Source organism: Mus caroli, unplaced genomic scaffold (genome assembly GCF_978045245.1).
Source record: "Mus caroli unplaced genomic scaffold, Mus_caroli_1 scaffold_13, whole genome shotgun sequence".
NCBI classification, from domain to species: domain Eukaryota; kingdom Metazoa; phylum Chordata; class Mammalia; order Rodentia; family Muridae; genus Mus; species Mus caroli.
Window position 1 is genome coordinate 67,279,550 of NW_028227268.1, and position 72,089 is coordinate 67,351,638.

The following is a 72,089-nucleotide window of genomic DNA, read 5'->3' on the forward strand; positions in this document are numbered from 1 at the left end:
TTGGAAAAAGTTCTAACAAGTGTACCACAAACTCAGGGCATGTCAATTGTGTGATCCAGAGGCTAACATCAAATACTGTGATCTTGGTGATGGTTCTGGGCCTGAGGAGTTAAGCATTCAAAATAATACAGTACACATGAACATATTTAACAGTGGGTAACAGGGACAATGGTAGAAATGAGAAAGTTATCATAGAAGATTCTTTGGTAAATGTACAGGTAATGTTAAAGATAACCAACACTGAGGCACACGGAGATTAGGAGTAGAGAAACCTCTGCCATTCCAGAGCCAACCAGGCAGCCATTATAGTACAAGGATGATCAGAGTCCAAGGAGAGCCTCCTTCGTATTCACTGAGCAGCCTATCAGGAACCACATAGATAGACGATGTAGCCATACAGTGTCATCTGGGCTTCCCATCAGGAACCAAGCAGAAAAACAGTGTGGTCATATACTGCCATCTGAGAGAAGGAAAAGAAAGCCCCCACATCTGTTTCTTTCCTTACCTCCTAGGCACCTTCCTGTCCTGTATTAACTTAGCTCCATGTGGTACCAACCTGCAAAAGCATCCTGGAGGGTCAATCTCCTAAACTAGGGATGAGAACAAAGAAATGGAGAAATAGATGTGGAGGGGAGAAGGAAACAGAAAAATCAGCACAGATGGCTAGGAACCTGCAAAGTTTTTTATGTAGGGCAGTTAATCAAGTGTGGATATTTATGGCCAAGGAGTGACAACCTGGTGTGAAGACATTAACCACAATGCAACTTGAAGGGTTGACATCTGCAGAAGCTGGGAGACAGTCCACATGGTCTAAGAAGCAGCACAATGAAAAGGAGATTAAATATGTAAGTTTGACTCTGATCCAAAGAAATTTCTTTAAGAATGGAAAAGAGGGAATAAAAATGACGGCTCAGTTAGTAGAGTGCCTGCTTTGTAAACATAAAGATATGATTTTGATCCCCAGAACCTATATACTAAAGAAATCAAACACAGAGTTATAATTCCTGTACTGGGAAAGCAGTGACAGTTGGATCACTGAGGCTCCCTAGCCAGCCAGCCTCACTTACTTGGAGGATTCTTGACAAATGAGAGACCCTATCTCCCAAAACAAAGTGAGTGATACTTGAGAATCAACAGTCAAGGTTGACCTATGACCTCAACATACATATGCACACACATGTATACATGTGCACACACATGCACACATGTACACTGACATACACACACATACCTGCAAACATACACTAAAGCATACCTACATACATACACATAGAAAAACATGGAGAGGTTTGTTTCCTGGAGCACTGAGTTGGCCTCTCTAGGCATCTAAACATAGGGTAGAAACTGTCTGTTGGGATCTTTAGAGGAAAGATTTCTCCTGTAACAAAGGGTCCAAGTGATCTCTGTGGTGTCTGTCAACCTGAAATAATACAAGCATGCCATGTTTCAGCTAGGCAGATCTCACTGAATCAAACTACACCAAGAGGAACAGTCGTGGGACTCAGCAGGGGGCACAGGCCAGCTACATCCTCACTTCTCCTTGACATTGGGAACCATATCACTTCCTCACCACATCAATCCTGACAGCTGGAGCTTCCTGTCTCATAACAATGCTGCCCCCTGACCTCTCCAGAGGGCTGGCACTCCTCCTCAGTGGGGGCATTGCTTGGAGCATCCCAATTAATAATGTGTTTGTTCACTAGGATCTCCTGCCTACAGCATGTGAAATGAGCATCCATTGCAGATGAAAGGTTCATCTTTTCACATCTACACATCAATGTTACTTAGTAAGACAAGTGGCTGACTCCAATGGTTCTGAACTGGGGATTTGGTGGGCAGGTAGATCTGAGTTCAGATCTTGACCTCGATACATAATGAATCTGTAGCCACAAACCATTATCTTCCTCTTCTAAAGAAATATCACAGTGCTAATATATAGAATTCAGAATAATTAAATAACAGTGGGTACCTAAGACGTAAATACTCAATAAATGGTAGCTGGTGTTTATGTCATCTAAAGAGGGACACGATTGCCATAGGTCTGGGGGAAGGGTAGCATACAAGACAGAGAGGAAAATGATGAGCAAAGAATCAAGACCCATTTCCTATGTCCCCACTGCTGCTCACCTATGTGTGTGCCAAATGCCAATCTGTCTATTTCCTCTCTGGCTGAAAAGATGTAGTAAGCCTCAGAGGAATCAGTGTCCTCATGAGGAACAAGCTTATGCTACACAGGCCTGTGCTCCAGGATTTGGAAAATCACATATCCATGTGATCTAGGCAGCTGATGGCAATGAGTTAAATGGGAAGGTGGAACATCCAAGGTGAGGACCCCCCAAAATATGCACATAACATAGGTATAACTACCATGCCATACCCATTACATGTGGGAGCTATGATTCCCACAAACAATAAATGGTATCTAGAGATCCCTGAGTCCTTCCAAGCTTTAAATGATGATGACTAAGTTGAATGTTTAATACTCTTAGAGCCAAGCAAATTAATTTGTGGGTAGCAACTAGAGATTTTGAGCATAATGTAATATTCTCTCCTTTCAAAATTAAAATAAGTCTGGGAGTTTAGAGCAGCTGTTAGAGCACTTGCCCACTCTACATAAACCTTGAGTTTGATCCTCAGCACCACATAAAACTAGACATGGTGGTGTAACCCAGTACTGGGGAGGTAAGAGGATCAGAAGTTCAAGGTCAGCTTTAGCTATGCAGAGATTTCAAGGCCCACCTAATGACAGGAGACTGGTTTCTAAAGGCAAGAGAATGAGAGTAAATCTTTTTCTCTCACCTTGCACAAAAACTTCAACTCCAAATGGATCAACAATTTCAGTGTTAAACCTGCAACCCTGAAACTGCTGGAACAAAGGGTCGAGAACAGCCTCCAGGGACAGCAAAAGATCCAGACAGAACTCTGGTCACTCTAAATGAGGCTAACAATCAACAAATGCAACTTCATGAAACGAAAACACTTTTGTATAGCAAAAGAAGTTGTCCATCAAGTGAAGAAGCAGCCTACAGAAGAGAACAAAAGTCTTTGCCAGCTATTCATCCAACAGAAATTAATATCAAGGATACACAAAGGACTCAAATAACAATACATCAATAAAGCTAACAATGCAGTCCAAAAATCCATTATAGATTTGAACAGAAAATTCCCCAAAGAAAAAACATAAATGACTAAGAAGTGTTTTTTTAAAGAGTGTTCAACATCATTATGTACAAGTGAAATGTAAACTAAAACTACTTCGAGATTCATTCACAATCCAGTTGGGATGAATAACATCAAGAAATCAAATGGCAACAAAGAAAATGCTAGCGAGGATGTGGGGGAAGAAGAAGCCTCACTTGCTGCAGTCGGGAGTGTATATGGGTGCAAACACTATGGAAAAAGGAGTGGAGGTTCCTTAGAAATCTGCCATGTGATTCAGCCATACCACTCCTGGGTATATTCCCAAAGGTCTCCATGTCTAACAGAGACACCTGATGATCCATATTCACTGCTGCTCTACTCACAATATTTAAAAACACAAACAACTTGTATGTCTATCCACATGCAAATGGATAGAGGAAATGTGGGACTTATACATGATGGAATTTTATTCAACTGTAATATAAAATTAAATTATGGACGTTACAGGTAAATGGATGAAACTGCAAGAAAAAAAATATACTGAGGGAAGTAACCCAGACCCCAAAACAACAAATGACATACAGGGCCTTGTTATTCATCTTGGTTGCCCACCAGAACTAGGTAAGACTCTGTTGGTAAAGATACCACATAACTTGGATGCAAACTAAGGAGAAATAAAATGCCACTAAGCTGGAAACTTCCTCCCTGTGGGTAGCTTTCATAATGCCATGCAGTGCTATGCAGGCTGCTAGGGGAGAAAGAGCATCAGTAGTATTCACAACCCAGTTGTGAAACCTACAGACTGTACTACCAGCATGCCAGACAGGCCACTGATGCAATAGTGGCACAGCTCTTATGAAGGCAACCAACTACTCTCTCATTAGATTGGAAGCCCGCTTTGCAGAAGGAATTTCATGCCTAGTATTCTATGTCTAGTCAAGAAGCCCATGGCTGGAGATGTCATAGGACCTTGTGGGATGGAGCTTACTATATTGTTTCACTAAATTGACACAGCATCAAACAGCATCTATGTTTATACCCATATCTATGTTTATACACATAGATAAATGGTACTCTAAGCATTAGTCAGAAAAGGCCCTTTTGCAATGAATAGCAATAAATCCAGAAACTTTTGACTGGTCAAAGTGCTGTGAATAAGTGCTGGTTGAATGTTCATCCCTAATCAAGACATTCATACTACCTTCTCCAATACCCAAGGACTATCCAAGAAGAAACTATGTAAAAGCCAGAAGGCAAGGAGAAAGACCACAAAATGACATCTTCTGGACATGACATAGCCATTAAAATCATGGATTCACAGCAGTTCTACACTGGACCTGTAGAAGACCAGACCTACCAACTATCAGTCATGGAATGAAAATTGTGGGGTGCCACCCTTTTCTGGTGAACTATTCGCTGTTGAGAGAGTCTAGGGGAGAGGTAATAATTAAATTTATGCAGTTGCTACATATATTTATGTAAGTAGCAGCTTCTGAGCCTACCTGGCTCTACTGGACATTTCCATACCCATAGTCACAGAGATGGCCCTATATAAACTCAAGGGATGACAAAACAAAACCTGGGGACACAAGGAAGAGACCTGTGGGGAGGCAGCAAAGCCTAGACACTACACACCCCACTAGGAAAAGGAGCTTACCCCAAGTAGGAGCAAGAGCAGCAGAAGAAATGAGACCAAGGCAGCCCTGAGGTTGCTGGGGTCTGGGCCCTGCCCTCTGCCTCCTCAGAGTCTGGAAGAACTTGAGTTGTTTCAATGCTGCATCTTCAAACAAGCTCCATCTAAGCCTCTGGGGGCAAGATCTTCAGAAAAGAGCAACAGAGATTTGCTGGCATTGGACTGCCTAGCATTGTTTCTCCCAGAGACAGCCAGGGCTTTCTAAACCACTCTCTATAGACTTCTTTGTTGTATGCCTGCATGCTTATGTTTTGTTTGATTGTTTCTGGTTTGGCTGGTTGGAGAATTTGTGGTGATTTTGTTGTTGTTGTTGTTGTTGTTAATTTGCTTTGCTTTGTTTTTTTTTAAGGCTGGCCTCAAGGTTATTATATAGTTAAAGATGGCCTTCTGATTCTCCTGGCTCTATCTTCCAAGTTCTGAGATAAGAGGTGTCTAACCCCACACCCAAGGACCTGTGTATACTAAACAAGTACCCTATCTACTGAACTACAGCCCCACTCCTCCCACAGATTTCTCATCCCACCCACAGATGAGGAAGTTGAGGTGCTACTAGTACAGAAGGTAAAAGGGGTCTCAGTGATTCCACCCCTCTGTGTCTATCCTGCAGAGAGACTCCAATTAACACAAAAAGTGCCCAATGGAGCTCTATTTTAACCCACCTTCCCCATGGGTTAAAATAATCTCCAGGTTTTCCTTTGCAGGGAAGACCTGGCTAGTAATACCTGAGGCAAAATGAGCTGCAGTCATAAACTACATATGGCCCACTGCCTGATTTTATGAAGCTTGTAATCTACCGGTGGTCCTTACATTTGTAAAACAATGTTTGAGAGAGAAGAAAGATGCATATAGAGGTCCCGTGACTCACAAAATTTAAAGCACCTGTCACATGGTCTTCATGAAAAACATGTTTGCTGAGCCCGGAGCAGCAAGATCAAGTTGCAAAGCAAGTTCCAGTGTTCAGTGAAACCACAGCAACCAGCACAGGTAGTCTGATAACATCTGGGTCATAATACAGGATGCAAGTTCTCCAGAGAACAAATAAAGTGTTGGAAAGAACACACAAGAACCTTCATATCCATAAACTCTGCAGATGTGAGACCCAACAGATGTGTTGATACAGAGGAAGCCACTTACATTGGATCAACCTGTCAGTGTGTCTGTGAGGGATTGTCTTAAGTAAGTCAATCAATGTGGGAAGATTCTGTCCACTGTGGGCAGCACCATTCCCTAGGCAGGGATGTTAGACTGTATGGGAGTAGGAAAATTGAGCTAAGCACAAGAAATCAAGCAAAGAAGAAAACATGCATTCCATTCATTCATGTTTCTCTGTTATTGACTGAGGAGACTCAGGCCCAGCACCCTTTAGGGCACAGGAATTAGGGGCTCCAATTCCTCTCCTAGTGATGACCACCCACCCACCCATCCCTAAAGCCAGAACTAGTATTGGATCAGAGGGAGGCTTAACTTCAAGAATGAGTAGAAGGGGTGAAGAATAAAAGAAGCTGGTAATAGAGCACAGTCAGACTTTTCTCCTTGGGCCCCAGAAGGCCACTAGTGAACAGAGAGTATAAGGGGGCTGGAACATAAAATTTTTACTAGAAAGTTGAAACAGTGTGTAAGTGTTATCTATAACCCTTTCAGATAACATTATATAAACAGAGACTACAAATCTCCCAGGAAAGCTGTGTGACCTTGGTAAACCATATGCTCTCTCTGAACCTCAATGCTCCAACTTCCAGAACCTGGATCAAGAGTCACCAACTATTAATTCACCAAGTGTCACAGGGTCTGGCCTTGTCAGAGGGTCAAGATGGAGGCTGTGTGGAATGAGAAGATTCTTGACCTATTTAAAGCACAGAGCCCTCTGTGACCCACAGACGGCTGCCAAGAGTGAAGGCAGATCAGTGCCACGTAGGAGAAGGCAGGAATTCACATTTGAAACTGATGGCAGACAACACACTGGGTGACAAAACAATTCCATCCATGAGAGGCATGCAAACCCATTGGCCACCTCTAGCCAAAACTATCAAGAGACATTTGAGGGCAAATTCAGAAACCCTCCTATGGCCCTATTCCACAGAGCTTCCATTTATGTCAACTAACAGAACTCTCCCATCACTTCTCCCAGCCATGTCTCCTTCTCTTTGCAACAACAGGCAACTGGTAAAATACAAAAAAATGATATTGCCAGGCAAGGAAGAAGGCTATCTGCAGCCATCAGTGGGAGGAGTGTTGTGCGGGGAAGCTGGTACCCTCTTCATGGGACTGACTGCCTTTTCCTGCGGACCATTCCAAAGGCACCTGGAGGGATTCATCTCTTTCCCTGACTCTGTCTTCCCCTCACCAGCATTCTCTGCTTCTTTTCACGCACACTAAGCAGTTTCCATGCAAGGGTACAGGCATTCAATCTAGACGCGACAGCTGCCCCACCCCCACCGCCACCAGCAGCCAACCATGACAGCCAGGCTCATTCTTCATCCTGATGTGGCTGCAAGCAACACCAGGCTCCCTGGTGACGATCTCCTAGTGACTGGAATACCAAAAGCCCTCAGACGGCTGTGCGAGTGTAAACACATGCATGTGCACGTGTGGTGAAGACAATCCGAGGACTCATCTGAATCCTCAAGACCCTTTTGCATGCCCAGAGCAGAGAAGAAAAAAGCCTTGCATTGGAAGTGACAGAAACTCACTCCCATCTTACCCAGCCATAATACCCCACTGTACACTGAGAAGAGCCAAATCCTGCATCCAAGGTGCCTTCTGGGCAGAAACAACTGCTTCCCCATCTTCCTTCCAGCTGTTCTGTTTCCTAAAGTGTACACATAGGTCATACAAATATTACGCCCCCAGAGCTGGGGGGACACATATTCAAACTGAACACAAAATAGTTCGGGCAATCCTATAGTCCTATTAGTGTAGACTTATTGAAGAACCATGGGTAACACCTTTCAACTAATAAGGAGTTGTGAATAGGACCAAGCATCCACTCTGTCCCAGCCACCAGAAAATACTACTGTGCAGTCCTGAAAGGAACAACAAATAGCACTGGAAACCACTGCCAAACCCTGCACTCAGTGTTCTGTGTCTGTGTGCAGATACATGTCCAGGTGTGTGTGCACGTGTATGAGGGTGTGCATGCACAAAGTTGACATTGGGTGTCTTCTCAACTGTTCTCCATCTTACTTTTTAAGATTCATTGTTAGGTATTCTATTTACGTGTGTGTGTGTGTGTGTGAGAGAGAGAGAGAGAGAGAGAGAGAGAGAGAGAGAGAGAGAGAGAGAGAGAGAGAGAGAGAGTACTTATAGAAGCCACAAGAGGGCATCAGATAATCTGAAGCTGAAGTTGTCAGTGTTTGTGGGTACTGAGAACTGAACTCAGGATCCCCTGAGAAAGCAGCCAGTGCTCTTATCAGCAGAACCATCTTTCCAGACCCTCTCTGTCTTACTTTTTTGAGACAGGGTCCCTCACTGAACCTGGAATTCACCAATTTGGTTAGGCTGGCTAGCCAGCAAGCTCCAGAGATTTTTCTCTAGCTCCACATTGCTGGGATTACAGGCACATACTACCACAACTGACTCTTCATATTAGTACTCGGTCTCAAGACTCGGGTCCTCACGAGTGTGCCCCAACCACTACCTACTGAGCCATCTCACCAGCGCTATTCTGAATGCTTCCCTCTCAAGTTAGTGAACCCCTGTAGACCCCATATAAGCTCAGGACACTGACCACAAAAGTGGTTCTGGGCACTGTCCCCAGAGCTTGCACCTTTGTCATGATGAAAGGCAATCCACCATGGGGCAATAGATTAAAAAAAAAAAAAAAAAAAAAAGCAGAGGAAGGCAGATGAAAGTGAAGTCCTACAATCTGGGGCGCTGTCCCTTCTAAGTTCATCACTCCCCATGAATTATTTCACCTCCTCAAGCCTCTATTTATCTCTTCTCTAAAATCTAAATCATAGAACTCATGGCATGCAGCATGTGAAGCCAAAGACAAGCCAATGCATCCAGCTTGCCCTCAGAGAAGCTAAGCGAAGCTAAGAAAATGCATCTGAGCTGAGAGAGTGGATGTCTGAGTCTTTGAGACCACCTTCAAGGGTCCCAAAGTTCTGCTATGAGTCGGTGAAGTCTTATTACCTGATACTTTTCCTTCTAATTAACGATCCATTAATATTTATCCCAATAACCCAGGGAACTCCACTGGGAAGCTTCATCTCTGGCCTCAAGGCCTGGAAACCCTTGGGTGAGGGTCCCAAGAGTATCACTGTGGATTCTCTAGTGTCCACAAGAGGGCAGCCACTTCCACTCCTCTACTGTTTAAAGAGCCTGTGATTCTGGCAAGCTGGCGTCAGACAGCCTCCCACCTCTATTGTGCTTGTGTGGTTTCTCAGCAGACCTGGAAAGAACCAAGATATTGGAATAGCGATGGAGAAAATAGTCACATTTGTTTACCCCTGTAGATATCCAACCATGCTTGAAAGGTGCATTCTGGGGTGAGAAGGTGGCTTGGGCAGTAAAGTATTTGTTGTGCAAGCATTAAGACCTGGGTTCAAATGCCCACCACTCACATAAAAAGCTGAGCCTGGTGGAACACATCTGTAATCCCAGAAGTGGAAAATGGATCGCTATAACTTATTGCCTAGAAGATTCAGCACCAGACTTTGTCTCAAAACAAACAAGGTGTAGTAGAAAAAGATACCCAGTGTCAGCCTCTACACACACACACACACACACACACACACACACACACACACACACACTCGTCCCTCCAACTGGATCTTCTGATATTCTTGATCTTCCCACTCAAAGTCTGGAAGAAAAGAGCATGCTTCCTGGTGGCTATGAGGCTGTGCCTCCCCTGACCACTTCCCTAAGGATCTCTGATGCTCTTGAGAAAGGTTCTTTCCTCTTTATCAAATCACCGGCCTCCTTGGAGAGATGGCCCCAGAGACCATCGCTTCCCCTCTGGGTGCTGAAATGTGTTATCATTAAGCTCAACATGTTATTTAGTTAATTAAATGCCATGCTTTTGATGGCATTAATTAGATCCACTGCTGACTCCTCAGAAAACAAAAACAAAACAAAATGAAAACATCACCCCAGACCGGGGAGATGCAAGGGAGCCAAAGCAAGACCCTGCTGACTCCCCCTCTCCTCCAGGACAGAATTAGCCCCAATGAGTCCCGAAACAAACACATCTGCGAGCTTTGTGAGGTCCCTTTCCTTTGCAGGATGATGTTGCTAACGTCCCTGGTGTTTCACAATATTCCATGTTTCTATAAATAAAGGCACAATTGCCTCTTACATGAGTGGATTTGGTGTAATAGTTTAGAGCTTGCTGCACACTCAACTGTGTTTCCTCCTTTCCAAGAAGCTGGACATGCAGAGCTGCAGAATCTCGGCAATGACCAAGGATGGAGGTGAACAACTGATCAGAGGGTCACTGCCAGGCACTGCCAAGAGCAAACCTGACCATGAGACTGCTCGGCACTGAAGGAAAGACACCATCCAGGTTCAGATGGCAGTCACTGCAGCTCAGTTATTTCTTGTCAACTGGAACTCTTCCTCTAGGGGGGAAGAGAGATGTTCATAAGATTCAGGGAGTCTCTGTATCTCCTCCCATGGGTGGGGAATCTATCCCATATACAGTTACCAAACCCAGACACTATTGTGGATGCCAACAAGTGCTTGCTGACAAGAGCCTGATATAGCTGTCTCCTGAGAGGCTCTGCCAGTGCCTGACAAATACAGAGGTGAATGCTCTCAGCCAACCATTGGAATAAGCACAAGGTCCCCAATGGAGGAGCTAGAGAAAGGATCGAGGAAGCTGAAGGGGTTTGCAGCCCCAAAGGAGGAACAACAATATGAACTAACCAGTACCCCCAGAGCTCCCAGGGACTAAACCACCAACCAAAGAGTACACATGAAGGGACCCATGGCTCCAACTGCATATGTAGCAGAGGATGACGGCCTTGTTGGACATCAATGAGAGGAGAGGCACTTTGTCCTGTGAAGGCTTGATGCCCCAGTGTAAGGGAATGCCAGGACAGGGAAGCAGGAGTGGGTGGGTTGGTGAGCAAGGAAAGGGGGTATGGGATAGAGGGTTTTTGGAGGGGAAACCAGGAAAGGGGATAACATTTGAAATGTAAATAAAGAAAATATCTAATTTTTAAAAAGATTCAGGGAGTCACTGAATACTGCAAGGCTCAGAGGACTCTTGAAACTTACAAGACTCACAGGCTCCAAGATCATAAAACCAATAATAGTCATGAGCAGAAAATACTGTTCAGCTGAGCTGTCTAGGGTCAAGCTCAGAGATCCAGGGATCCAGCTTTCCTGAGTTATTACCCATGCTGGGGATGAGATTGGGGGTGATGCAGATATTATACTCTATAACTGTCTGGCTTATCAAGCTGTACCTGAGTGGGATACTTGCTTAGGCCTGTCATCAGTGTCCCGTCTGAGGCAAACATATGTTTGTGCCTCCGTAGGAAACCATATAACAGAAGCAGGATTCAGTAGATAGAAGCTAAGTGTGCTAATGCATCCCTTAATACCAACATTCAGTACTTTGAGGAGGGAGAACTGTGAATTCAAGGCTGGACCTGTCTGAGACATAGTGAGTTTAATGCTGACCTGAGCTACATTAGACCTTCCTAAAAACTCAAAACCAGAAAATAATAACACAATAACATACATACATACATACATACATACATACACACACACCAGCAAACACCATTTGAGTTAAAAATGTGCTCAGTAGTAGAGTGGTTGCTTGCTGTTGCTGTGATGAACACCATGACCCAAAGCAACTTAAGGAATTGCTGGGCTAAGATACTACAACCAAGGACACTTATAGAAGAAATGGTTTATTGAGAAATTTCAGCTCAGAGGGGTAGAGTTCATGATGATCATGGCAGGGAACACTGCAGCAGGGGGAGAGAGAGAGACAGAGAGACAGAGAGAGAGAGAGAGAGAGAGAACTAAGTGGGAATGATAAGGACTTTAAAAACTGCAAAGTTCCTCTCCTGGTGGCACATCTCCTCCCAACAAGGCCACACATCCTTTTATTTTTTTTTCAATTTTTTTGTCTTTTTTTTTCAATTTTTTATTAGATATTTTCCTCATTTACATTTCAAATGCTATCCCGAAAGTCCCCTATATCCTCCCCCTGGCCTGCTCCCCTACCCACCCACTCCCACTTCTTGGCCCTGGCATTCCCCTGTACTGGGGAGTATAACGTTTGCAAGACCAAGGGGCCTCTCTTCCCAATGATGGCCAAGTAGGCCATCTTCTCCTATATATGCAGCTAGAGATACAAGCTCTGGGGGTAGTGGTTAGTTCATAATGTTGTTCCACCTATAGGGTTGCAGACCCTTCAGCTCCTTGGGTAGTTTCTCTGGCTCCTCCATTGGGGGCCCTGCCATCGACTGTGAGCATCCACTTCTGTATTTGCCAGGCACTGGCATAGCCTCACAAGAGACAGCTATATCAGAGTCCTTTCAGCAAAATCTTGCTGGCATATGCAATAATGTCTGCATTTGGTGGCTGATTATGGGATGGATCCCAGGGTGGGGCAGTCTCTGCATGGAAGGCTACGCATCCTAATCCTTCCCAAACAGTTTCACCAACTGGAGATCAAGTTCCTAAATTTATGAGCCTATGGACACCATTCTCGTTTCAAACCACCACAAGAAGAAAGGAAGAATTTGCTTCAGCTTATAGGTCCACCAATCAAGGGAAAGCAAAGCAGAAAACCAAGGCAGGAACCTAGAAACAAAAACTGAAGCAGTAGCCAAGGAGGAATGCTGCTTCCTGGCTTTCTCTTCCTGTCTTGCTCACTGTAGTGTCTATTCCTGGTTGTCAACTTGACTATATTTGGAATGAACTACATTCCAGAATTGGAAGGCTCACCAGTGACCCTTATCTGGAGGCTTGGAGATCCTTATCTGGATCTTGGTATGGAGATCTTGAGCCATAGTGGCTATGGATTCCAGAAGATTAAATCTCCGAGTTTAAGGAACACACGTTTAATCTGGGCTACACCTTTCATCTGGGATTAAAGGTGTGGTGGAACACACCTTTAATCTGGGCTACACCTTCTGCTGGAGACAATATAAGGACATTGGAAGAAGGGAGTCTAGCTCTTGCTCCTTCGCCTGCTTGCTGTGTGAGACTGAGTAACTGCTAGATCCTTGGACTTCCATTCACAGCTGCGACTAAACCATTGCTGGGAATTGGGCTGCCGACTGTAAGTCATCAATAAATTCTTTTACTATATAGAGACTATCCATAAGTTCTGTGACTCTAGAGAACCCTGACTAATACACTCACCCTTTTTCTTATGCAACCCATGACCACAGGAGATGTATGTAGGCTATATTCAGCAACCAGAGGCTAAGCCACAAAGTTGCATCAAAGTATGGAAGAAAAAAAAGCACATTCAGGAGGTTGGGGATGTGACTCAGTAGCAGAATGTTTGTTTAGCATGTAAAAAGTCCCAGCTTGTACTGGCTAGTTTTGTGTCAACTTGACACAGCTGGAGTTATCACAGAGAAAGGAGCTTCAGTTGAGGAAATGCCTCCATGAGATCCAGCTGCAAGGTTTTCTCAATTAGTGATCAAGGGGGAAAGGCCCCTGTGGGTGGGACCATCTCTGGGCTGGTAGTCTTGGGTTCTATAAGAGAACAGGCTGAGCAAGCCAGGGGAGGCAAGCCAGTAAAGAACATCCCTCCATGGCCTCTGCATCAGCTCCTGCTTTCTGACCTGCTTGAGTTCCAGTCCTGCCTGACTTCCTTGGTGATGAAAAGCAGTATGGAATTGTAAGCCCAATAAACCCTTTCCTCCCCAACTTGTTTCTTGGTCATGATGTTTGTGCAGGAATAGAAATCCTGACTAAGACACAGCTCAAGCCCAGTAAATCTATTTTGAGAAAGAAAGGGTGGGGGAGCAGATTCCATCAGGATTCAGGGTCTAGGATTAACACTACGATATAGCCATGAGCCTCAATGTAAGCACCTATAATATCAAGGGGTCTGTTGCTTTAACTCCTAGTATATAGTTTTCTATGGTTCTGACAGACTGAACACTTTTTCTTGAGGCTCTAAGGCTTCTGAGAGGTTCTGGATTTTCAATTTATCCTCAAAGTATGAGCCTTTTAAAAACTCTGGCTATATCCATTGTACTAGATCTAGACATGGTGAGTAACCTGACAGTGCTATGCATTGCTTATGACAATAGCACACAGTAGGTCATCACAGAAGATGGCCTGTCTTAGAGTTTTATTGCTGTGAAGAAACATTAGGACCACATCAACTCTTATAAAGGAAAACATTTAGTTGGGTCTGTCTTTTAGTTCAGAGGTTTAGTCCCTTATCATCATGGTGGGAAGCATGTTGGCATGCAGTCAGACAGAGTGATGGAGAGGAGGCTGGGACTTCTACATCTGGATTCACAGGCAACAAGAAGAGACTAGGCTAAGGTATGAGCTCAGAGCACACACACACACACACACCCCCAACATACACACAGTGATACACTTTCTCCAACAAGGCCACACCTACTCCAACAAGGCATACCTCCTAATAGCACCATTCCCTTTGGACTTATGGGGGCCATTTTTATTCAAACCACCACCACACTATCTTAATATCTCATGTGCTGACTGCAATAATTTTGATTTTTATCTTAGATAAAAGAGGTTTGATGATTTGCATTGCTCACCAGGTCTGAAAATATTATTAAGTACCCAGATCCAGCCATGCCCTTGAAAGCTAAGGTGCTATGGATTCCCCAGTTGTGTGACTCAGTTGCTCCCTGCTTTAAACTTCCACAGACTTTAAAGTTTCTAGTTTTGACTAATCCTATAGTAATGCATGTCTGTTATTTGTAACTGAAAGTGTCCTGAGATGATGCAGTCTGTGTGGAGTATATAAGACTGACGTGCACAGTGTTTCACAGAAGTAGATTGAGATTTCTCTACAGGATTTCTTTTCCATAGGTCAAGAAGGAGAAATTGTGAAGCCAAGATGATGCTGATGTCAAGAGCTGCCAGCCTGAGCTGCAGAGCTATGCCGAGATGCCCTTTGGCCAGGCATGCTGAGCATTCTAACCAGGATATATTTTGCTTCTTGGAAACTGAGCAGCCCAAACAGAAGTCTCTGCTTCCTATGGTACAGTGAAAAGCAGGCAGCAGGCTCTGGACAGTACTTAAGCAATGTGAAAGGACGGTGTCCTAGTTAGGGTTTCTAGTGCTTTGAAGAGACACCATGGCCATGACCATGGAAACTCTTATGAAGGATAACGTTTAATTGGGGCTGGCTTATAGTTTCAGAGGTTTAGTCCATTATCATCATGGAAGGAGACATGGTGGCATGCAGGCAGACATGGTGCTAGAGAAAGAGTTGAAAGTTCTGTACCTAGAGCCACAAGCAGCAAGAAAAGACAGATCAACTAGGCCTAACTTGAGCTTCTGAGACCTCAAGCCCACCTCCAGTGACACATTTTCTCAAACAAAGCCACACATCCTCCAACAAGGCCACACCATGGAATAGTGCCATTCCCTATGCACCTATGGGGGCCATTTTTTAATTCAAACTACCACAAATAGGAATTTGCTGAAGTCTCACTCTCTGCCACAAATGTTCCAGTATCCATTCTCATAATCACCTTATACACACACACACACACACACACATTCATGTTCAAGGTCAGAGAGGTTAAGTATGCATTGTTCCTTTGGTCCCAGTTGGTCACTGAGATCCAACAAGATGGTCTAATCTATAAAATATTTGCTTTGCAAGCACTGAAGACCTGAGTTTGGAGTCTGAGAAACCAATTCAAAAGCAGGACATAGCAGCACATGCCTGTGATCCCAGAGATGGTGAGATGGGGGTGGAGGTGGGTGGCTCGATGGAAACCCCTGGGCCAGCCAGCCTAGCCTACATGGTAATATTCCAGACCAGTGGTAAGACTCTGTCTCAAGCAAAAACATGAAAGGCACCAGAAGAATGGCACACCAAGTTGTTTTCTAACTTCTGTATAGTCAGTGTGCATGTGTGCAATCCCACCTGCATAGGCACAAGCACATACAAGCTAGAAAGATAGATAGATAGATAGATAGATAGATAGATAGATAGATAGATAGATAGATAGGGTCTTCTGGGCTCAAATACGTTCCTTCCACCATTCACTCCACCAGTCTCTCCATAGAGTATATATAAAAAAAAATGTTCTACAACAAGCTATACCCTCAGCCTGCAGGGGTCTCATTAAGGTATTAGTGGCAGGAAAAGAGCTTTGAGTAAAATTATTCCAGACCTGATGGTGGATAGATAGATACCTTATGACCTGTTTGTGGAAAGCCAGGCTTCAGAGGAGAGGCAGAAGCCACCTTTCCCTGCACAAGAGTACCCAGGCTCCTCTCTGGGAGCCTTCATTTCCTCTTCCAGTCTTTCTTTGTGAAATCTTACAAATAAGTATTGGAATCCTAAAACCACTAAACCACAATGGCAGGAACCCCACTCACTCACTCCTGTTTAGCTCCAGAGCCCAGACTTTTGAGAAGACCCTGGGGCTTTCCCCTCCTGTTCTCCACGTTTCTGGACATTTTTATGCCCCACTAAACCATTTCTTTAGTGCATTAATTTTAAGTTACTAAAGTTACAAATCTCCACTGTAAACTATTAACAAAGGAAACTTTGTATCACTACAGAGAGAGTGAGAGTGAGAGAGAGAGAGAGAGAGAGAGAGAGAGAGAGAGAGAGGATCACTTACCATGTTGAGATAGGAAACTCCAAAATAAACATAAGGCCATCAAGTAGAAGTCATTAGATTTAAGAGACCTTGTTCTGGTGTTTCTGACACTAGGATTTGTTCTCCTTTAAAAGAAAAAGAAATGAAAACGGAGAGAAATAATAATGCGGCTTTAAAAAGTATGTGAGCAAGGCTGGTGAGGTAGCTTAGCTGGTTAAGTGCTTATTTTGAAAGTGTGGAGATCTGAGTTCGATCTCCAAAACCCATGTTAAAAAGCTTGACTTGGCAGCTCATGCCAGCACTGGGGAGACAGAAACAGGTGCCCCCTAGGGTTCACTAGCCACCCAGTCTAACCTACTTTGTAAACTGCTAGTCAGTGAGAGAGCCTGCCTCAAAACACAGGTTGATGGCACCTGAGGAGAAACAACCAAGGTTAACTTCAGAACAGCACCCCCCCCACACACACACACACCACACTACAATAAACACCCATATAATGTGTTAATAAATGTTCTTTTCTGACACGTTCAGGTAGATTGAAAGAGACTTGAAAATAAAGTGGATCCCTCAAAGTATAGTCCTACATTATTCAATCCCTTGTCGGAGTCACCCAGAATCCCATTTTTCTACTTCCGTGTCTGAGGATGTCGCCCAGTCCCATGCTCCTTACTTCCTTGAATGTCAAGCTGGACACTCAAAACAAGCAGAGACTGTCTTCATCTATCAGCTCCCCAGGCTACAAGGTAAACTGGGAGATATCTACTTGGACAGCAGATCCAAGTGCCTTACATTAGAAGATACCCCTGAGCATTCGATCATCCCTTGTCCTGTGGAATGCTATGGCTTTACAGGGATCCATTCAAGGTTGAATCTCCAAAAGATGAAAGTGGATCAGGCCCTAGAGGTGAGCAGGCAGCTTTCATTTTTTCTGTATTTTTTTCTCTGAGATAAGGTTGTGAGCACAGAACAAAACCCAAAATTGAAATCTTCAATAGATTCAGGAGATGCTTCAGTGGATAAAATGTTTACCATGCTAGCATGAGGGTATAAGCTTGAATCCCCAGCACTCATGTGAGAAGCTGGGTCTGCAATCCCAGCCCTGAGAGCCAGAGACAGGAGGATCCTGGAGTCTCACTGGCTAGAAAGCTAGATTCAGTGTACTCCAGGCTCAATGAGAGACCTTGTCTCAAAAAATAAGGTGGTAAGCAATTGAAGAAAGAAGACATGTAACATTATTCTATTAATTCTACATATGTATGCTGATGCATGAACACACACACACACAGGAGAAGGAAAATACATACTTGAGCAACAAATGGCTATGCACCTTGTGCAGCTGCTGAGAAATCCCGCTGGAGATAGAACCTTCTAGAAAACTAGTTCCTGGAAAGATACTTCGCTGACCAATGGATTCTCATCCAGGGTTAGTTGCATCCGACTCTGCAAACAAGAAGGGATGGGGAAGAAGGGGCAGAGCTCAGGGCTGGGGAGGAGCTGCTCTGCCAGTGGCAACACAACCCGAATATTAAGCAACTCCTTGGGGAAGGTTGCTGTTTTGTTCAACTGGTATTATTAAACCTCTCAAATACAGCCATTGGGAGAGCGCCTGCCAGACTGTGCCCTCCTCTGCAGCTCAGATAAGCTGTAGATAAACACCCCTGGCTCCGTGGCACTGACCCAGCAAAGCCCAAACTTCGCAGTCTTTGAGCTCTGCTCAGCACTAAGTAATTATCCTTGGACATATTTACTGTTTATCTACCTTCGAATTTTAATGACAAAGGCAGCACTGTACCCATTGGGATTCAAAGCACGGGTGCGTCTGCGCCCTATTAAACTTGCTGCTGCACAGAGCAACACTTACATTTTGTAAGCTCTCTTCTCACCCACTTCTAGCTTTTTCTGTGAAGGTTACAAAGCACTTCTTAACTGATAAACGTTCAGCCCTCCATGGTTAGAGGTTCTATGAATTCTCTTTGTTCCCCTGTCTCTGTTCCTCTGAGAGAACCATCCACATCTCTTAGAAAGGGGAAGGGGAATGAGGGCCTGCTCCCCTGGGCTTCCTGTGGCTTTCTGTAGCACTCTCCACCCATGACTGCCTAGGTCAACATGTCCTTTACTCTCCAAGATCACCTTCGACTGTAAAGAGTGGGATGGGGAATGAAAGGGGATGAGAGTCAAGAGACCTCTCGGGGCCTCAGTTTCCCAATCAGTAGAGGGCATGGATTGGGTTACAGACGTCCAAGGTCCTCATAACTCTACAGCTTATGGATGTTACCCACAGAGATCCCAATGAATTGCTCCCAGAGAGGCTGATGGTCAAGAACCTTCCACCTGGGAGACCTACCTCTTCATCCCTCTATCTTCTCCAATGGGAAGGACTGACCACAAGCCAGGCAGTCTCCATCTCCCAGGGACATGTGGCTTGAGGGCTAAAGAGACTCTCCCATGCCCATACCCTCATAGAAAGGGAGAGTGGGAGACCCCTCTTTGCTCCGCTCCAAAGCAGCCAGAAAATCCATAGATTTATCACAGGCTGCATTTATCTGCGCCTGGTCTTCACTAGGAGAAAGCTTGGCTTTCCCCCAAAGGCTGGCTACCAGCCATAGGTGGACTGCAGGGGCCCTGGAAAGGCGCTGATCTCCTGCACATCTCCATACCCAATGTCACACAACTGATAAGTCAGTTTACAGCTCAGAATAATAATGAGCAAGTTCACTGACAGCCTGGTAGTTTTATTTATGAAGCAAAAATGTTTGATTAACTTTTAGTCCCCAGTCTTTGTAACCAACATGATCTCTCTGGAATAAAGTCACCAACTTCTAAAAGTAATACAAAGCTAGAACACAATAGTGTCATGGGGCATTGTTTGGGGCAAGGTGAAAAGGGAGAACATGGCTTAAGGAAGTTAGTAATTAAGTGACAGATGCAAGGTGACAGAAGAAAATGACTAAGCCTAATGATGGACACTTATAATCCCTGTACTTGAGAGTTGAGGCAAGAGGACCACTGGGAGTTCAAGGCCAGCCCAGGCTACATGGAGCATTCTGATAAGACAGGGCTATATAGTGAGACCTTGCCTCAAATTTTTCATCAAACTGGGAGTAAAACATTGGTTCAGTAGTTAGGAACACCTATGCTAGGCAATTCACAATCATCTGTAACTCCAGCTCCAGAGAATCTGATACCTTCTGGCTTCTGAGCACATCTGAATTCACGTGCACATAGACAAATGTACATATAAATGAGGCTCAGGGAACATCTCAGAAGACGATGGGGTAGAAAGATTTTAAGTACTAGAGGACCAGAAAATCTGCTGTGAGATTGAGTCTCCTATAAATTACAGAGACTCTTTACCCATGATGCCTCAATATATGGCTGGCTAAACAAGACTTGAACAAGTACACCAGTAGACCTGCTAACATATAAGGGGAATCTCATAGGGCCCCACCACTAAGGAAAGAACTAAGGCAACTAAGGGATGCTGAGAGAGGGAGAAATAATCTTCCTCTGTGATGGACCTCTAACGGGTTATCTAAAACCAAGTGATCAGCCCTGACATCATATACATACAAGTCACACTAAACAGAGTGAACAAGCTGTGAGTTGTGTGTTGTGTAGTGTGTGTGTGTGTGTGTGTGTGTATGTGTTGTGTGTAAAACAATAACAACAGAAGAAGGAAGCTTAACTTCTTTGCGTGAATAAAGAAGTAGAGGTCTTGGAGTTGAGAGGGAGGTGAGGGATGGAGGAAGAAGCAGAAGAAGGAAAAGTATGGAGTAGAAATGATGTAAATACAAGGCTCATATATAAAATTCTCAAATAATCATAATGAAATAAATGTGTGTATATGTGTGAGAGATATATAGATGATAGACCAACAGACAGACTATCTTAAGCCAAATAGAAGGCTATGAATGACACCTGAGGTTGTCATCACTTCCCTATGTGGAGTATGGAACACACATAAATGCACACACACACACACAGGCCAGAGAGAGAGAGAGAGAGAGAGAGAGAGAGAGAGAGAGAGAGAGAGAGAGAGAGAGAGAATTTTTTAAAGCTGGGAACTGGATATCCATTAAGTCCTGACTGTAGACAGCATGTATTTCATCTCACGTTTATAATACATTCTGGTACTAGGGATCCATTAAGTCGCCGGGAGTGGGGGAATGGCGTGATCAAGGCTGTGCTTTGGGGAAGGGAATCTGGCAACTGCACAGAATTGTGAGCAGAGGCTGGAGGCAAGGACGCAGGCAGGAGGCTACCTTATTGCCTCTCCCAGGGTGCCCTAACAAGCCACTGATTTAAGGCTGTGTGATCTCCCTGCAGTTGGGAGCAAAGAAAGGCTCTAGGTGCAAGAACATTTCAAACTTTTCTTTCCCAGGACCAAATAGATTAAAAGTCAATGTCAACAACTAGAAATGGTCTAAGATACTTACAGCCAACCATTGGACTGAGGTCAGGGACCTCTATGGAAGACTTAGGGGAAAGACTGAAGGATCTGAAGAGGATTTCAACCCCATAGGAAGAACAACAGTATCAACTAACCCGGACCCAGCAGAGCTCCCAAGAGGCTAATTCACTATCCAGAGCATATATGGGCTGGTCCATGGCTCCCCTGCTACATATATAGCAGAGGACTGCATTGTCTGGCCTCAGTGGGAAAGGATGTGCTTAATCCTATAGAAATGTGATGCCCCAGAAAAGGGGGATGCTAGTGGGGTGAGGTAGGAGTGGGTAGGTGGGGGGAGTACTCTCTCAGAAACGAAGAGAAATGGAGATGAAGTGAAGAACTCGTGGAGGGGGGACCAGGAAGGGAGGGACAACATTTGGAATGCAAATAAATAAATTTGAAATTTTATGATTTTAGAAAAAGAATTCCTCTTCTCTTGCTCTTGTTCTCGTCCTCTCTTCCTCCTCTGTCCCTTCTATCTCCATCCTTCTCCCCCTGCCTCTATCTCTACATGCTCATGGCTGGCCTCTACTTCTCTCTCTCTCTCTCTATCTCTCTCTCTCTCTCTCTCTCTCTCTCTCTCTCTCTCTCTCTCTCTCTCTCTCTCTCTTTCTCTATGGGATTTGCTTTTTAGTTATTTTACAGGGGTTCACAATTAAGACACTGCTTTGAATGTTGGCTGTGAAGACCTAGGAAACTCAAAGCTACAATCATTTTGAACTATGGTGCAAATCAGCTATCAGGCAGAGACACAGCAAATGGGAGGTGTGGATGAAAGTGATACCTATGGGCACTGAGGGGACATGGACTTGCGATGGTCAAACTTCAGCATCAACTTGACTGGGTTTGAATCACATAAAAGACACATCTCTGGGTATATCCCTAAAAGAATGTCCAGAGGTGTTTAATTGAGAAAGGAAGAGCCACTCTCCCATGGGCTGAGGTCCCAGGCTGAATTAAAACAAGAAATCAAGCTGAGTATCAGCTTTCCTCTCAGCTTCCTGACTCTAGATACTAAGTGACCAGCTGCCTCCTGACCTGCCACCACAGCTATCCCATGCCTTATTTGCCATGACAGACTATACCCTGAGAGTATGAGCTGAACGCAAACCTTCCTTCCCTGAGTTACTTTTATCAGATATTTTGACACAGCAGTGAGAAAAGAAACTAATGCAATAGTCCAAGATGAAGCTGCCATGTCTTTTGCTCAAGAGATGAGCACGTGTGAGTATAAGAACACATGAGAATTGTTCCGACAGTCTTCCTGGATGGATATGAATGCTTCCTGTTCTCCTCAAGACTGAACAGTGTCCATCCGATAATATCCAGTGCAGCAGGCTTCAGCAAGTCACATAAGTGTCAAGTAGAAAAAAAGGGGGTGGGCTTTTTTTCCTCCTTTGATTGTGAACCACCAAAAAAGCAAGCAGTGAGAAGCATGGTCTGGTCTATGACATCACCAGTGTGGGGGAGCAGAAATGTGTCCACCTTCTGTGAGCATTTCTTCTGTTAATGAAGATTAAACTTGGGTTTACAAGTTACCAATCCCAGGGAACAGTTTGGAAAGACGGCCCTCCTGCTTCGTGTGTCAGGCCTGTTGCTGTGTGCATATTTTTATCCTCCCATAAGACTCAAGTGCTGGAGAAGATGTTTTTTCATGGCTGTGTAAACACTGTTTCTGCTCCCCAAGATGACAGAGAAGGAAGGAGGGGACTCTGAATGGCTCAGCATTTCCATTTACTGAGCACATTTACCTGAGGAAGCCAATTAATGTTCTACCTGGGACATCTTCATTTCTTCCCCATGATGCCCTGAGAGGCAAAGCAGATGCTAGCAAAGTCACCCCAGTGTCCTACAGTGAAGGTTATGAAGCTGAGTGTCAGTTCAAATGGGAAGGCTGCAAAGAGACACTAGCAAACTTTGATGACTACCTAACCTCTAACTCCCTAATAAGGAGGCTTCCAGCAATCAGGAGCTCCTGAGAACATATTTTCCATTACTCCCATCTTGTTCAAGCCTTAAGGTCCCACTCACTTTATCTTACTGAACTCACTGCCTCAACATCCTCAGAAGGATGGACCTGACCCACTGTTGAAATTCTACAATAGTGCTGATGCCCTGTGTAGCCTCCCCAGCCTCCCTGCAATCATAGCACTTAAGAGATCGAGCATATATTAGCTACTTTTCTCATTGTTGTGACAAAATATTGGATGAAAGCTACTTAAGAAAGTTTACTTAGGTCTGTGGTTTGAGAGGACCCATCATGATGGAGAAGGCCCAGAAGCCTCGGGGAGCAGATCACACATCATCCACAATCAAGAAGCAAAGAGAGATGTGTGATGGGGTTTAGCTTGTTTTCTCTAATTGTATTTACTCTGAAAGCCCAGACCATGGAACGGTACAAATAATAATCAGGACAGGACTTTTTCCCTCTGTTAAACCTTTCTAGAAATACCCTCATAGATACACCCAAATCTGTGCCTCACTGATGCCCTGATATCTAGTGTCATAGTTAGGGTTTTCATTGCTATGAAAAGACACCATGACCAAGGCAACTCATATAAACCTTTAATTGGGACAGGCTTACACTTGCAGAGGTTTCAGTCCATTATCATCATGGCAGGAAGCACGGCAATGTGTAGGCAGACATGATGCTAGAGAAGAAGCTGAGAGTTCTACATCTTGATCTTAACACAACCAGGAGAGACTGTCTTCTGAGAAGCTAGGAGGAGGATCTCAAAGCCCACCCCTACAGTGACACATTTCCTCCAACAAGGCCACACCTACTCCAACAAGGGTACACCTACTAATAGTGCCACTCCCAGGCCAAACATATTCAAACCACCACGCTTGGTACTTCTTAATTCAATGAAATGAGAAATTTGAACCAATCATCACAGTCTGTATGTGGAAAGAAACAAGTGCAATGTGCAGTAGATTGTGATCATGATTCCATGAATGGAGTCCATACTTGACGGAGAAGAATCTCATCCAGATATGAAAGCAATGAAGGATGAGCAATGATTGGAGGGGAGGCCAGACAGCAGGGAGGCATAGAAAATGGTCGAAAAGTCTGAAGACTTTGAAGACATGGGTGACTAGAGTTCAATGATAGAGCACCCTGATGACCAAATAAAGAGCCAAACAGCCAGGCTTCATGGTGTCACAGATTTTTGGGCTGGCCTTGGCTTCATAGTATTCCCTAGGTTGTATCAAAGACACACAAACAAACAAGATCTCAAACTGTAATGGAAGCACAGTTTAACATCTGGGTGGAGACAGGTACAGGCAGATATGAAATTGAACCATTCTGTGGCTCCTAGAGTTGAGGGAGGGGGGGTGGTACACTTTGAAATAAGGAGATCCTTGGATAGCTTCCATCACACTGGAGTGTAAGGATTAGGGGTATGAATTAAATTGAAAATATGAAGTGAGATGATGAGATATTGAGGAAGTGAAAAGTAAGGAGATTGTGGTTAATTTATATTCAGAATAAAACATGACAGAAAAGAATCTTAAGTGACACCTATAACTGGCTTGGGCATCTGCATAAAGGATGAGACCACTTCGGACAGGAGGCAGATGATGGTTGTTATCACAGAGCTCTTGCTTGAGGAATGAATGGAGGCCGTCTAGGGAAATGTCTGGAGGGCCAAGTTCAAGACTATGTCCCCGCTCAGCCCAGAGGTTTCACTTAGTGTGTGTTCTCAGAATTGCCAGATTGTCATAGGCCAAAAGAGTCACCCTCTGATAACACTTAGGGTTGCAAGAATAAATGAATCAGAATCCAGGCACATTGGTGCACGCCTGCAATCTCTGCATCCAGCAGACTGAGTTCATAGTCTCACACAACCTGCACGAAGAAACCTTATTATTTTTCTTTTTATTTATATGTATATGTGTGTGAATTTTTACATCTGTGTAGTACCCAAAGAGGCCAGAAGAATGCATCAGATCCCGCCTGAGGTGGGGCTATAGGCAGCTGTGAGCTATCTGACATTGGTGCTGGGAACTGAAGTCAAGTCCTCAGCAAGAGCAGTAACTACTCTTAACTGCTGGCCTATCTCTCTATGCCTGCTTTATTTACAGTTTTTAACACCCTAGAATTATATGGAAATGGTAAAATTAAAGAACTAGATATTCCCACTAATCCAGTACTACAGCAAGGGTGGTCTGTCCTGTTTCTTGCTCAATTGCTGGCTCTCTATAACTTCCTGCATTTGGTTTTTCCTTCAATATATACTACTTCTCCATGCCAGGTACTCTCAGAAGCAAGGCTCACACGGTGTGTGTTCACTGTCTGCTACCAATCTGCAATGGGAGGAATCCTCTCTCTGTTCTCCATTTAGCATCCCACCCTCCCATGCTGGACCCCAGAGGAGTAAGGATGTGGTTCAGAATACAGGGTGCACACCCCTGTGTCCCTAGCAAATTCTCCATCACAGTTTTCCAAGTTTTCACTCTTTCTCTCTTCACTTAACCTTTGGGTATCAGGAGTTCTGCATCACTGTCTCACCTCCTAGACTAGAAGATCAAACACACAAAAACCATCATTGCCAATCACACAAGCTATCAGAGGCAAAGCTATACGTGTCTCACTACATCAGCAACAGAAGAATCTGTGACTAGCAGAAATGGGAACCAACGCTCTGCCGTGGCCCTGGTTTCTGGTAGGACATGCTAGGGTTGTGATGCCTAAGAGCTCCCTCTGTTGGAGGACTTGGGGGAAATTTTAAAACCTAGCAGGAAGTTGGCACACCTATGGGTACTGGACAAAATGGAGTACCAAGGTCCCCTAACCTTCATCCACAAGGCACAGGTTTTGAGTGTCACAGGGCTTCTAGAAGGAGAAATGGCAGCTGCCAGGCAATAGCTGACCAGATCTATTTGCTTGAATATATGGGGCTCTCCCTGGAGCCCTGGCCTTCCCAGGAGCTGAAGACACTGAGTTAGCAGATACAGATAACAGGCACTGGGATGAGGGTGTCCACCAAGCGCTCCCCTACTCTGAGCCCTCTCAAGGCCAATGTCAAGAGAATTGCAGAATGTTGATAAACACACAGGGATCTCCTCGGATGATGTTTTCATGGCTTGAATGGACACAACTCAAGAAGAGCAGGAGATCCCGACAAAGTCAAGTGGCAGAGGATGCAGGAGGAGGGTGGCAATTCTCTTCTCCCTCAGCTCTGGATGCAGGGAAGGACTGCGATTACCATCTAGCACACCCTGTCCTCCTGTCCTTAGGAGGACACCATGAGGCCACTCAGTGTACTCTGGCAGTGTCCTTGCTAGGGAAGTTTACTGAGCCCCATGATTGCAGATGCAGACCATATAAATGTGGCCCGAGTACCTGAGCATCAGATATAACTGTCACTTCTATTTTCAACCCTTTTAAGAGGAAGAGGGTGGGGACCACAAGGCAGGAAGAGCTGCATTCAGCCTTCTCCGTGCTCCATCAGAGCTGAACCTTAGTCCTCTGTGTGGGCATCCTCGGGGCCAAGGGGAGGTGACCCTCACAATTACACATGTGTAAGTAAGTGTGTGGTGGGTATGGGTTGATTTGGGTCCTCTGGAGCTTCTTTATGATTATTTTCTGGATATTTCCGATAGACCAGGAAGGAAGAGACACGCTCTGCAGAGAAAACGCCTAGAATGCAGGTAATAAAAAGGCTGGCGATGATGCTTCCCACAAAACAGCCACCAGCAAGCCTCAGCGCCACAGCCATAAAACACCCACGCCTGCCATAACCCGAATCCAGCTCGGCACGACTCTCCCGCCCCGCGCCTCCCAACCTAGCTCTGCACCACCCTGCAGCAGAGTGCGTCACAGGCACCCCTGGAGACAGAGTGACCCAACCACCCAAAACTCTGAAGGTGGGTGCCACATGCTGAGATAGGACTGGAGGAGGGGGTGGTGTGAAACTACAATGATCTGTCACCTTTATGTGTTTCCCAGACAACAGCATGGAGACAGACAAGGATAATGGAATTCCCTACCATCCATCTCCCAGGGCGGCAGAGTCTCTCTCTCGCTGCCGGGGCCTCCTCTTTGCTCGCCTTCTCTCAGCAGAGTCTCTGCATTCAGATGATCCAGCCGCCCCTTCCTCAGTCAGCCACAGCAGCCTAGAAGCATGCAAAATTGCTTAACTCCTGTAATAGGTGGGGCTGAGCTGGGGCATCACCTGCGTTGCCTTGTTCAGTCCTTCCCCGCAGACTGAGGACGGCCCTGCTATTAACAAGACACCTGCTTTGCCAGGCAGAAAACTAAGGCCTGGGTGTCACAACTAGATTCACAAGACTGTCATCCAAACATGTAGTCAGTGTCCACCACCAGTGCTTTTAGGCACTCCAGCCAAGTTTTATATTCTAATGAGGCCATGAATCTTATAGCAAAGGTCCAGCTATAAGCTTTTCTTTTTAAAAAGACATTGTATTGACTATTGGGGAATTTCATACTTGCACACAATGTATTTAAGCATACCCCTTCCCCCATTCCTCCCCCAACTCATCCCAGATCCACCTCCCACCTTCCCATCTTCTCCCAAGCTTGTTAGTTTTCACATTTTATTTTACTCAAGTGAATATTTTCCATGAATGTATGTCTGTACACCACATATATGCATTGCCTGCAGAGGCAAGAAGAAGACATCAGTTTCTCTGGATATAAAGTAATAGACAGTTGTGAGCTGTCATGTGGGTTCTGGGAACCAAACCTGCGTCCGCTAGAAGAGCGGCTGGTGCTCTTAACATTTGGGCTATCTCTACTAACACACACACACACACACACACACACACACACACACACACACACACGTTTCTTTTTATAATCTACCAAATCCAGTTTGTGCCACCCACATACTCAAGGGTGAGAGGCTGTCTTAGTCAGTGTTCTATTGAAGAGATGCCATGACCAGGGCAACTCTTACAAAAGAAAGCATTCAATTGGGAGCATGGGTACAGTTTCATAGGCTTAGCATGGTGGAGAGCATGGTAGCATATAGGCAGGCACAGTCCTGGAACAGTAACTGAGAGCTACAACCTGATCTTGAAAGAAGTAGGCTGGCATGGACTTTTGAAATCTCAAAGCCCATTACCGCCCCCCCACCCCCCACCCCCCACCCCCCTACCCCCGCTGCCCCAGTGACACTCCCTCCAACAAGGCCAGACCTCCAAATCCTTCTCAAATAATGACTCCCTGATGACCAAGCATTCAAATATCTGAGGCTATAGGGGTCATTTTAATTCAAACCACCATAGAGGCCATCCACAGGAGTGTGGTCAACCTATTGGGCACCAAACTCCTAAAGAAAGCTGATTCTCCCTTCCCAAGAAGACAGGGATTGGGGGTCTTGTGAGGGCCCCACACCTCTTACTCTATATTGGAATGCTAACTGGCTTGATCCTGTGCAAACCATGTAAAAGCAGCCAAGGTTGCTCTGAGCTCATGAGTGCAGTGACCCATCATGTCCAAAGACACTGATTCATTCCTCTCTGGTTCTCTGGATATTACAATCATTCCACCTTTCTTTCTCAACGGTCCCTAAGCCTTGGGGGACAGAGTATGTGACTTAGATTGTCCATTTGTCATGAACACCTCACAGATACTCATTCTCATGAGCTTTTGTGCTAACCATCATCCACTGCACAAAGAAACTTCTCTGGTAGGTTTTAGGAACTTCAAAGCAAGTAAAAATTTAAATATGCTCAAGGATATATTGCCCCAAAAGGCTTGCTCAGCACTCAAATAGCCTGCTTCAATGACCACAGCCCCTGGATTTTTCATTCCTTTTTATAAACCAATCCTATGATGGTCATTGGATGAGATGCAATTTCTCGCATGCAAACACTTTTGTCTCTTTGCTGAGAGCCTGAAGAATTGCACGGACCACTTGACACTTGGTTTGTATTTCCTCTCATGCTATCCTCAATTTGGCCCTGTGATGGGGAGAGAAGGGTGATTGGATTAATCTTGCAAATATGAACAAGGGGGCTCATCAGGATAAAGCCTGGCCAGGAAGGAACCCAGGTTTTGACAATTCTTTCTTGGCACTCTTCTGCACATATCCAGATTACATCCGAAGGAGCTTGACTAAGAATGAAGAGACTTCCCACAAACCAATCACTGCAAAGCAACCAAGCATGCTCCCCTTGGCAACAGCTAATGAAATCTTTTCTTCTCCTGCCTAAGCCCCACTTGGCCAATCAGACACCAGCATGAAGTAGTGGTGCAAGGATGTGTGCCTCAGTCTGTACCCAAGAGAAAGGAGGCAAGGCTGCATGTCTCTCTACCAGAAAGCCATTATGTGATAACCTCTAAGGGAAGGAAAAACCACAACACCTCCATTATAAAGGAGATGTGAACAGCTGCCTCACCTTTCAGTGACGCTCCCCACTGGGAGCAGAGACAGCAAAGAGGAGACTGGGGGAGAGAAGCTGAAGGAGACAGCAGACAGATGCTCCAAGACAGGGTGTCTAGATGTCAGCCACAAGCTGTGAGTTTCCCTATGACTTCCGTGTGCCTACATGACAATATACTAATGTCTTGCTCAATATCAAGGCTCTCCATGCATCCCCAGCTGAATCTTCCAGCTTATCTTGTTTGCAGTGGTGAAAGGGTGCGTGAATATAGTGTATGCACGTGTGCGCGTGCACACACACACACACACACTCACACACAGGCATGCACATATGTAAAGGTCCAAAGTTGACATTGACTATCTTCCTCTAGTGTACTGTACTTAATTTGCTGAGTCAAATCTTATGCTGAAACAAATCAGAACTGACTGATTAGACTAGTCTAGCTGGCCAGCCTGCCAGATCTGCTGCCTCCTGTGCACTGGTATTACATGTGGCTGTCATGTCTGCTCAGCTTTCATGTGGGCTCTGGGGATCTGAACTCTGGCCTTCACATTTATGCAATAAACCATTTCCCCAATTTTTATTCCAGTTTTCTTTGCCATGCTTCTGGTGTGTTCTCTAGACTCTGGCCTCCAACAGACACTTCTTCCCTGCATGTATGCTAAGGCAAGAGCATGCACAGCCAGACACATAAAGGCCCACAGAGCAGAGCAATGGGGTGAGTGAAGTCAGGGAGGTGGAAGGAAAATATCATGCCAGGCTTATTTCTAAGGTAACAGACTGCTTATGAAATAGCCTGACCATCAGAAGCAGAAAAAATGGTTTTGCTGCTAGAGGCCACAGCATGTCACTGGGGTCAAAGGGTCGCCTACCAGAGGCCAAGTTAAAACCTTCATTCTGATTTCTGCCCACACAACCTTGTTCTCCCTCCTTGAGGTACTGTTTCCCCATGTCCACTGTCCAAAGCACACCAGAAACCTACCCATCTCTAACCTGAGAAAGCAATACAGTGCAAGAAAAATAATCTAGAGTGATAGGGTTTTTTTTTTAAATGGTGTGGTGTAAAACTTAAAAAACCCAGGTCTGGTGAACACATGGTGCTAATGGTGTCTGTCACATGAACATGATGTAAAGATGAATGGTCTCTACCACGCTGAGTGAAGGTAGGCAGGCTGCAGGGGACAACGTGGAAGGGCAGCAGGCTCCACTCCATCACTGACAAGCTGAGTGACTCTGAGCTCATTGCTCTGAGTCTTGTTTTCTTCCTCTGATCTGGGAAGATGGCTATGCCTGTAACATGGTTGTCATACAATCAAGGGGATCTAAATGCTATTCTCAGCACACATGCACATACATGTACACATACATGCAATACATAAACACATACACCATAGACACACACACACACACTTAAAATATATAATGAGAAATCATAATGTCTCTCTGCCCACCTCCAGTGTTGTAAGAGTCAAGTTCATGATTCAAAATACAAGAATGAGCTTTTGAAACTCTGGGGAAGTGCACACTTCTCCTCGGGGTACAAAACTATTACTGATGAAATATTTTGTGGTTATTAAAAGAATTTCAATCAGAAAAAAAAACTACTCATTCCAGTATAAATAAAAATGGATTTTAAAATTGCATGTCTACCATCCATTTCTAGGACTTAGAGAAATAAACAAACACACAAAGAAAGGAATGTTTGCCTATTTGACCAAGAATTTCTACTGGTAAGAAATTACCCTGAGGGAAAAGCTTATACATGTTTTCATTACTTAGCTACAATAATGCTTCTTCTAATATTTTTCATAAAAGGCAAAAAATAAATAAAAACAAACCTGAAAACACCTTAGACTCCACCTAGGGAGACTTACTTCAGTATGCCACAGTCTCTCCCAAAGCTAAACACCATGAAAACATTACAAAGTCTAAAATCATATTGTGTGTGATAAAAATATTTTTTAGATGTGTTTTGAAATAAAGAAAAACGGTGTTATAAAATAGTGCAATCTAGTGTGCATAATCCTGTGCATATAAATTGCACAGAAAAAAATATTTTTAATAAATGCAGCTCAATGGTTAGTAGCTAGCTCCCTAGAAAGATCATAGAGGGGTTTGATTTTGTTTCATTTGCTTACTGGTGTTTTTAATATTTTCTAAAGAGATTATGTTATTTTTTGCAACATGAAGGAAGTACCCAATGAGGTAACTACATTGTATTCAAAATAATAACAGTTGGAGACTGGAGAGCGGTGTGATGGTTAAGAGCACTGGATGCTCTTGCCGAGAGTGTGAGTTCACTTCTCAGCACCCATGTATATCGTACAGCTACCTGCGAGCCCAGATCTAAGCAATCCAACCTCTTTATCTGGTCTCTATGAACACATGCACACTCATGCCACCCATAAATGCACACATGCACAGACAAATACACATAAAATATTTTTTAAAAAAAATAAAACCAGGAGTTGGGGAGATGACTCTGCAGTTATGAATGCTTATTGTTCTTGCAAAGCATGTGGATTCAGTTCAGTTCCCAGCACCCACTTGGCAGCTCAAAACCACCTGTAACTTCAGTCCCCAAGGATTTGACTCCCTGTACTGGCCTCTGTGACCGCCTGTACTCATGTGATACATTTAAACTCAGACATATACACATATAGTAAAGAAATTAATCTGGGGACTGGAGAGATGGCTTAGTGGTTAAGAACCCTTGCTGCTCTACCAGAAGATCTGGGTTTGATTTCTGGAACCTACATTTAGTTCCTACCATGGTGGGTGTCTCAGAACTGCCTCTAATTCCAGCTCCCGGAGATCCAGTGCACTCTTTGACTAAATGGAACTTCATCATACACTTCAAATTTTACCCCAGAAATAATCACTTATTTTATATCCCACACATGTAGACTTAACTAAAACAACACATAGCTGGGGATATAAGTCCTTTGATAGAGTACTTGCCTAGTGTGCAGAGAGTACCACAGAGAACTTGAGTGGTGTGCATACCTCTAATCCCAGCACACTGGAGGTAGAAGCAGAAGAATCAAGAAGTTGAAGGTCATCCTTTTGTATGTAGTGAGCTCAAGGCTAGATTGGTTTACATGAGACCCTCCCTGACTTGAATTGGCAGAGTTCAGTTTCACACCCATTCTCATAAGATACTGAGGCAGGGTAGTAGTCCTCCCAGCTCCCAGTTAATGAGAAAGCTCATCTCAAACTTCCCTTTATCACCTGTCTTAGTTAGGGTCTAATTGCTGTGATCAGACACCATGACCAAGGCAACTCTAAAAAAGAACATCTAATTGGGACCAACTTACAGATTCAGAGCTCCAGTCCATTATCAACAAGGCAGGAGCATAGCAGTATCCAGACAGGGATGAGGGAGGAGCCAACAGTTCCACATCTCATCTCAAAGGCAAACAGGAGAAGACTGACTTCCAGGCAGCTAGGACAGGGGTCTTAAAGCCCATGGCCTTAGTGGCACACTTTCTTCAAAAAAATCATACTTACTCCAACAAGGCCATACCTCCTAATAGTGCCACTCCTGGGGCCAAGCATATTCAAAACACCACACCACCCTACATTAACTCTTCCAGCTGAGAACAACATTTGGCCACAGTTCTCACTGGAAGACAAACCATCAGTTATCACTCCTGGTAAGAAAGGAAGCTTTGGCTCCAGTAGGATGGACCATAGTCACAAATCTGTATGGAAGTTGTGTCCCCAAGGTCACTGCTGTCCTTCTCTCAGAACAGCCTTTCTGTTACCATCTCAGCTGACACCCTCAGCCTGTTCTCCACATCTAGTGAGACACTGGGCTCTCTCTTTTCCAATTAAGACCCTTCTAGAATCCTCTGCACACTAAATAAAGGCATCTAAGATAGTTCCCACACAATCATCTTCTAGCCCTACCCCTCTGTGCACTCTGTCTTTACCCCTGTCTCTCTTGCTCTGTGTCTCTGTATCTCTCTGCTTCTTTCTATGTCTCTCTGCCTCACTGTCTCTCTCTGTCTGTCTCTGTATGTCTGTCTGTCTTTCTCTCTCAACACACACATACACACACACACACACAGAGAGAGAGAGAGAGAGAGAGAGAGAGAGAGAGAGCCCGCTTCTGCAGAAGCCACACTGTCTTCTTTGTGTCTCTCAAATCAGATGTCTCTTCTATTTCAATCCTTCTGAGCCTCTCCTTACCCTGACCAAACCCAAATTTCACTGCAGAGGCAAGTCTCCATATAAATGTTTTTACATCTCACACCCCCTCCCCACATTACAGTCTATCCAAGGTCCCTGCATTAGTCTCTCCGACATCTGTCTCTCCCTCCACGGTTTAACCAGTCTGTAGTTACTCCCTGTGTCTCCAGCATGTCTCTTCCAGATTCCAAGTAAGTGTTCTCTGCTCCAGCAACATTTATCTGCTGAATTAAAGGCTAGACTATTGGTGGGATAATTGAGTTACCAAAACACATAGGTGAGAACATGCTGAAGCAGGGAAATGGAGTAGACAAGCAGACTTGTCTTGGGGTCAAAAGGTGGTGCTGGCAACTACAGTGTCTTGGCTCAAGAACTGAAAACAGTAACAGGAGTGAGAGATGAGCCTACAGAGTTCTGGGAGGCCCTATCAGGAAAGCTGGGAGGGTGTCGTGACATAGCCCTTTGGTTGGACTCTGTGTGCTGGGAGGGGAATGTGTACACACTCTGCTAGCAAAGCCAAACCCTTCCACCTGCTTCTGGCACAGTCTCAGCCAGGTTGGCATCTATACTTCTGGATACAGAGCACTGGCAGGCAGTCCCTCAGATATTCCCTTAGGCCTGACATGCCACACCGAACTGTCCACACCGGGCCATCAAGGCCAAGATACACCCCTCTGAAATCTGTCATACCAGGAATCTGTCATACCCTGAAGTGGGACACATAACACAGCATCTCCTTGTTCCTGATGTCAGTATTCTCAAAAACAACACCATCTACATATGGCACATGGAGCCTAGGATGCTAGAATCTAGCCAAAGACTTCCAGTCCTATCACTCCAGGACAGGGAGACCATGAGGGACAGAGCCTGCCTTGCTCCTTGATACTGAAAAAGGAGATAAAGGAAACGCCTCCCTCAACTCCCCAAAACTGTCCAATCAGTGGGGAGACCTCCATTACTTTTCAGATGAACTTCAGGGCCAAGAATTTGATACCATTTAACCAGCAGGACCTGAGCCTGGACACAGACTAAAAGCAGAAAGACTTCCATTCAGGATCTCAACATGGTCACATCATAGGGACCCTATCTCTGCCATGGCTTCCATAGAGTCTCCTATACCCAGGAAGAGTGACTTGCATCAACCAATAGAGACATTCTGGAAGCAGCTGACCATAAGTCAAACCAAAAGAAGGAGAAGGCCAAGGAGCACCAGGAAAAATGGAGGAGGTCATGTTTGAGAGTCACTCAGGACCAGGAGCCTCAGAAGTAGACATGCTGGCTGAGAGGCACTGCTAGTCTTCACAGCACCATCTTCCACAGAGCAGATGTGTTAGGGAGCAATTTCAGAATGTTGTAGGCTGGCGGATATTTATCCTGGTTTCATTCTGTTATACTGATAAAACATTCAGACCAAAAGCAACTCAGGGCAGGGAAAGGATTTATCTGGCTTATTGTGGCAATGCCACACCAAAGGTGAAAGATAATCATTACCCATGTTTACCCAAGACTGGGTATGATGTACTCAGAAGAGCTCCAGTCTCTCCTGTTCTAATCTAAGAGTCTATTCTAAAAAGCCTACATGAACAAAGGCCATCCTCTTTATATAGTGAACAGCATGGCAAAACACGGGAACAGGGAGTGAGAAACTTTTTTCTCGGATATTTACAGTAGTCTCATAAGGGAGAAGATTGGTTTTTCTGGCCCTACTGACTCAGAACAGCATACAAACCCACAAACATATTATTTCTCTATCCCCACACTCCTTTCAACAGCTGGCTGCTTCCAGTGCATGGTCTTAGGTCACACATACCTACATTGCTCTGAGTCAAGACCATGAATGGGTCACAAAGGAAAAATAAGAAACATGTGATTTCAAAATGTAGTGAGATTGGTTACAGTGTTTCTCTAAAAATCCAGATGCTTCTGAACAGGAGGAATATACAGGATGAAAGCAGAATTAGAACATAGATATAATGGCCTCAAGGCACATTAACTTGGTTATAGGTTGATATGTAAAGAGAAACTATAAATAACATTTCTAGGAAAAAAAATCATTCTATGGCTTATACCTCCAGGTCAAAACTCATCATTGAGGGAGGATGGATCAAGAACTCAGGAAGGAACTAGAACTAGAAACCATGGAGGGATGCTGTTGGCTCACTCACACTCACTCATCTGGATTTCTTTCTCCAGAACCACCTGACTAGGGAATGGTGGCACCCACAGTGGGATGGGCACTTCTACATCAATTAAAAGTCAAGACACTCCCCCACAGACATGAGCATGGGCCAATTTGGTCTGTATAATCCCTCGAGTGAAATTCCCTTCTGATGTGATTCTAGGTTCTGTCAAGTTGACAGTTAAAGCTATGACCTTCTGGTGTCTATGCAAAGTAATTAACATCTACAGACATACTAGTGAACTCTGAAGTGAGACAATGCCCCCTACCTTGTGCAAGCAGCTAGTTCCACCCCCACGTGATCTATTAGAGTCCATGGCTAATCACACTTTCTGAGTCTTCTGTGAAATGGTTATGATCTCAAATGCTAAATGAATTAAATAAAAATACTTAATGCATTCATTTTGTATGAGAATCATTAATCTTTTATCATCAATTATCTTTTTAACAGAAGCCTATATTGGGAGGCGGGTGGTGTCTAAGTGTGAAGATTAACCTCTGCTGCTTCAATACTGCAAATAAGGCATTACTCCTGTGAATGTTTTATCATACCTGCCTTTTGCATGGCTAGAGAGGGTGCCCAGGATCTCTCACATAGTAGGTAAGAATTCTTTCAACTGAGTATCATCCCCAGCCCTCAAATGCCATTTGTCATTATGCCTCATTTAGTACTTAGTTACATACAGCTAAAATCAAGTACAACTTCCATAAAAATCTTTTGCAAAAACAATATTTTTAGAGCCAATGAGATGTTTCAGTGGGTAAAGATGCTTGCTGTGAAGCCTGATGATCTGAGTCTGGATTATGTGGACCTACATGGTAGACGATGAGATCTGACTCCTGGAAATTGTCCTCTGATCTTCACATGTATGCATTTGCACTGCTGCATGAACACACACACATACACACACACACACACGATGTTAAAAAACAAATTTAAGTCAAACAATGAACAGAGATAGGAGTCCATATATATATAAAACTACAACTATCTTCCTAGGGAACTGGGGAAGCTGAAGCAAGAGTATAAGGACAAAGCTAGCACTTGCTACAGAGTATCATCCTGCTTTAAACACAAAATATCAACAAGATGAATAAGAGATAGCTGCACCTCCCACCATACATAGTACCTTCATGTTTTAACATTCCATCTTTGAAGGCAGGGTGATGTTGGCTTGGTTATTTTTGTCCTGATCCTTCATTGGAAGTCCAGAATCCATCTCCAGGAAGCATTCTGCAGCAAACCCTTCTCTGGGTGCCAGCAGCAGCTTTTTAATTAATACTGCATGGAAGATGTGGTCCAGGATCAGCTACCTGGAGATGCAAGCTCAATTCCAACATCTCTTTCTGAGCCCACTATGCCTAGTTTGCAATAACTGCCCCTAAAGACAGGATTAATTAAAGAAAATGAATTTGACTTTCTCTACATGTCTTTTGCTGTTCAAGGGAAGACATTGCTTAGAACTCCCAAAGATACAGGCTCCAGCAAGCTTTCTGCCCTCAAGAAAGGCTGGAGCATGATGCAGACTTCAGGTCTTTTCTTGGAGGTAAAATATGCGCAAGGGACTTAAGAAATATCACTGGGAGTCACTTTAGTATATGATCATGAGGGATTGCTTAGAGAAATGGCAATGTCTTTGTATAATCAAGCACTCTGCAAAGATTAAAACCCAGGAGCTGGGGCCTGGAATGCAGCTCAGTGGCACAGTGCTTGCTTAACAAGCACAATGCTCTGGGTTCAATTTATGCTTCACAAAACAGAACATTGAGGCACTGGTAACATATTTCAGTTGGTAGAGTGCTTGCCTAGTTATGCAAAGCCTTGGATTGATCCCTCGCAGCACAGACATCAGATGTGATGGCTTACTCAACACTCAGGTGGAAGAGGCAAGAGAATCAGAAATTTGAGGTCATCCTTGGCTACATTGTGATTTTGAGGCCAGCTAGAGACTTTTTCTCAAAACAAACAAATAATGATCCAAGTTAGGCATAGTGGTACATGCCTTTAGTCACAACAGTCAGAAGGCTCAGGCAGGAGGGTGGTAGATTTGAATATATCTTGGGTGATATATATAGCCCCTACTTTTAAATAAAGAGAAAAATGGGAAAATAAAAGCAATTGACTGGAAGAATTTGAATGACTTATAGAAGTATTGATGGTCCTGAAATAAGAAGGAATAAAGAAACGCAGCACATATTCTACCACATAGACAAGATCTACACTGAGTACAAAACAAAGACAAAAACAAAAAAAGAATAGAGAGACAGGAAGAAAGTCAAACAAGTGAAAATTGGCACCTTCATTATACCACCCAAACCTCATGTGCTGCGCAAAGCTGATTCCCTGAATTACAAGGTATGGGAGCTGGAGAGATGGTTCAGAAGTTAAGAGCACTCAGTGCTCTTTCAGAGGCCCTGGGTTTGATTCCTAGCACCCACATCATGGCCCCATAACCATCTATTTGTTCCAGGGGATCTGGCACCACCTTCTAGCTGCAGCAGGCACGTGGTATATCTACATATATGCAGGCAAACACTCATGCACATAAAATAAAGATAAATACACTTCTTTAAAAGTACAAGGTGTGGGAGCTTTCAGGAAATAACTACATCAGAGCTTTTGTGTATCTGATTCATGTCCATGTGTGGAAGTATGTGAGTGCATGAAACCCATGTGCATGTTAAGAGGACAGAAGAGGATATTGGATGTCTTGAGCTATCAATCTCATTGTCACGAAGCTGGCGCTAGTCTGGAAGTCAGCCTGCCCGGGCAACCCTCCTGTCTCCCATTCCCCACAGTGTTGAAGTTATAGGTCCAACTTTTTACATGGGTTGTAGGAATTTAAACTCTGGCCCTCCTGCTTACACAGCCAGCGCCCATTCACCAAGCCAAAGCTTACAGATTCAGCCTACTCATAGATATCTAGAAGACTGGTAACAACCTACTCACTGAAATCTCATGCAACAGTGTAGCAGGAAGAGAAACTCAAGGAGATAGCAATATGTGGAAGAAAGTTCAACATCCTAAAAGAGAACAAAAGTCACACCCTGCTCCACTCTTCACTTCCTGGGAACTCCAGTGAGCAGTAAACCAGCAGCTAGCACAGTCTGAGCCTATATATGAATGTAGATCAAGTAACACAAAGTGCTTCGTCTACAATTGCTCTTCTCATAATCTCAGCACCTGGAATGGGGAGGTGCTGGTACTGGGTCAATTTGTATCTCCCATCTCAAACTCTGGAGACCCTGGGAGGTGAAGGGACATGGCCACAACTTCTTTGGTTTTTGCCTTGCCCCCTCCAGTCTCATTCTCCCTTTTGGAAATGGCTGAAATCATCACTATGATATTTTAAAACCCAAGTTACTGTCCTGTGCCCAAAGTAATAAATGTTTTATAGTTTCAATTAAACCAAATGTGGGAGAGCTGGATTCCTCTTCTCTGGCTGATGAGTCACCCAGACCCATTACCCGACTATCCATTAATTATAAGTAGGTTGCACACTGCCCAGCATCTCCCAGAGACTATGCAATTTGATGGCATGGTGGTGCCATGAGCACAAACACCCATATCTGCAGACTTCCTATGCCTCTTCTCTGTTGGCCTCAGACCCTAGGACTGCAGGGATACTAAAGCCAAAGCTGGGGTTCTCATTCCCATGGATACTTGAGCCATCTTGTTACCAGCTTGTTGACTACCTACTATGTGGCCTACCCATAAGGATCATCACCGTCTTACAGAAGGTGGACCTTATTCTTAGAGGGGTCAAATGGCCTGCCTAAGGACACACAGCTGTTAAGTTGCAAGGATAGAATTTGAGATCGATCTCCAAACCCTATTGTTTGATCATTAAAGGTTTTTTAGTCTCTAATCTAATCAGTACTTCAAACGAACTAGAGAAAGGAGGTCTCTGGGTAGAGTCACATCTCTAGCCCTCTCCAACCACTGATTTAGGGATAAAATAAGATGATAGAAAAAAGCAATTGGCATAAAATAAAGACTATTATAAGTGCTAAGAATATAAGCCACTCTGGTTTCAATGCTGAGTGCTTAGTAGGTGCCTAATAATTACTTAGTATAGCAGCACTTGCATCTACAAAATGTCAGAAGACTCTGTCATAACCTTATTTATGAAGAGAAAGAAGAACTTGGTTAAATGAGGGAAATCATAACAAAGATGGCTGGTGGAACTGACTTGAAACCTGTTCCACTTTTGTTCCTAATGGTTTTCAAACCCTGATCCACAAAGGGCTAGGAATCTGCAGAGAGTCCAGGAGGTGCCTAAAAAATGAGGAAGAATAAGGAAGGTCTTTCATCTCCCCCACATTTTCCTTCTTGGAGCAGGATGCATCTGCTTCTATCTGCCCTCAAATTGGACTCCTGCTCAAAATTCCGTGTAATGAAACAATCTTACTGCCTTGAATAAGCGTCAAAAGTGTTTGGAATTATAAGAAGAAACAAGAGGCCTGGCGTTACACCTCAGAGGAGCAAAATTAAACCCAACAAAGACTCAGATGTTTCTTTAACATGACTAATAAGTATAAGTTAAATGTGCCAGACACATCAAATGGATTCCTGAGCTCACAAACACATGAGAACATTGACACAGAGACCACAAGGAAAGACTCCGTATCCTCCGTCAGCATCCTATGGGTGATGCTCTCTGAACAGAGCAGAATTAGTCACCTTTAAGCACAGTGTAATAGTGCATAGATCTACAAACTATGAAAAGGGGGAAAGGACTATTGGATCCTTAAATTAAAAATCCTCAAGTACAACAATAAAGCACTTACAGATGAAAGCCAATAAAAATAAAAGATCAGATTTTGTAGAAAGTGGCTAAATTTGCACTGAAGGATAAGTACCATTAAGTTCTATTTAACATTGGAAAGTATTAAATTAAATTAAAACAAATAAATGTAAGCAAACTAAGGTCTAACCCTACAATAACAACAACAACAACAATAACAACAAAGAAATCAGATACACCAGGAGGTAACAGGGTAGATTTCGTTTTTAAATCAGCTAGCAGTAAAACAAATGATTAAGACTGAATATGGCATCTTCAAAACTAACAATACTATGTCTAAATTTATAAAACTCGATGATTATAAGGTTTAAAAAATACTATGAAAATTTTTAAAACTACAATTTTTAGTAAGTACAATTGAAATTTTAGAATGAATGTGATTTAAATGATGGTGATACAATGTATCACACTCTTAATCATAAGAAAACCAAAGTGAAATATGTAAACATATATGTAAATGCAAAGTAATATAGAAGAGAAGTATAAAGCTTAAGTTATCTAGTCACATAATACAGAAATTAGAATGATAAATGGCCTTTCTTCTTTGCCTTCTGCAGAAAGCCTGACTATGTTACACAAAAGCTCAGACTTCTAGGGAAGGCCTCATAATTCCCACACAAATTATTCAAAAGAATGTTTTCCGGTCGGTTTTGATTATGTAAGTTATACAAATTTAGTTGAAGGCTCAGGAAGAATATTGTGAGTTAGAGATAACTGTGTGCATATTTATTCAAGCATACACATGAAGATCCTCTGGAAAATGTTACAGTATTTAACATGATTTCAAACATTTATTATGATCAAGTGTTACTGAAGTGGGAAGCATGGCTTAACATCCAAAAGAAAAAAAATCAGTGCTAATTCCCTGTAATCACAGATGAAAGGGAGAAAAGTCTGTAATCTCAATAAAGAACAAATTTCCTAAAACTTCAACATCTGATTATAAAAGTCTCTCAGAACGTTGGGAGTTGTAAAATTCTAACTTGACAAAAGCTATATCTCATAAGCCCACATCTAATACAATATTCTATTAGTGAGAGCTTGCGGAATACATGTCCTTCAAATGCTCCCCTCCTCCAACCATGAAAAAACAATGCCAAGACTTCACCCACCTCCACTGCCATTCAGAACTATGTGAACACTCTGACCAAAGCAATAAGACAATAGAAGGAGGAGCATGAGACAGAATAAGATTTATTAACATTGTTATGAGATTGTGTTAGTTTTCTGTCGCTGTGATAAAATCCTCTGACAAAAGCAACTTAGAAAAGAAGAGGTTAATTCAAGCTCGAAACTCCAGAAGGATAGAGTCCATCATAGTGAGGAAGGCACGGCCACAGGAGAGGGAGAGATCACTTTCATCCACACACAGGAAGCTCATAAAAGACAGGAAGTACAGCCAGTCTGTAAGCCATCAAATCCCACCCCCCAGTGAAGCACTTCCTCCTGTGAGGCTCTGTCTATGAAAGGTTTCTTAAGCTCCCCAAATCGTGTCACTGGCTGGAGATGGAATGTTCAAACATGAGCCTATGGGCACTATTTCTCACTTAAACCTCCACAGAAATGAAATCATTGGTGTTAGAGAACCAGCAGAATCCTGAAACAAACTAGTCAAAAAAGAAAGTCAAATTCAGTGTTTGTCAGGTTTAAGATAAACTTACAGAATGAACAGCATATGCCCCCACCAGCAGCAAGAGAGAGAGAGAGAGAGAGAGAGAGAGAGAGAGAGAGAGAGAGATCCAAGAGTAGCTCTTGGTAAGTTGATCTGATCACTCTCCCACTGGAAAACCACACATTCAAGAATATTTGGGTGACTATTAGAGACTAAAAACAGCATATGCCCCCATCAGCAGCAAGAGAGAGAGAGAGACTAAAAACAAAAAGAAATGGTAAAATATCTAAAAAATACAGAAGAGGAGCATATAATGCCACTAATTTAAGATGTAAGGGAAGACTTGAGGAAATAGGTATTAAATTCATGTATCAATTAACTTATATTTTCAATAATATTGAATTATTAAAAGATTTAATTTATCCATCTGTAAGAATATGTGTATCTGTGTATAGTTATATATACATGAATATGGTGCCTTCAGATGCCAGAAGAGGGCATCTGATCCCCTGGAGCTGGAGTTATAGGCAGTTGTGAACCAACTACCATATGAGGGAATCCAGCTCAAGTCTTCTGAAAATGTTCTTAACCACTGAGCTACCTCTCCAGCTTTGATATTTTTTTTTTTCGAGACAGGGTTTCTCTGTATAGCCCTGGCTGTCCTGGAACTCACTTTGTAGACCAGGCTGGCCTCGAACTCAGAAATCCGCCTGCCTCTGCCTCCCGAGTGCTGGGATTAAAGGCGTGCACCACCACGCCCAGCTCAGCTTTGATATTTTTAAAACAGGTTCTCACCATGGAGCTCAAGTAGGCCTTGAGTTTGGCATCCTCCTGTCTCAGCTTCATGAAGGCTTGGGTTACAGGTGTATGCCATCATGCCCATATTTTCACTTATTTTTAGTGTAATTAAAATTTAAAAGCAACTTTATGAGATATTTGATAAGCAATATATTATTTCAAGTGGACCCTAACTTTCTAAACCTGTGCATTGGTTTCTGTGTTCTTTAGTTAGGGGTGATTTATCTAACATGTATAACAACTAACACTAACAGACCAAGCCAGGAATGCCAGCACATGCCTGTAATTCCAACACAGTAAGAAGCAGAGGCAGGAGGATGGCAAGTTCAGGGCTTACTAAAGCTACATAATGAGAATCTGACTCAAAAACTGAGTCAGATAGGAGGTATGAGAGGTGGTGACTCATACCTTTAATCCCAGAACTTAGTAGGCAGAGGCAGGAGGATCTCTGTGAGTTTGAGGCCAGCCTGGTTTACAGAGCTAGCTCCAAGACAGCCTGGGCTACACAGAGAAACCCTGACTCAAGAAAAAATAGAGGTATGAAGACCTAGAGACCAGAAAAATGACCATGGGAGCCTTGTGTGGCTGCAATCACACTTGGCATTGTTACAAGCCTGTTTTCACTGCAGTCCAGTACCTCAGACTATGAAGTGACTCCTGGACATTTTTCCAAAGTTTACCTATGGTGCAATAATAGAAAAATGGATTTGAAGTCAGGATATCATGATCCTGTCCTGCTCAGGCCTCCTCAGAGCTCCTGTGAAGTTACTTTTCTACATTTCTCCTCAGGAAATTATCCTGTTCCTACTCCACGTCATTCTGGTGGCGCTCTCAGCCCAAAAGTCTTGCTTTCTCAGAAGTCATCTGTTCTACTCTCATTTCTGTCTCTGTGGTAAAAAAAAAAAAAAAAAAAAAACAGTGGCCATAGCAACGCAAGGGAGAACATGTCTGTTTAAACTTACAACTCCAGGTCATAGTTTATCCTTAAAAGGAAATCAAGGCACTACAAACTTTAGTCATGCCTCAGCCACCACAGTCAAGAGCAGAGAGAATGAATGCACTCAGCTTACTTCCTCCATTCTTCCACAGGCCAGCACCCAAATGTAGGGAATGGTGCCACCCATAGTGGATAAGTCCTCCCATATCAAGTAACATAATCCAGGCAGTTCCCATAGACATTTCCACAGTTTAACCCAGTGTGGACCATCCCTCATTAAGGATTTTTTTCCAGGTGATTCTAGGTTGTGTCAAGTTGAACATGAAAACTAAGTATTGTACCTCCTATGTACCTCATTCCTTTGGCTATTTCTGCTATGGGGATAAATCATAATCATTGAAATGGCTAATTTTATGTCAATTTGACACAAACTAGACTCATTTGTTAAGAGGGACTATGCCACCACAAAATCAGGCTGCAGGCAGATGTGTAATGTGTTTTCTTAATTAGTGATTAATGGTGCCATCCCTGGGTTAATTGTCCTGGGTTCTATAAGAAAGCAGGTTGAGCAAGCCATGAGGAACATGCCAGTAAGCGGTACCCTTCCATGGCCTCTGCGTCATCTCTTATCTCCAGGCTCCTACCCTGTTAGAGTTCCTGCCCTGATTCCCTCAGCATTGGAGCACAACCTGAGAGTTGTATGCTGAAATGAAACCTTTCCTCCCCACGTTACTGACAGCCATGGTGTTTCACCACTGCAATAGAAACCCTAATCAAGACGGTCACTGTCATCTTCCCCAAGCCTGGCACAGAGCCCGACATCTAATAGAATTTTCAGTAAAGGCATTTGAATAAGTGAACAAATAGTCAAAATGCAGGCACTTACCTGTCAGTCTGCATCAAGAAGATCAAGAAAGAGCAGCCAGAGTCCATTCACAACCTCCCTTGGCTGAGACCACCAATGAACAGGAGGACAAGACACTAGGGGGGGAGAATGGAGAAGAATTTGGCATCGGTGAGCATTTTCAAACATACTCAGTAATTCAGCCATGAACAATCTTCAGAAGAAAATAGAATCACAGGTAGTCCCGCAAGACATGGTCCCTGTCCTCGGAAAGCATCCCATCTGGCTAGATGCCCTGTGAAGACAAGGAGCTACAGAGGGGCCACTTAAAATTCAGTGCCCTTGCCTATGCTGCAAGTACCTTCCCACAGAATGTTCTGTGGCCGTGATAACACAGGACGGTAACTGACACAACTGTCCAGTACCAGAGGAGAGGCACCTTACACAGACATACCTTATGTTGCAGACTCCTCCCAGCCTGGGATTCTGCACTTAGACAGAATCCCCTTCCCCTTTTGGTGACTTCTGTCGATCACATGTTTGTAAGAATGATTCTGAAGTCAAAGACCATGAAAGCATAGGAAATAAAGGAAGGAGAAAAAGCAAGATAGGTCCTCAGGTGACTCTAACATTCAGCCAGATTAAGAAACAGAACTTCAGCAGAGCAATGGTGGCTCACACCTTCAATCCCAGCACTTGGGAGGCAAAGGCAAGTGAACTTCTGAGTTGCCAGCCTGGTCTACAGAGTGAGTTCCAGGACAGCCAGGGCTATACAGAGAAACCCTGTCTCAGAAAGAAAAAAAAAGAAAAAGGAAAAGAAACAGAACTTCAGATGGCTTTCCACGTTTCTGTCTTCCCCACTGAATCATGGGTTCTGGAGGAGGTGCTGGTCTTTTCTCCATGCCCCAATGCAGTCTAGCTGTAGTACTCTGGATTAATAATTGCTTATTAAATATTAACTAAATTGGACTATAAAAACAGAGAACTTAAACTCCTCCCACCCATAGCCCTGCTAGACTTCAGTGGGTGTGGGCAGAGGATCATCGTGTGTCCTCAGGGGGCTGGGACACTGGAGACATAGGATAGAGGGAAAGGCAAGGATACAGGATGCTCTGTGAAGACAAACAGAACAGAAGCATACTGTGTTCACCGGGGTCTTTCTCTTCCCAGGAGCTCTTTGAAATAAGCTATAGGAGATCCTTTTGGAACAAGTCTGTATATGATGTTATATTCAACAAGCACGTCTCCTGGTTCCCACTGGCAGAACAAAGGAGGGAACATGTAAGTAAGAAGCACCCTTCCTCTCACAGGTCTGTCTGTATGCTGAACTGAGAAGACACTGGGCAGGAAACTTGTCTGCTCCTGCATTGGCGGTACCTGCATACCAATGGTAACAGTGTTTATGGAGTGAAGACAGAGCAGATGCATATATAAAATGTAAGAATTTTAAAATACTCAGACAAGTTTGAAATCCCACCCCTGCCTGTGGACCATACACCTAGAAAACCAAGATATCTGAGCTCCCTGGGCCATTGGTCTGTTAAGGATTCTGGAGGGAGCAAAGGCCCCAGGATGGAGGAGTCAGAGATGCTTTGAAGATCTAGTGGACCCTAGTTGCAAACTAGTGACACAACCAGCTATGAGGATAAGAAATATTGACTTCCAAAGGAAAAGAAATTACAATACAGCTATGTCCTGTTTTGCAGAGCTGTCATGAAGAATTCTCCCTCTCCCTCTCCTTCTCCCTCTCCCTCTCCCTCTCCATTTATCCCCTCTCTCTCTCTCACTAACAAATGTGTGTGTCTTCAATCTGAGTGTATTAGTATCATCCTTCCCAACTACCCCAAGACAGAGATCATCTCAGAGAGACAAAAGTCTATGAGAAGAATAAGACCAAGCTCTGTGTCATGAGAGCCTGAAGACATGACGGTCTCCTGTGCTCACAGACCAGAACCAGTACTGTGAAAATGACATCCTATACCACAGATTCAACACAATCTCAATGAAAAGCTCACTGACATTCTTCACATAAACTGAAAAAAATAATCTTAAAGTTCATATGGAAGCCCAAAAGACACGGGTCAGCCAAAGCAATCCTGAATAAAAAGGGCACTTCAGGGACCACCAGGATGCCTGATTTTAACCTTCACTACAAAACCATGGTAGGGAAGCAGCACATCACTGGCACAATAGATTGGTGGAATTGAATATTTTAATTTCATGGGATTTCATTTGTTAATTATTTACTTTCTGAATAACACACTGCTTATTCAGGAAATAAAGTCAATAACTGACAAACGTGATTTCATAACATTTTAAAGCTTCTATAAAACCAAGAAAATTGTCAATGTAATAAAGGTCTAGCCCACGTGATAGAAAAATATCTTTTCTAGCTATACATCTAACAAAGAATTAGTATCTAGAAGAGAAAAAAAAACAAACGAAACATCAAGGAAACAACCAACCTAATCAAAAAAATGGACTATGGGGGTCTGGGGAGATAGCTTGGCAATTAAGAGCACTTGCTACTCTTGAAGAGGACCCAGGTTTGGTTCCCAGCATCCACACAACCATCTGTAAATCCAATGCCCTCTTCTGACCTCTACAGGAGCCAAGCACTCGGGAAGTGCAAATACTATATACAGGCAAAATAGGAAGCATTAATTATACTTCTTCTATTTAAAAAAAAAATAGAAGAGGAGGATGACAACAACAAGGAGGAGAGACTAGAATGACAAGGACAAGGATTAAGAGGACAAGGACAAGGAGGTGGAGAAGAAGGAAGACCTAAAGATGAGGAGGCCTGAAATGGGGTAGTTGGAGGGGGGGCTGGCAAGGAATTGGAGATGGATGTTATTATTATTATTATTATTATTATTATTATTATTATTATTGCTGCTGTTGTTATATGAAATTATCAAATAATAAATAAATAATATTTTTAAAGGAAAGAAAGAAGCTGCTAAGTGTAGTGATATGCACCTGCCATCTCAGTACTGGGGATGGAATAAATAGATAAACTGTTAAGGGCAGCCTTGTACACACAGCCAAGGAAGGGGGGAAGGGGGGGGTAGAGATGCCTCAGTTGGTTAAGTGTTTGCTGCACAGGCATGTCGTCCTGAGCTCAATGCCTAGCACCCATGTAAAAGCCACGCATAGACATGCATGCCTGCAACCCCAGTACTGAGGAGGAGGAGGAGGAGGAGGAGAAAGAAAGCTCTCAGTGTCACTGAGCTTCAAGCTCCAAGTTTTGAAAGCTCTACCTCCAATACATTAGGACTGGGATGGTCCCAGCTTGAGCCCTCCAAGTCCTATGTCCAAAGTGCACAGTGTCTTCAGCAAAAAGGTCTTGCTTTCAAATGTTGGAGGCTGAAACCAAGGGCAACAGCAACAACGTATTGTTTGGGGAAGTCTCTAGGACTCCCCGACCAATGATTCAATAAGCAGTTTCCCATGCTTGGGTTTTGTCAAATAGACTGTGTCTCACAAAGGGAGCAACACATCCCTCAGATTTTATATATATTCACATATTGTTTTAAATAATTGTAAAATAATATGAGTCTGTGTAGCTTTTTCAAGCCTCTTTGGTGTTATTTGTCCCTTCTCACCCCACCCCCACCCCCAGTTAAGGTCATTCCCCTGCTCTCATTTTTCCAATTTCCCCCTTCATATCACCTTTGTCCTGCTTTTCCCCTTCTCTAGAGATCCTTTGTTCTCCCCATTCTTTTTACTTACACATCTAAATATTCGGAGCAAGGAGCCACAGATAAGCGAGGATGGCTGGCATGTGTCCTTCGGGGTTACCTCTTTCAGTATATTTTTTTCTAGTTCCTTCTATTTACCTGAAATTTTCATGATTTCATTTTACAGCTGAATTTTACGCATCCCATAGTGTGTGTGAACCACATTCCCATTATCCATTCATCACCTGAAGGACATTTAGGTCGTTTCCATTTCGTAGTTATTGTGAATAGAGCTGCAATGAACATGGCTGAGTGAGTACCTGTGGAGTAGGACACCAAGTCCTTTGGGCATATGCCAAGGAATGGTATAGCTGGGTCATATAAGACACCTATTTTGAGCTTTTGGAGAGTCTTCTACACTGATTTCCAGAATGGCTGTGGCAGTGTGGAGGCCCACTAACAATGATTGAAGTTCTCTCTTTCTCCACATCCTCTCCAGCATTTGTTGACAGCTGTTTTCTTAATCTTAGCCATTCTGGTTGGTGTAAAATGAAATCTCAAAGTTGTTTTAATTTTCCTTTCCCTAATTGCTAAGGGCGAACACTGTTGAAATATTTTGTATCTGACCAGCACAGCAAGATAGCCCCAAAGGTGCAATGGTGGTGCTTATATCTTGGGGTAACCAACAGCAGTCAGTAAAAGGGTCATGAATTTGAAAGAGAGCAAGGAGGAGTATATGGAGGAGGGGAATGGCTGGAGGGAGGAAAATGGGAAATTAAGTGATCATGTTATAATCTCAGGGGTAAAAAAACAGGAACGCACGCTGATCAAAATTCAGAGAACAACTTAGTGTGCCCAGGCCCAGTGGATACATCTACAACACAATCCCCACACCTAAGGCTCAAGAAATACTTGGGGAAAGAGTGGGGAAAGATTATAAGAACCAGGGGACCAGGATGTCTGCTGTGAGACTGTGTTCTCTATATATGACAGGAAATCTACACTCATGAAATGTCAACAATATGGCCACTTAAAGAAGACCAGAGCAAAGACAATACCAATTGACATGTCAAAGTGTATGGGGGAGATCTCACAAGACCTCCACCCTAGATGAAGAGCTAAAGGCAATTGATGTCTTCTAAGAGAGGGAGAATTAATCTTCCCCAGGAATTAGCCCCTTGATTGGTTATCCAATACCACATAATTAGCCCTGTAAAACACACACAGGCAATGCTAATTGACTCAATGGGTCCTATTTATATATTTATATGGATGGATGCATGTTGATCACTGGTCTTTGCATGTATGCACACACTTGCATGCACACTTCCACACACAAGTATACACACAGGCACACACACACACACACACACACACACACATGATGAACAAAAAGAAAGAGAAATAAATTAGAGGCAGAGACCACTTAGCCTCTAGAAAAGGCAGAAAGAGCAGGCAGCAAAGCTCACCTATCTGGAAGCTCCCCGCCCTTACTCTAGAGCAAAGCAGTGTGGTTCACTAAGTCCCGGGAAGAGTATAGCCCTGGTACAGAATAATAACTATCACCTACTTCTCTCCAAGCAAATAAGAAATGTGATATTGATCCCATCTGTCTAAAACACAAAGACCAGAGTATCTATTCAAATGGAAAAATCCTCGGCTTCATGGAAAATTCCACTATCCAAAATGCTCAATTTCAAAAGGCATTTTGGACAGCTCAGACTTCTACTGTAATGCTATTGTTCTTATTACCAGAGTCCTTGCCACAGAGTGGGTGATGCTGGTGCTGATCCGGTCAATCTTAAAGCCTTATAAGGCTTCTGGTGATTGCCTCTCTGGACTGGGGAAACCCAGGCTATTCAAACATCTCTGCCTTTTACATCAGACAGGGTCTGAGTCACCCTGAGATACTGGCCTTCGATGAAGTGTTCTTTGGCACAGTGGATTTTAAATAGACTAAATAGACTTACCCTTCTTCTGATTCATGAATTCTCAGGATGTGAAGATTTCTTTAGTGTCTCACTATCTCCAGACCAGAGAGCTTCAGGTATGCACAGGGAAGACAGCTGCGTGAGAGACTTTACTTGGGGAGATGAAACACAGGTTCACTCATCCCAGGAATGGAACCAATGACAGCCCAACATTACGATTACACTGAAGTCCAGTGTGGTGAACCAGTGGGTTTGCGTAGGTTACTAAGAGGGGTAGGGATGACTCAAAGCAGCTGCATCATCATAAGCACACCCCAACACAGGTGGAAGCTCATGGAGGGTGCAACCCTAGAGCTAGCTCCCTGCACAGTTAGCAGGCAGCTCCACAGGTCTAAGAATCTCCTCTCTGCAGCTTGACTGCTCAGCATCTCCTCCCCAAACAGTTAACTGCATCTACAAGATGGGGAGGGGCCTCGGAAGGTCTTCAAAGTTTCCATTTTACCAGACATGTAGCATTTTATTTATCTCCTGAGGCTTATACATCTCTGCCTCCTTCCCGGAGGGAACATTCCAATCCAGAGGAAGCTGCCACCCATCAACAAGGAAGCCATCAAGAGAATCCACATCCCAGGACCCACCTTTGAGTGTAGAAGTCACCACTTCTGTACTACCCAGCCTGACTCTCTGTATTTAACAAATCCCCTCTGTTCATAGGAGAAAATAATCACAATATGGATATAGTCTGTTCCCAACTGATTTTACCATGATTCTTTTCCGTGTCCAAATCCTGTGTGTTTATCTCATTTCTTCCATCTCTACTCCTTCATATTGCAGCAACTCCAAGATGGGAAAGAATTCTCCTGTGTGTGTTTAACACATCCACACAGAGAGGAAGATAGAAATAGAGATGATAGATAGATAGATAGATAGATAGATAGATAGATAGATAGATAGATAGATAGATAGATAGATAGACTAGTAAAGCATTAATTTTCGTAGGCTACTCTATGTATGAACTTGGCAGCCTGTGATCAAGTAGCAACATGTTGGACTAGAGGTTCCCAATGTCCTTCTTTGTTGAGTTGTTATGACATGCTGTGCTGCAGTGACTCCTGGTTTGAAAATGAAATAGGAGGACCAATAAGTGGCAGTTTTTCTGGGCTTCTGTGGAGCCCAGTGGTCCTCTGGGAATTTTCACAGAGACCACCAGCATTGTGTAGAGGCATTGTGCAAGCATTTATTCAACATCTACAAATGTTTCAGGTACTGTGTGTGTCACTTCAACCCACTCAGAATATGCCTAGCAGGGGATGACTAGTGTCAACTGTGCCACAGGATACCCTTTAATATCATGAAGCTAATAAGGAGGGGACACAAGACTCCAGAGAGGGCTGCTGGACTACAGAATGCCCACTCTTTCCTTATGTTTGCTTGGTTTTAGACAGTCTCATATAGCCTAAGCTGGCCTCAAATTTACTGTGTAGAGGAGAATAGCCTTGAATGTATGGTCCTCCTGCTTCCGTCTCCAGAGGCTTGCAGGCATGTGAATCACCATGCCTTGTTTTATGAGGTTCTGGAGCTCAAAGTCAAAGATTCCTCTATGCTAGGCATGCAGTTTGCCAACTGAGCCTCAGAGTTCTGAGCTGACTCCCTTATTACTGCCTCTGACAAAGGTTGCAATAGCTCCCTAGACTGAGAGCCAGCAGTTGCACACCGAAAAGAGGACACATTCTTTTTTTATCATCACAAGGACTCCTGAGGCCAGGAAGCTTTCATTAAAGGACAAGATAGGAACAGAGAAGTCATGGAGACAGTGAATGGCGCATCCTCATCTCACAGTCAGAGGCAGGGTCCCCTAGCACCATCTTCACACGCTGTCCTGCTACCCCACTGCCCAGCTCTATCAAAGCCTCTGGTCCAGGCCTCCTTTTGTTCAATCTTTTCTTTGCAAGCTGACCCCTGAGCCACAATATATTTTATTATTATTAATAATAATTCCAAACTCATTTACATCTCAAATGATATCCCACTTCCCGGTTACCCTTCCATCAACCCCCTATCCCACATCAGCCCTCCCCCTCCCCTTTGCCTATATGGGAATGCTCCCCCACCCATCCATACTCTCCTGCCTACTGCTCCAGCATCCCTCTACTCTGGGGTATCACACGTTCCCAGGACCAAGGGCCTCCCCTCCCATTGCTGTCAGGCAAAGCCATCTTCCGCTTCATATGTATCTGGAGCCATGGATCCCTCCAGGTACACTCCTTGGTTGGTGGTATGGATTCTGGAAGAACTGGGTGGTCAGGCCAGCCAATGTTGTTCTTCCAATGAGGTTGCAACACCCTCCATTCTTCCAGTCCTTCTGCCAGATCCCCGACCAGCTTCCCTAAGTTCAATCTGATGGTTGGCATCAAGTATCCACATCTGCATTGGTCAGTTGCTGGCCAAACCTCCCAAGGAACTGTCATACTAGGTTCCTGTCAGTAAGCGCCTCTTAACCATGGTAACAGTGTTGGGTTTTGTGTCTGCAGACATGATGGATCCTTAGATGGGGCAGTCCCTGGTTGGCCCTTCCTTCAGTCCCTGTTCCATGTTTTTGTCCCTGTTCTTCCTTTGGACAGGAATACTTCCAGGTTAAAAACTTTGAGATGGGTGGGTGGCCCTATCCCTTGACCAGGGGCCATGCCTATCTACTGGATGTGGCCTCAACAGGTTCTATCTCTCCCTTCTCTGTGCATTCCACTAAAGTCATCCCGGCTGAGTCCCAGGAGCCTGGTTTCTGGGACCATCCGGAACCACAATATCTTTTTTTATTAGATATTTTCTTTACTTACATTTCAAATTTCATCCTCTTTCCTGGTTTCCCCCTCTGAAAACCCCCATCCCCTCTCTGCTCCCTCTGCTCGTTAACCTACCCACTCCCACTTCCTGGCCCTGGCATTCCCCTATACTGGGGTACAGAACCTTCACAGGACCAAGGGCCTCTCCTCCCATTGATGACCAACTAGTCCATCCTCTGCTGCATATGCAGCTGGAGCCATGGGTCCCACCATGTGTACTCTTCGGTTGGTGGTTTAGTCCCAGGGAGCTCTGGGGGTACTGGTTAGGTCATATTGTTGTTCCTCCTATGGGGATGCAAACCCCTTCAGCTCCTTGGGTTCTTTCTCTAGCATCTTCATTGGGGACCCTGTGCTGTGTCCAATGAACAGCTGTGAGCATCCACTTCTGTATTTGTCAGGCACTGGTGGAGCCTCTCTGGAGACAGCTATAACAGGCTCCTGTCAGCAAGCTCTTGTTGGCTTCCACAATAGTGTCTGGGTTTGGTGGTTGTATATAGAATAGATTCTCAGGTGGAGTAATCTCTCAATGGTCATGCATTCAGTCTCTGCTCCACACCTTGTCTCTGTACCTTCTTCCATGGATATTTTGTCCCCCCCTCCCTTCTAAGAAGGATCAAAGTATCCACACTTTGGTCTTCCTTCTTCTTGAGTCTCATATGGTTTGTGAATTGTATCTTGCGTATTCCAAGCTTCTAGGCTAATATCCACTTATCAGTGAGTGCATACTATGTGTGTTCTTTTGTAATTGGGTTACCTCACTCAGGATGATGCCCTCCAGATCCATCCATTTGCCTAAGAATTTCATAAATTCATTGTTTTTAATACCTGAGTAGTATTCCATTGTGTAAATGTACATTTTCTGTAATCCATTCCTCTGTTGAGGGTCATCCGGGTTCTTTCCAACTTCTGGCTATGATAAATAAGGTTGCTATGAACATAGTGGAGCATGTGTCCTTATTACAAGTTGGAACATCTTCTGGGCATATGCCAGGAGTGGTATTAGTGGGTCCTCAGGTAGTATTATGTCCAATTTTCTGAGGATCAGCCAAACTGATTTCCAGAGTGGTTGTACCAACTTGCAATCCCACCAGCAATGGGGGAGTGTTCCTCTTTCTCCACATCCTCGCTAGCATCTGCTGTCACCTGAATTTTTGATCTTAGCCATTCTGACTGGTGTGAGGTGGAATCTCAGGGTTGTTTTGATTTGCATTCCCCTGATGACTAAGGATGATGAACATTTTTAGGTCCTTCTCAGCCATTCAGTATTCCTCAGTTGAGAATTCTTTGTTTAGCTCTGTACCCCATTTTTAATAGGGTTATTTGGCTCTTTGGAGTCTAACATCTGGAGTTCTTTGTATATATTGGATATTAGCCCTCTATCAGATTTAGGACTGGTAAAAATCTTTTCTCAATCTGTTGGTTGCCTTTTTGTCTTACTGACAGTGTCCTTTGCCTTACAGAAGCTTTGCAGTTTTATGAGATCCCATTTGTCAATTCTTGATCTTACAGAACAAACCATTGGTGTTTGTTCAGGAATTTTTTCCCCTGTGCCCATATGTTCGAGAGCCACAGTATCTTAAGTTCTCAGATTCATTATTACAGCATAAAACTCTGAGTGGTGGGAGAAAGAGACAGGGAAAAGACAGTTCAGAGAAAAACATTCATCCATCCATATCCATCATATTTGGACCCTCTGAGCCTCATATCCCAGTGGCAATGACGGTAGACCCCTATTTAGGTCTGAAAGTGTGTGCCCATTGTCTTTCCATTGGCCAGTCCTTTCCAACCTCAGCTCAAATATTTTTCCACCCTAATCACTGTTACTTCTTCACTTGCATTCTACTGCTCTAACCCCATGTAGACATACTGGGTCACTGTTTAACCACAGCCCTCTCCTCCTCAAAGCTTGTTGTAGCTCCCCATCCTGATTGTCCTCAGTTCTTCTGCAGCTTGAAGGCTGTCTATTCTTTCAGTCTTCTTTCTACCAATTTCCAGTTACAGAATAACCCAGAGAAAGAGTCCAAATACTCCCTATGCATGGCCTTTTTGTGATAACTGCTCTCTGCAATTTTGTGCCAAATATCACTACATTCAAGAATGGCTGCTATCATATGCATATGTATGCATTCTAGAAACTTTCTACAGTATAAGTTTCCATATTGCCTTTAGTGTTAGTTTGTTAGTTGTCCCTTCTCATAGTCCCTCCATTACCCCTTCTCTCATATCTTCCTACCTAGTTAATCCCTTTATTCTAATTTCCCCTTTATCTCCCCACAACACTACATTCTATTTCCCTTCCTTGGAAGATCCCCTCCTTCTTCCTGGTCCCTTACTAAGTACATTTTTGTATTTTTATGGATTTTATTTGATTTTAATTTATATATATATATGTTAATATATATGCATTTTGCCTGCATATACATCTGAGGGTGTTGGATTCCTCTAGAGCTGGAGTTACAGGCAGATGTGAGCTGACATGTGGGTGCTTGGAATTGAACCCAGGTCCTCTGAAAGGTCAGCCAGTGTTCTTAACTGCTGATCCATCTCTCCAACCCATAGTTTTGAGAGGGAGGGAGGGGAAGGAGATAGAGAGAGGGAGAGGGGGAGAGGGAGAGGGGGAGAGGGAAAGGGAGGGAGAGGGAGAGGGGGAGGGAGAGGGAGAGGGGGAGAGAGAGAGGGAGAGAGGGAGAGAGAGAGAGATGGAAAGAGAGAGGAAGAAGGAAAGAAAGAGAATACATAAAGTTGAGTAGGTAAGGAGGTGGAGGGAATCTAGGATGAGTTGGAGGAAGAAAAAGAACATAATTAAACTTAGATTTTTTTAATTAAAAATAACTGCTAAGATCTCATTCTATTATCCAAAGGACTAGAGTTTGACCTCCAACATCCACATCAAGCAATTCATGGCTGCCTATAACTACATCTCCAGAAGATTGATGCCCCTTTCTTGTCTCTATTTGTACCCACACACACGGAAGACGCACACAGAGATACACATAAATAAAAATTATAACATGCTTTAAGGTTGTTGATTATGGAAACTTTCTTGACTCCACTCTCAGAATTTACCATCCCCATCCAACAAGAGTGCCATCCAAGGGGATGTGTAGTAAGAATACTGGCTTCAAAAAAAAAAAAAAGAATATTGGTTTCTTTAGAAAATACAGATAAGAATATGTTTTCCCTTTAATCCCAGAAGTAGAACATGAGGTTGCTTAAGATTTCCCACAGCAGTTGATTATGATTTGCCTCATGCTTTAACATGATTTTGCCAGCTGCAGATAGTTTTTGGGATAGTGTGACATTTGGAATTCTGGGGACTTTTCAGAGGGTTTATAAATACTAGAGATCTGATAGGTGAGTTATGGATTGTTGGTGGGTTGTTGGTCGGTTGCTCTTGCTCATGGTTTGTCAAGTAGTAATGTGCAAAGAAGAAAGAAGAAATTAGATATCCTGACAGCAAAGATCAAACTTGCCTCAAGGAACTTGGCACCCTTACTCAGCAGGAAGTAGTCTATCGATAACATTGCCCCCTTTCCCCTCTATCCGTTTTCTTTCCTATCTACTATTAGGGGATTGAAAGGATGGAAAGGGAGCGAGAAGGGTCAAAGAAAAAAGAACTCATGAAGTAGCAAAATTCTGGTTACAGTTCTGTATAGTGCTCTGACACTATACAATGGCTGATCTTCACTGTCAACTTGATTAGACTAATACTTATAATGGGAACAAACCTCTGGGACACCTAAGGGTGTTTCAAGAAAGGGCTAACTGAGAAGGCAATGCTCATCCAGAATGCAGGCTGCAGCATTTCAGATGTTGAGAGCACAGTCTGAACAAAATGGGGAAAGAGAGCATAGCACTGGCTTCTCTCTTTCTCTCTCTCTCTCTCTCTCTCTCTCTCTCTCTCTCTCTCTCTCTCTCTCTCTCTCTCTGTCTCTCTGTCTCTCTCTCTCTCTGTCTCTCTCTCTCCTTCCTAACTGTTGTGGGTTCAATGCGACCAATTGCCTCATACACCTACCACCATGCTTTCCCTACCAGGATGGAAACTGTATCTTCAAACTGTAAATCAAAGTAAACATTTTCTTCCTGCTGTTACCTTCATAAGATAGGTTGTCACAACAAGAAGAAGATTAATTAATGCACCATGGTAACCCCGGTACCATCAAATCCTCAAGAGAATGGAGCCTGCCGTTGGCTTCCTTATGCCCGCCCTACAAGTGGTTTAGTGGTGCTAATGAATGTGCATTGAGACGAATGAAATGGAGATGGTACCTAGAGGACAAAAGTTGAAACTTATAATGTAGACTCTCGGGTGATGAGGAGTTAAAGGAACCATGACCTCTCTCTTCAGAACTCAATTATCTGCATAAGAACCAGTGTCTCCGAGATCTAACCAGTAATTTACTCACAATCATCTCAACCTCCAAGGTTCACAAATGTCCCTTTCAATTTTCTCAGCCACAGTGTTCATAGGAAATGACACTCTCCTCATTCATAGACTAACAACCGCCCTACAGGCCACCTCCCTCCAACCAAACCCTTCACATGTCCTACCTAAGGCTGTCCTGGATTCTGTTTTTCTGCTCTGTTAAAATGAAAACACCTGAGCTAGGGGCACTGAGAAGATGGCTCAGTGAAAATGTTTACTTGCATGAACAGGAAGACATAAATGGGATCCCCAGAATCCATGTGAAAGGCAGGTGTGTGACAAGTGTCTGTAAGCCCAGCACTGGTGAAGCAGAGGCAGAAGGATTCATTGGGCTTGCAGGCCAGTCGTTCTAGGTTAATTGGCAAGCTCCAGGCTTACTGAAAGACCTAGTCTCAAAAGATAAGGTGGAGAGACTAAGGAACATATGGTATGTGGACTTCTGGCTTCCAGATGCATACACACACACACACACACACATATACACACACACACACACACACTGTGAAAGCCCATCCCCACAACTTTTGGGAACATGTTCTGGGACTGAGAGTTTCCTCTTCAGCATCAAATCAATAGCTGAAGGCCAGGAGGTTTACTGGCATCCCAAGTTAAAGAAATCCATTCTAATTAATCCTCCACTTAAAAAACAATGGCCTTTAGCCATCTCAGGGGAAGCAGCCAACAACTCCAAAGAAAAGAAAATGCAGTCTTGGCTTCTTGTGATATCAATACCCCTTCCCACTGAGCTCTGTTCAGGGTCATGCCAATGGAACAGTAGATGTGGCCTTAGCCATCTCCTGCCACAAGGCTGATGGCTGAAATGAAAGAAATTTAAGTTCCTATCCCAGAACCCAGGCCCAATGGAATAGAGGCTTCTCCAAGGGCCCACCTGTATCATTGCACACAGTTATTTGTGCCATTTGCTCAGTGTGAATATATTGGTGACAACCACAGAGTGCCCAAAATGTGTTGGTATCACATTAAGGAAAAGAAACCAAAAGACTTCCTTCTGGAGTAGTTTCACCAGCGTCAGCTCAGATTTTAAATTCTCTACATCCCTCTCCCTATTTCTTCCACTGTCTCCTGATGGTAATCCATCTATTGCATGAGTCTGAATCTGTGCCTGCCTGAATCCTGTCTTGTGTACCTGTCTATCTCTGTGTCTGTGTTCCCAGAAGAGGGTTTTTGCTCTGTATATATTGAACATTGCAGAAAGCTCACATGTGGAAAGGATGAGGAATGCTTTACAGAAATCTTTAATATACTTTGACAAGAGATAAAAACTCTACTGGCCCCCACTGACCCCAATAACAAGCACACTGCAAACATAACCACACACAGACTTATCAACCTATACCCATGTCGCTTCCAACATTTTTAGTGGATATTTATTTCATAAGGGTGCTTTCAACCTGCCTGCTGTTTCCAGCATTTATAATCATAACATATAGATACACATTCATTACTCATAGGTCAGGACCGTGAAAGAGTACATGCTATAAGATTACAACTATGCATTATCTTAGGTTGTAAAGGGTGATCACATGGGAAATCCAAAGCAAATAATGTTGGTTGATACATTTTTATCTGAAAAGCAGATTAAACAAACAGTTGAGCACACAGGGGATAGCATTATTAAGTCTTAAATGAGCTCAGGTTGTATTATTAATTCAGCTGTGAGGTCCAACAAAAGTTCCAGTCTCTTAGAATGTAAGAGATGATTTTGTGATAATGAATCTACACCATATGTTTCTGCATGTCTGTATGATAAGACTTCCTGGTCAAGTCAGAAATGGAAAAATCTGATGAAGAGTGGAATCAAAGAAGAGAAAACTCATCACTATCAATGCTACTCCAGGCAGTTAGATAATGCAACATTAGCGGATCGGTACATCATACAACCTCGGGCATAGCTTGGGCACTCCCTGGAGGGGAAAAGAAATAGGCCACCTGGAAGGTGGTGGCTAAGGAAGGCCCAAGAGGCTGTCACTATGCATAGCCAGCAGATTGGTGCTGCTGAGGCTGCAGAAGGCTTGCTGCACACACTGCCTACAAAGCAGGGAACTGGCTCTAAGTTGATATCTGTCTACCTAGGAAACTCAAGTTCTCTGCATTTGTTTCCTTATCTGGAATATTGAACATGCAGTAACAGGGCTGGATGAGCAGGCTTAGCATGGTACAGAGATTTTAGTTCACCCTGACCACAAGATCAAAATTGTCCTCCTTCACTCATTAACTAGATCAGGACATTGGAAGTCTAAGCTGTCCCCTGAATGAGAAAATATAGGGGAAAAAACCCTCAGGAAAAATTCAGGAAAAAAAATTCTTCCCTTCAGCCTGATTTCATGAATAACAGGAAACACTAGGAAGAGTGTTCATCAACACACAGGTTCTCCCACTACTACAAAATTCCTCATGCTGAAAGGGAAGATGATGTGAAGCTTGGGCATAATCACAGCCCCTCTCGGATTCCTGGTTTCTCCCTGGCAGACTCAACCCTCCCTCTACTATTCTGAAGACAGAAGGCACAAGGACCACAAGGGATGAAAGCCAGAGATGATCAAAGGACAGCTCGGAATGGCACTGCCTCCAGGCAAACATCCTGATGACTGAAACTCTGGTTGAGGTGAGCATCTTAGTTATTTTTCTGTTGTCATGATAAACGCCACAACCAATGCAATGCATATAAGGAAGCATTTGGTTTGAGGCTTGTGGTTCTAGAGGGTTAGAATCCATAACTGTTATAGTGAGGAATCATGACAGCAGACAGACAGAAATGGTGCTGGAGAAGTGGCTTACATCGTTATCAGCAGGTAGACAGTGACTGCTAACTAGGAGTGGCATTGGCGTTAGAAACCTCAAAGCCTGTCCCCAGCGATATACCTCCTTCTAATCCTTCCCAAACAGTTCCAACAACTGGGAACCAAGTATTCAAATATATGAGCCTAAGGGAGGCATTCTCATTCAAACACCACAGTAAATATATTCCCCCCCACCAACTGTGGTCACCTTGGGCCATCAGCTCCAGGGAAGGAAAGAAAGAAAAGGTGACCTTTAAACATGCTGAAATGTAAGTCCACTAAACTAAAGAATCTGAGTGAGCCCTTAAAGAAGTACCTAGCATATATGTTCTATATTCTGCATTCTTAGCTGAAAGTGAATTCAGTTGGAGGACATAAAATCATATAACTGTCACAATGAGTTCATGACATACAAGCCCATACTCTCATATAGGCACACAAACTAAAAGTTGTAGTCTCCAAACAGTGATAGCTGCTGCCATGCTGAACATTTCCTGTGTGCCAGGTACTTCTGCTGCCCTATGTGGGGCACAGCACTTATTTTTTCACAACCAAAACCTGTAGGCTTAGCATTTCTATTGCCTCCTCCTGGGGAATAAGCAAACTCAAGCATAACAACATTGTTAGATAGGGGCTAGAGAGATGGCTCAGTTGGTAAAGTGCTTGCCTTGTAACCTGGGGACTTGAGGGCAAACCCAAGCACAAAGGTAAAAAGCTGGATGTGGTGACACACAATTATAATCCCAGTGGTGAGGAAGCAGAGACAGATGGATTCCTGAAGCTTGCTAGCCAGTCAGCCTAGACAGCAAAACCCAGGTTCTAGTGAAAGATCTTGTCTTAAAAAACAAGAAAGAGTTTGAGGGGTGTAGTGGCAGTCTCCTTTAAACTCAGCACTCAGGAAACTGAGGAAGGCATATCTCTGTGAGTTTGAGGCCAGCCAAGTGGACATAGTGAGTTCCAGGCCAACCAGAACTATACAATGAAATTCTGTAGATAGATAGGTAGCTAGGTAGGTAGGTAGCTAGGTAGGTAGGTAGGTAGATAGATAGATAGATAGATAGATAGATAGATAGATAGATAGATAGATAGATAGATAGATAGATAGATAGATTGACTGATAGATTGATAGGAGGTAGAATGCTTTTGAAGCAGAGCAACACCCAAGGTTGTCCTCTGGGGCATGTACACACACACACACAGAGGGAGAGAGAGAGAGAGAGAGAGAGAGAGAGAGAGAGAGAGAGAGAGAGAGAGAGAGAGAGAGACTCCTTACTCTAGATGGAAGTAGAAAACCTGGAATTCCAAAGAAATTCCAGGAAAAATGTGTTGCTTCACAATCAGATGTTTAAAGGTAAGGAAACTGGGACTCAGAAACCATGGGTCACCAAACCTCTGCTAAGCAAATCCTTTGTGAGTGTGTGCACAGGGCTGGGGCCATCCTCATGCAGAGTCAGGGCACCAGGCACACACAACACCACTTGGGTGGTGCCAGTAAGAATGTGAAATAGGGGATCTGGGGAGATGGCTCGGTGGACAAGAGTGCTTGTTGTGCAGAGTGAGGAGCTGGAAACAGGGAAAAAAAGGAGAGTGGGGGAAGGAAAATTAGCACAGAAACCAAGGCAAACAAAAACATAGCGTGGCCTTAGCTAAAGAGGGCACTGAACAGATGCTGGGGTCTGGAGACATGAGAGTAGAGTGCCAAACCCGGAAGCCATCCTGAGTGGTTCTCTCCGAGCTTTCTCCCTAGGAGAAACAGATGTCCCACACTTTTCTTGCCCCTGGAACTCACAGCAAATATGGCCATGTTAAATGTGGTACATTTACACAATGGAGTACACTACTCAGCAATTAAGAACAATAAATTCATAAAATTCTTTAAGTAAGCTCATTGGAAAGCAAATGTTGTGAGTCCTCGTGTTATGGTGCACACCTATAACCCCAACTTTTGAGAGGGTGATGCAGAAAATTCTAGACCAGACTGGGTTTTACTAACCAGCTGTGGGTCAGAGTCACTTCTACTGGTGAGCAACATGCAAAAAGTAGATAAAAAAAGGGAGATGACTCTCTCCAACCTTTGTTGTCCTTAGCGGATACAAAACCCAGGAGACAGAAAGATGTGCAGGTTAGCAAAAGGGGGAGTGTCCATCTTGTCTGAATGGCCACATACAAGCAATACACTCTTTTCTGTCTCCTCTTTTAATGAAAACCCCTTTCTAACTGACTGACTGGTATGTATATGGAGACACATATGAACCATAGGGCCTTTTCCTTTATGCAGCTATGCTTTTTCTTATTCTTTCTTATCATTTTTCTTCTCCTACTAGTGAACATTTTGCTCTATCATTTTTTATTTCTTTTCACCATATGACATCTTTCACTTCCCACTTCTCTCTACCTCACCCTTTTAAAGACTTCTGATTCCTCACTGTTTTTCACTTATTTTCCTCCCTCTTAACTTCTTTACTTTCTTGATCATCTTTTAAAGTGTTTTACTTTATATTATTTCTGTCCGCCACATTCCCATTGCTGTTGAGCTAGTCCTGAGTCTTTACTTTATTCATTAGTGGTCTGTGTATGGTGTGAGGGACCCACGATAACACATCAAGTATCCAACATTGATTTGTATCTTGTTCTACACACAAGCCAACCATACATAAACTTCAACAAATAATTTATTCAAAGAGCAGAGAAGAGGCCATACACTCATGATCATAGACAATGACTAAGGATCCAAGAAGCCACAAAAATTAGGGATGATTGAACACCCACTCCCAGTCATCCACCCCAGCAGCTCCAGCAGGGACAAATAGCATGGACACCATACCTACATGGTACTAGAGAAAAATCAGTTCCCAAGCCTATCAGACCATCCACTGAAGACAGAACTAGAGGAGTCATTACCAAGGTACAGCCCACACTTACTCCAATACTTCACTCACAGATCTAAATGAGCAAACTCAAGCATAAGATTCTAAATCTATAGAGAAAACAGGATCAAAATACACATATCCCAACCAAAGAAATAGCAGGAAAACTACTATAAAATCCATCTGGAAAAATATTCAACATTTCACAACAATTCAATATCCCAGGACATGTGATCTAAAGGAGGCTTCTTCTTATTACAATGGCTAAATTTCATTTCATTCTGCTTCCAAAATGACACTGGGGACTTCTATAGCTGTAAGAAAAGCAGATAAATTTTAAAGAATGAACATTTTGAAGCCATCAAAAATCAAAAAAAAAAAAAAAAACCCAGGTACGGTAAATTAGGCCTATAGTTTCAGTACCTGGAAGGCTGAGGCTGGAGGATTACTGGGAATTTGAGGCCAGCCTGCCCCTCAGAGTCATACCTTGTCTCAAAAAAAATGTAAAACTAAAGTAAAGTCAAACCCAAAAATAATAGAAAGAAATAATAAATTAGTGCAAAGAGTAATGAAATAGAATCTAAAAAACAAAACATGAGAGGCACAGCTGGGTCATTCAATAGGCTAACAGGGTTGACAAAACCCTTGGGCAAACTAACCAAGAAAGAGAGAGGAGAAAAAAGAGAATTACCCAGGGTTACTTTGTTGCATATATATGTTATATATAACACAAATATAACATGTGTTGGTTACACATACACACACACACACACACACACACACACCCTAACCAAAATTGAACAAAGAGGATTTTTTTTAAAACTCTAAACAGATCAATAAGTAATCAAGGCAGTAATAAAAACTTGCCCAGCAAAGAGAAACTCAGAACCAGATAGATGTACTGATGAATTCTTACCAGAACTTTAAAGAACAAAACTGTTTCTAAAGCTATTCTATAAAGAAAAAAAAAAAGGAGAAGGAGGAGGAGGAGGAGGGTGGCTGGAGAGATGCTCGGGAAGTGGTTAAGATGCTTGCTGCTCTTGTATTCAGTTCCCAACACTAACACCAGGCAGCTCACAGCCTCCTGTGACTCCAGCTCCAGGGGATTCAATGCCCTCTTATGGCCTCTACAGGCGTTCAACACATGTGCATATACATGCACAGTCAATTAAAGGTGAAGAAGACAGAGAATGCTTTCAAATTCATTCTGTGTGACCAGGAACGCCTAGAGGACACACTTTGAAATACAGGAATGACCAACAACTTCCTCCAGAAATAACAGCACAAATTATCAAATGGAATCATATCTGGAAGGCTCCTGTCTGTCTCTGCCTTTCCAGATCTGGGAATTGTAGATGGGAGCCACTACCTGTCTAATTTTCTCACTGTTGAGACTATCATACATGGATATAATGTGTTTTGACCAAATTCATCCCTAAATTTCCTCTCCTCCAATTTTCCCTCCCAACTTAAAGCCCACTGAATTTACTCACTGTTACCTAGATGAGCATGGGGGGGGGGGGGTTGTAATCTAATGGACCCAGATTCCTGAATAAACTTCCTCTCCCTCCCTTAGTGGACATCTCAGCTGTCAAGAGCTCCTAGGATGGGGGGTGGGACTTTCTGACCCCCTTCTCTATCCAGACTGTAATTTTATCTAACTTGATCATGTAAAGATTTGGGGGGAGGGGGAAGGGAGAGGGAGGGTGTTTTTCAAAGGGGAAACCAGGAAAGGGGATAACATTTGAAATGTAAATAAAAAAATATCCAATTAAAAAGAAGATTTTGTAAATACAGCCAGCAGTTATGAATTCATGTGTGCAACTGTTGTATTGCCAAATACTGTCTCACTCAGATGTCCACAGCTTCTGCCTCCCACAAACACCCCTCTTCCGCAATGATTCCTAATTCTTGGAGGAGGTATTACAGAGGGTTCTGTTTAGAGCTGAACATTCCGTGGTCTCTCAGTCTCTGCACACTGACCAGTTGTACTACTTATTGACTACTGTATAAGAGAAGCTTTATCGATTAGGGTTTGTAGGTGCACTAATACATGATTATAAACATAAGAACCTAGGATGCAGTTTATTGCTGAATAATAGTATTATACTCTCCTCTAAGTCCTATGACCTATCCAGCCATGAATTGTGGGACTAGTTAATAGTTCCAAGTATGAGTTTCCGCTTACAGAGTAATCTTTGTATCCAATCAGAAAGTGGTTGCTTACTCCCATTACGCCCACGCTGCTATTATACCTGTGGTCATATCTTGCCAGACCAGTCATTGTTGTAGGTCACAAGGTTCATAGCTGGGTAAGACTGTGGATACTTTTATTTACTAGTACCATGTTTAGAGCCTTCCAGCAAAAAGCTAGCCAATAGGGATGAAACTTTCATGTGAGTAACCACTCGAACACTTCATGTCCTATTACTCAAGATTGTGGTGTCTTCAGCAATAGGGTCTTACAATCAAGTTCTGGAGGGTAACTAAGAGCATTGTCAATGACTTGTAATGTTTGCCAATCCAAGGGACCCCACTGGCTAACAACTCCAAAAGAGTTAACCCATACCTGGCATTGATACCTGCAAGTTTTTATATGTACCCCAGAAATCAAACTCAGGCTCTCATGCTTCTAAGGCAGGTGCTTTTGTCTGAGCCTAAAATGATTTTTAAGATAAAACAAAATAAGCCATAAAGAGATAATTTTTAAAAAAAAAAAAAGGCAATCAACAAAGTAAGAAGACTGGGTATAGAATGATGATCTAGTTTGATTTCTTTCTGCTGTGATAAAACACTTTGACTTTTTTAAGGGGGAGACATTTTCTTTGGCTTACAATTCTGGGTCACAATCTATCCTTGAAGAAAGTACAGGAATTCTAGGCCAGAACCTGGTGACAAGAACCATAGACAATGCTGCTTGCTGGCTCCTATTTAGACAGCTTTCCTATACAGCCCATGACCACCTGACAAGGGAATGGTACTGCCCATAGTGATCTGGGTCCTCATAGCAATCACTATTCAAGACTAACCCCACAGACCAATCTGATTTGGACAATTCGTCAACCAGGGCTTCTCCTCACAGAGAACTTTCAGCTGTATCAAGTTGACAATACTAAGTCAATAAGTGTGCTGCTTACTTTTCATGTTTCTGTGACAAAATACCTGACCAAAGCAATTTAAAGAAGGAAGTGGTTTACAAGTCTTATAAATTTCATGAACTTTCTGAGACTTGTGAATTTTGTTTACCATATGGGCCTTAGAAGTTTCCTTCACTTTGGGCCTTGTGCTATACCTCAGTTCTGTTTGAGTGCCATTAGTGGTTCCCATCTTAGGTGGTTTTCCTCAGTCGCCCATAATTTCCACATTCTCTGGTGTTCCAGAATCCTGTATGAGCTGCTCAATCCCATTCAACAAAGTCCTTTACTACAATAAGTGATTAGCATTTGCTCTTTGCTGTTTGCAACTAAGAACCCTTATGCTGACGAATGGCATGCCCAAAAAGAACACTATTAGGAGGGGGCAGGGTAATTTCCACAGAGATTGTTTATTCCCTAAAAGCAAGCTCCCTCACCCAAGAATGATCTTCACTAAGTCATTCCTTCACAGAACAGAGAATCCTGCCGCTGTTCCCGCAGGGAACTCTTTAACATTTACAGAGCCCATTCTCACCCATCATGTCACTGTGTAACCAGAGGCAGTAAGGAGGGCTGTTCTGAAACCATTAGTCTCATGTAATTGAGAAGGGAGCTGAATTTAAGAGCAGTGACAGACCCAAGTCTCACAGAAACTTAGCAACCTGCTTGGTACAAAGTCTAGGCCTCCTGGTGCTGCCCAAATATGCTAAAAGGGGTACAGGGATTCATAGCTAAGAAAAACAGTGTTAGCTGTTAGCCTTCGTTATGTAGTTTAATGTGTGCAAGCATCCTAGCATATGTTACACCCTATGGAACATAGACTAACCCAATTGTTTCAAAACTCTGGAGTAGTATAATTCCTTCTGAGAGAAGAGGAGCCTGAGGCAGAGAACTTTAGGCCTCACATTGCCTAAAGCAGGGAAGTAGGAGGACTATGTTTCAGAGTAGAAGTCTGAGCCCATTCTTGACCCCTATATTTAATAGGTACAGGAACAGTCTTAGTGGGGCTCAGGTTCTTTGGCTCTCACGCAGACTGAGGGGGCATTCTAGAAGGCTAAGCAGTGGGGGGTGGCACTCTAATGCCCCTCAGTTCAGACAGATCAAAATGCAAGTGTCCCAAACTAAATGCCTGGAAGAGAAGTACGCTAACTGAGCAGGTGCTGAATTGCAGAAAAGTTAAATATGTAACGGGAGCATCGAAGGCTGCAATAAGAGTGAGGAGGGTAAAAACCAATTTCACATCGAGCCCCAGGCAATGATTTAGAGGGGAAAAAAACCAATATATGTGGTATCAAATAATAACTGTAGCAATGTCTTCCATTACCTCAACCTTGCCTTTGAGGAGGCTAAAAAGCTCACAATTGTTATTAAAATTCACCCTTCTTGTGGGGCCCTGTGCCCTGCTGAGGGTGGCTGTGAGCCATTTTAGTCATGTGCAAGGAAACAGAAGCCCAAGAGGTCATTCAGTGCAGAAATCAGAGAAAAGTCAAGGATCTATGGAAACTGACTGGGTGGACCCAAAAGCTGTTAGCAAAAGACACACAAAAAAATTAATTCAGCAAAGGACTGATCCCCAGAGAACTGTCAGATGAATACCAACTAAGCAAAGTGGCCACTGCCATGGTGTGTTGAGAGCCAGGGCAGCAGAAACAGCTAGAGGGAGAGAAAGGAGCTTGCAAGAGCACATGGAGCAAAAAAGCAGGAAGATGAAATAAGGCATAAGTGACAACGAAGTAAGAAATAACAGGGTCTGATGTGAGCAAACCACCTGTTCACATATGAAGAACAGGCTAACCAAGACAGATACTCTCAGAGAATCATTGCATCCTCCAATTCAGCACACCAGCTCCCTGTCCCTGATTTCAAGGCAGTGGGAAGTCCCTTCTGCAAGACCGAGTGGAGAATTATCTTAACCTCTTTCTGTTTTCATCCCCATCAGCATACTTACTCTTAGGCAATAGATACTCAATGACTTCCACACCACACATACCCTCTAGAACTGATGTGCCCGTTCCCTTACCCTACTCTTGCTAACTTTTATCTCTTCTCATGTTATACCCAGCACAACACTCCTCTGCGAACTATCTCTGTCTGCATAGCTATACTTGTACACATACCACTGATATCAGAAACTACCCTTCTGGATAGCTCATGCACATTTCAATGCATAAACCATTAAGGGAGAAAGGATTTATTCTGGCTCACAGGTACAGTCCATCATAGTGAAAGCAACAGGAGCCCAAAACAGCTGGTCACATTGTGTCCACACTCAAGAAAGAATTCTGAATGCTTCCTAGTACTCAACTCTCTTTCTCCATGTTATACAGTCCAGGATGCCATGTTTGCCCAGAGACTAGAGTCTGTCTGTCTGTCTGTCTGTCTGTCTGTCTGTCTGTCTCTCTCTCTCTCTCTCTCTCTCATACACACACACACACACACACACACACACACACACACACACACACACACGAGTCAAGACAGGCTTTTCCCACATCAGTTAACACAATCAAGACAATCCCCCCACAGGCTTGACCAGAAGCCCACTATCTCTGGGGTAATTCTAGATTCCATCGAGTTTACAATTCACAATGGCAATTACAGCATGCAGCAGAATGTCTACTGCAGAGCCCAGAAACACCACACAGACGGTGTTATCCCTGGAAATGAAAATGAGTTTAACGAGCACAAGTAAATGAAAGAAGGAAAGACAGCCTCTAGCATTCCCACTTCTGATTCCTCCTTTACACTGCTTAGAGATGTCCAGCTGTCCCTACCTTTCCCATGCTGGCTTTAAAATTCCAAAGTCTTTTCCATCAAAACAGGAAAAAAACAAATTTAATGGGTTCTCAATTATCATTCCTTATTGCATATCAAATTCATCTAATGTTCACTGAACATACAGTCCTATGAGTTCAGGGTGATGTGGGAACTAGGTGAGGGGCAATTAGCATATAACATGTCATGACTCTGCAAGATATGATCACTTCTTAGAACCCACTTCCAGGCCGATATAGTAACTCACACTTGTAAATTTGGCCGTCTGGAGGCTGAGGCAGGAGAATTTGAAGCCAGTCTCATCTACATAATGGATACCTATCTCAAAAGACAAAATAAAACAAACGACAAATGCTCACCTTGTTAAATGCATTGTAACTAGAAAGCAATAGGCTAGTGATATGGCTCAGCTGGTATAGGGACTTGCAACAAAGCCTGATGGTCTGAGTTCAAGTCCCAGAACTTATATAAAAATTGAAGGGAAGAACAGACCACACAGAGCCATCCCCTGACTTCCATATGTGCTCTGTGGTATACACACAACCACATACACATCATACACATGCAAACAACAACAACCATAATAATAATAACTGAAAGCAAGAATCACCATGTGCTGCCTAGTTTTATGTCAAATTGACACAACCTCCATAAGATCAGGCAACAGGCAAGCCTTAAGACATTTTCTTAATTAGTGATTGATATAGAAGGGCTCAGTCTATTGTGGGTGGAGCTACCCCTGTGCTGATGATCGTGGGTTCTATAAGAAAGCAGAGTGAGCAGGCCAGGAAGCAGCACCCCTCCATGGTTTCTACATCAGCTCCTGCCTGCAGAATCCTGCCCTGTTATGAGTTCCTGTCCTGACTTCTCCTGGTGATGAACAGCGATATGGAAGTGACAGCAAGCAAACCCTTTCCTCTCCAGTTTGCTTTTGGTCATGATGTGTGATCACAGTACTAGTAACCCTAACTAAGTCACACCATTTCTGTGTGTTCAGCCTTGTTACCCTAGAGAGCACAGACTTGGAGACTCAACCCATGAAGCTAGATTCTGTGAGAGTCAGGAAAGAGGAGAAATATTGAGTTAAATGCTTCACTCAAATATAGCACAAAAAACAGTCTGGAATTCCAAGCTCTGCCTTGCAAGATACATCCTGACAGTCATCAAATCACTTCCTGTCTCTGGGTCTCAGATTTCTCATCCACCACATGGAGGTCAGCATAGGGTCCTGAGTAGCAGTTGGTCTTATGCTGAGTTGAGGCATGTCCTGACAAAATGTATATCCACATGAAACCTGTAGCTATAATCTTATCTTGGAAAGGGTCTCTGCAGTCAAGTTTCTGTGAGGCTATACTAGAGTAACACAGGACTAGGATCCTAATAAAAAGAATAAGTGGTGGGCACAGATGCATATGAGAGAGAGAGCTGTGTGAATGTGAAGGCAGAAATTGGACAAATTTACCACCCAGCCACATAGCATCACTGACTACTCAGAGAAAGAAGGTAAGATTTCCCCTGAAGCCTTGCAGACACTTTGAGACTGAGTTGGCAGCACTGTGATAGGAAATTGTCTGTTGGTTTTGGCTATCCAGCTCCTGTCATTCTGTTACAGTACTCTCAGGAACCAGTACAGACTCCCTCAAAGGAATGCAACCGTACTGACAGTCTATTGACAGTTCTTCTGAGAATGGCATAGTGAGGCTAAATAGAATGTGGGGTTGATGTTCATATGACCTCTAGAAAAAAGGTATGTAGCAAGAGTGCCAATAACCATGTCGAGATAACCAGCATGCCTATGCTAAAGTTGTTTTAAATCTCTGTTAGGAGGAAATGCACTGTGGGCAAGGGAGTCATGATGGAATCACACCTTCATATGGCCCTGCACTCAACCCCTCCCTTGTGGAAACAGCCTACAGTTCTATCAGGCTCCTCTACTTTGCCTTCATGGTCTGGAATCACAACAGAGTACTGAAATGGTTTGTCAACTGTCATATGGAGAATGTGACCAGAATGGAACTTGATTTACAACAGAGATGGGGTTAGTGAGTAAATAAGCTATTTTGGATGCTGCAGAGGCCTAAATACCCAAGCTTCTCTAAGAAGGATGCAGAGAGTCAAGCCTCCTAGAATCCTCAGAGGTTCAATCATGCCAGATCCCCTTGCTCTGGTTAGCACCTACCCATGCCCAACTGTTCCTGATGCCTAGTTAGACACAGGCCAAGTGAGTCTTGGGAAACACAGGAGGGTCAAAGGACTAGTGCTTTGTAGGTTAGAGTGCCCCCATCTCCAAAGGAACCTGGGCATTGAAATGTCGTCTTCTCCATCATTGAACCCCATCTCCTGAGTTCTCTGTTCTCTTCCTACCCCCATGAAGTTCTGACTACATTAGGAAAGGCTATTGTAGGGATATAACAAGCCCAGAAGCTCTGCCAGGGGACATTCCTAAGGTAATAAGTCACCTAATTCAAATCCCATCCCAGGAGAATCCCCCCCCCCGAAAATAGAGGTGGTAAAGAGCTGCTTTTCTTGGGGAATTTAGGATCCTCAGTACCCCAGCAATGCCTTCATGTTTTGAAGACAAGAGTCCACCATGTCAGGGAAGGCACAGTGGCAGACTATGAGGCCACTTGCTCATCTCTCAACAGACCAGGAAGTGACACAGAACAGGAAATAAAGCCTGGCTATAAATCTCAAGATCCAGCCCCATTTCCTGAGTGAGAGTCTACAGCCTTCCAAAACATTACCATCAACTGGGGAGGTAAGTCCTCAACCAGACAAGCCTGTAAGATACATTTTCTATTCAGATCATAGCAGTCTATCTGGAGTCCTCTAGGCCCACTGAGGTCATATGCCCCAGGCCTCAGCCCT

General features: G+C 43.5%; 1 long non-coding RNA gene across 1 annotated transcript; it reads right to left on the reverse strand.

The window, feature by feature from the left end:
• Positions 1-16,614: 16,614 nt before the first annotated feature.
• On the reverse strand, positions 16,615-44,883 carry LOC115032324 (uncharacterized). Its single transcript, XR_003837985.2, has 4 exons — positions 44,807-44,883; positions 27,032-27,157; positions 17,892-18,027; positions 16,615-16,712 (listed from the first exon to the last, which is right to left on the reverse strand). It is a non-coding gene; the product is annotated as an uncharacterized LOC115032324 (long non-coding RNA).
• Between the last annotated feature and the right edge of the window lie 27,206 nt (positions 44,884-72,089).